The following is a 72,089-nucleotide window of genomic DNA, read 5'->3' on the forward strand; positions in this document are numbered from 1 at the left end:
GGGTAAATTGGTATCTATTGTAACGACCTGTTAATCGTTTTGAGCAGTAGAGTTTATTTCTGGTAATAACTGTCTGGGTCGACGGATCCCACGACGGACCGTCATGGGCACGACGGACCGTCGAGGGTGTCTCATTCCAAAACACTTAGATTCTGAAAATTTAGATACTGAGGTCGACTCTCTGAACTTCACGATGGAATGGCAGGACGGACCGTCGTTGGCACGACGGACCGTCACGAGCCTTTCCACAGAATTAACTCTCTGAACTTTGTGACGGACCTGTAGTACGGACCGTCACAGGCTGCGTAACCCTGACTGGGTCGGATTTCTGTTAAAAGTTTTAAGGGGTGTTTTGGACTATTCCTGCTTATAATTATAAAGTTAGTGGGTTAATGTTAATAATTCAATTACTTGGGGGTTAAAGGTGATAACCTTGAAATAAATAGTGGGTTACTTTTACCATCTTTTATACTTAATTATATGATAATTAGGGTAAAAGAAAAAGAGTTTGAAGAAGGAAAAAAATCAGAAAGAGACAGAAAGAGAGGGATAACGAGCGAGAAACAGAGAGAAGCGAAGAGGAAAGCAGAGGCTTTGAGGAATAGCTTGCTTGATCACAATTCTTCGGTGGAGGTAGGTTATGGTTTATGCTATTTCATAGTAAACTCTTAATAGCGAATGATATGTATTGGGTAGTATTGTAAAGTCTTCTATATGCTTAATTGTATGCTTGCATGACGTGATTATGTAATTGTAATGGGTTGGAAAGATGAGGGTTGAAGCTTAAACCTAAAACCCTTTCTGTTAATGATGATGTCTTGGTATAAAAGAAGGTTTGATGAACTAAAAGAATGAGGTTAATGGATCGGGTGTCACGTTCCGACACCACGATAGTAGTAGTGGATCGGGTGTCACGTTCCGACTTGCTTCATGGATGGCTATTATTTCTGCATGATTTGAAGAAGTGGCTACCAATGTTTGCTTCATTGATCGCCAAGATATTGCCGTGTCTCCACATGTAAACAAATAGCATGTTTGTGATCGAGTTTTATGCGGATCTGATAAATACCCTGCATCTGCGTAACCAATCAGTTCTGATTTGGATTCATTGGAATAGAATAAACCCATGTCCATGGTCCCTCTAAGATATCGAAGTATGTGTTTAACACCATTCCAATGTCTTTTTGTTGGGGAGGAACTGAATCTTGCCAGTAGACTTACTGCAAAACAGATATCTGGTCGAGTATTGTTAGCAAGGTACATTAGTGCCCCGATCGCACTAAGATAAGGAGTTTCATCACCAAGAAGCTCTTCATCATTCTCTTGAGGTCGAAATGGATCTGTATTGATGTCAAGAGATCTTACCATCATTGGAGTACTCAATGGATGTGAGTTATCCATGTAAAAACGCTTTAGTATCTTTTCTGTGTACGTTGATTGATGAACAAGTATTCCATTTGACAAATTCTCAATCTGTAGACCAAGACAAAATTTTGTCTTGCCGAGATCTTTCATTTCAAATTCTCTTTTCAGACACTCAACAGCTTCTAAAAGCACTTTACGAGTTCCAATGATGTTCAAATCATCAACATACACAGCTATTATTACAAATTCAGACCCCAACCGTTTAATGAAAATGCAGGGACAAATCGGGTCATTTTTGTACCCTTTCTTTAACAAATATTCACTCAAACGATTGTACCACATCCTTCCTGATTGTTTCAGTCCATACAGAGATTTCTGAAGCTTTATTGAACAAGTTTCTCTTGAATCTTTGTATGTTTCAGGCACTTTAAATGCTTCAGGAATTTTCATGAAAATGTTGTGGTCCAATGAGCCATATAGATAGGCTGTGACAACGTCCATTAGACGCATTTCAAGTTTTTCATGAACTGCCAGATTTATGAGATATCTAAAGGTGATTGCATCTACCACTGGAGAATATGTCTCCATATAATCAATGCCAAGTCTTTGAGAAAAACCTTGAGCAACGAGTCGGGCCTTATATCTCATGACTTCACCTTTCTCATTTCTTTTTCGTACAAAAACCCATTTGTACCCCACTGGCTTGATACCTTCAGGTGTTCGGATTATTGGTCCAAAAACTTCACGTTTTTCTAGTGAAGCCAATTCAGCTTGAATTGCATCCTTCCATTTTGGCCAATCATTTCTCTGTCTACATTCGTGAACAGATTTTGGCTCAAAATCTTCATCTTGTTGCATTATTTCAATAGCAACATTATAGGCAAATATGTTGTCAATCACAACATTATTTCGGTTCCACAACTTTCTCGTCGAGACATAATTCATTGAAATTTCATTATTTTCAGAAGTTCGAACCTCCTCATCATCATGTGTTATGACTTGGGTCTCATCTTGAGAAATTTCTTTCAACCCATGATCATCTTGATCATTTATTCCTTGTCTCTTTCGAGGATTTTTATCCTTGGAACCAATTGGTCTACCACGCTTCAAATGTGGTCTAGACTCATTTGCCTTAACAATTTGTCCCGTCGGGATATCAACTCGAACTGAAGCATTAACAGCTGGAATATGCGATTTAGTAATCCTTGGAAGATTCGTAAATGCATCTGGTAGCTGATTTGCAATGTTCTGCAAATAAATTATTCTTTGAACTTCTTGCTCACATTGGTTTGTTCGAGGATCCAGATGAGATAGAGATGATGAATTCCAATCTATCTCTTTTTCCAATGACTTATGTTCTCCCCCTAATGTTGGGTATACTGATTCATCAAAATGACAATCAGCAAATCTTGCCTTAAATAAATCTCCAGTCATAGGCTCCAAATATTTTATGATTGAAGGAGATTCATACCCAACATATATCCCCAACCTTCTTTGCGGCCCCATCTTTGTGCGTTGTGGTGGAGCAATTGGGACATACACCGCACATCCAAAAACTCTAAGATGGGAAATGTTTGGCTCTTGACCAAATGTCAATTGTAATGGGGAGAATTCATGATAATTGGTTGGCCTTATGCGCACAAGTGTTGCTGCATGCAAAATAGCATGCCCCCACATAGACACAGATAACTTTGTTCTCATTAGTAATGGTATAGCTATCAATTGCAGACGTTTAATCAATGATTCTGCTAGACCGTTTTGAGTGTGAACATGCGCAACTGGATGTTCAACAGTTATACCAGTAGACATACAATAATCATTAAATGCCTGAGATGTAAACTCACCAGCATTATCTAGACGGATTGTCTTTATTGTATAGTCTGGAAATTGTGCTTTCAATCTTATTATTTGAGCCAGCAATCTCGCAAAAGCCATGTTGCGAGTTGATAATAAACACACATGTGACCATCTTGTAGAAGCATCTATCAAGACCATATAATATTTAAAGGGTCCACATGCAGGTTGAATTGGTCCACATATATCACCCTGTATACGTTCCAGAAACGCAGGGGATTCAATTCCAACCTTAACTGTTGATGGTTTAATGATCAACTTTCCTTGAGAACAAGCAGCACAAGAGAATTCCTTTGATTGAAGGATATTTGGGCTCTTTAAGGTGTGTCCATGTGAATTCTCAATGATTTTGCGCATCATATTAAATCCAGGATGGCCCAACCGGTCATGCCAAATGATAAAATCATTAAAATTAGTAAACCTTTTGTTTACTACGGCATGTGATTCAACTGTACTTATACTTGTATAGTACAACCCAGAAGAAAATACAGGTAATTTTTCATGCACAATTTTCTTCTCAACATTAATTGTAGTAATGTAAAGGTATTCAACCTTTCCTTCATTAGCCGTCTCAACATGATAGCCATTTTGGCGAATAACTTTGAAACTTAATAAGTTTCTTTGAGACTTACTACAATATAATGCATTATCAATGCTTAATATTGTCCCTCCAGGTAGTAATAAGGTCGCTCTTCCAGAGCCCTCAATTAATTTTGTACTACCTGATATTGTGTTGACATATGCCATTTTCATAACCAAATTAGAAAAATATTTCTTTTCTTTTAATATTGTATGCGTTGTAGCACTATCAAGAAAGCATACATCTCCATTACTCATCTTGAATCCAACTGACAACTGGGGATTTCTATTAATTTTCATTAAAATAAAATACATCAAAAGAAGGAAGAAACAAAATTAACAACGGAAATTTAAATACTTCAACATAAATAACATGATAATTAAAAATACATAAGTAAAATATTAACAGACTTCATTCCCCAGCTAAAAGATCAAAATCAGTTTCGATCTCCAAAGAAGTCATCAACTTCCATATGAGTAATGTCACCAAGGCCATCAAAAACATCATCCTTTAAAGCCAAATTTGCTTCAATATCCTTATCATATTTTTGAGATGTTCTCGGCTTATCATCATCTTTAAGAGTCATATGTGACTCAGCTCGAGCATTGGAAGAGGAAGCACCACTTTTATTTCCTTTCTTTTTAAAGGAATTTTGATAGAGCCTTACAAAATGTTCATGTGTGCGACATTCATTCTTCCAATGGCCTTTCATGCCACAACGACGACAATTACTTTTTGAGGGGTTATTTTGAGAACTCATGTTGTTCTCCCTTTTATTATGACCACCACTTTGACGATTAGTGTATCGTCTTTTATCTTTGCCACGTCCCCGTGCATTATTATAGCCCCGATGATCATCTCTTTTTACTTCAGATTGATCACGTGCTTCCACCACATTTGCCTCCGGTAATGGAGCAGCTCCAGTGGGACGAGCTTCATGATTTTTCATTAAAAGAGCATTATGTTGCTCAGCCACCAAAAGACATGAAATTAGTTCAGAATATTTCTGAAAACCCTTTTCACGATATTGTTGCTGTAATATCACATTTGAGGCATGGAAAGTAGTAAGTGTCTTTTCCAACATGTCCTCATCTTTTATAGTCTCCCCACATAATTTTAACTGGGAGGTTATCCTGAATACAACAGAGTTGTATTCAATTACGGTCTTAAAATCTTGAAACCGTAAATGCATCCACTCATAACGGGCTCTTGGCAACACTGTTGCCTTTAGGTGGTCATATCTCCCCTTTAAGTCAGTCCACAACTCAAGTGGATCTTTTACCGTCAAATATTCAATTTTCAGGCCCTCATCAAGATGATGACGAAGGAAAATCATAGCTTTCGCCTTATCTTGACTCGATGCTTCATTTCCCTGAGTAATAGTGGCATCAAGACCTTTAGCAGCCAAGTGAATCTCAGCATCGAGTACCCATGAAAGATAATTCTTTCCAGAAATATCTAATGGCACAAACTCAAGTTTGGATAAATTCGACATAATGAAATTATGAGATAATATGTGAATCAAATAAAAATATTTATATAATACCTTTGCAAGTAGCAACTTCGTGCTGATAACGTGTTGTAAAGAAAGCTCAGAATATAAGATGAAAAAGACAAGAAGTATAAGATAGAGGAGATAATTTTCTTATTCAAGTATGTATTACAAAAGGTGAATGATATCTCTATTTATAGAGTTGAGATATCACCCCAAAAGCCCCCATGATAAATGTCCAATTAGTAGGTACATAGTTATCCAAATGATTCTTATCACCTTGGGAACATGTATACATGAATACAATTAAGTCTTGAGTAAATCTAAAGGACAATCCACACAATTCAATGGATTTATAATAAAATCATATTTTTAGGAGATAAATAATGAAACATAATTTCTTACTTAAGAAAATTATTTTTAAAAAATGTTTCATTCCCTTAGAAAAGTGTGGAAAACTAAAGGTTATTTTATTTTTTTTCTTATACTTCTTCCTTGTTTTTTTAAAAAAAAATTAAAAATATATATAGGGTTAAGTAATATGTATGGATATTTTTTTAATTAATACGCTCAAAAAATATGAGGCCCCAAGAGATGATTTAGTGGCCTAGTAATTAATACAATCTCATTGACATGACTTTCAATTTAAAATGAAGAAAATAATTATTAATTTTAAATAATCATCATTTCACACTTCAAATAACCAAAAACAAACATACACTTAATTTTACAAATTATAAAATTTTCATGTTGAGAAAAAAAATATAACTTCATAAAAGTTTAAATTAATATCCAAATTTACATTTGAAATCAACAAGCAATGACTGATATTTTGAAAAACTAATTTTGATTTTAAACTTATTTTTTTAACATTAAAAAACACAATTATTATTGTGTTATAAAGTACACAATTCAATGTTCTCATTTATTTACTAAAAATATAACAAATACCCAATTTATTATCTGACAAATTCTGACAGTATTTATTTTTCTTGATTGGAAGCCGCTATTTACGAAGGAGCACTGTTGCAATATTTTCTTTTGGCTTTTACGGCTTTTTTTTTTTTTTAATTTAATTGTTATCCGATTTCTCATTTAGTATTCAATATTTATATTAATATTCGAAAGAATAAGTTTCATTTTCATATTTGAAATTATAATTCAAGATTCGTAATTATATTTTAAAATAGAAGTAACCCTATGATTATTCCACATAATGATAATTGATAGCTTTTACGACTTTCAGCGTAAAAAAATATTTATCATCTGTTCACTTTTATTTATTATGTTATATTTTTTGAAAGTTATTTTGATTAATTTTTTAAGTTTAATTAGATTGCATTTATTTTGATATTTTAAACAAAAAAATTATATATTCAAAAACCACATTGAAAAGTATTATAAATTACAGTATTTTATATATCAACATGATAAAAAAATAAATCTTAAATGTTAATCAAATTTTTAATAGTTTTATTCTAAAAAAATAATTATAACAAATAAAAGTGAACAAAGAGAGTAACAATTAACGTCTCTTGCTCCATATTCACCTAAATTTAGTGTTTTAGATATTTTAATTCACCTTATAATTTCAAGTTAAATTTTATGTGTAACAACCTGTTAGTCGGTTTGAGCAGTAGAACTATTTGTGATAAAACTGACTGGGTCGACGGATCACGCGACGGACCGTCATGGTCGCGACGGACCGTCATGGTCACGACGGACCGTGATGGACTCAGTCGTCCCATACTTGTGTAATTTCTTCTGCTGCTCTCCTCACTATCCTCGACGACAGGTAGGACGAACCGTCATAGGCACGACGGTCCGCCGAGCGTCTTCGTTCCAAAATACTTCAACTCTGAAATCTGGGTACTGGGATCGACTTTCTGAACTTCACGACGGAACTGCAGGATGGACCGTCGTAGATACGACAGACCGTTACAAGTCGCGTAACCTTACTACTGAAATTTAGCTCTCTGAACTTTGTGACGGACCTGCAGGACGGACCGTCATAGATACGACGGACCGTCTCACGCTGCGTAACCCCACCCTGGGTCGGATTTCGGCTAAAATTTAAATGGGTGTTTTGGACTATTCATGATTATAATTATGAAATCAGTGGGGTAAATTTAATAATTTACTTACTTGGGGGTTAAAGAAGATAATAAGGAAATAAATAGTGGGTTACTTTTATCATAATGGATTATATGATAATTAGGGTAAAAGAAAAAGAATCTGGAGAAGAAAAATAAAAAGAACAGAGAGAGGGAGAACGAGCGAGAAAGAAAGAACGGAGAGGACAGCAAAGGCATTGGGGAAGTAACTTGCTTGATCACGATTCTTCGGTGGAGGTAGGTTATGGTTTAATTTCTATGTGAAAGATAAACTCTAAATAGCGATTGATATGTATTGGGTGGTATTGTAAAGTCTCCTATATGCTTGATTGTGTGTTTGTATATTGTGATTGTGTAATGGAGGTGGATTAGAATGATGAGGTTGTTGAACCTTTAAACTTAAATCCTCTCTATTAAGATGATGCCTTAACATAAGGAAAACTTGATGAAATAAATTAATGAGATAAATGGATCGGAGTGTCAGGTTCCGACACATATTAGGGGATCGGAGTGTCACGTTCCGACACATATTAGGGGATCGGAGTGTCGCGTTCCGACACATATTAGGGGATCGAAGTGTCGCGTTCCGACACATATTAGGGGATCGGAGTGTCGCGTTTCGACACATATTAGGGGATCGGAATGTCACGTTCGGACACATATTAGGGGATCAGAGTGTCACGTTCCGACACATATTAGGGGATCGGAGTGTCACATTCCGACACATATTAGGGGATCGGAGTGTCACGTTCCGACACATATTAGGGGATTGGAGTGTCACGTTCCGACCCATATTAGGGGATCGGAGTGTCACGTTCCGACACATATTAGGGGATCGGAGTGTCACGTTGCGATACTTATTAGGGGATCGGAGTGTCACGTTTCGACACATATTAGGGGATCGGAGTGTCGCGTTCCGACACATATTAGGGGATCGGAGTGTCGCGTTCCGACACATATTAGGGAATCGGAGTGTCACATTCCGACACATATTAGGGGATCGGAGTGTCACGTTCCGACCCATATTAGGGGATTGGAGTGTCACGTTCCGACACATATTAGGGGATTGGAGTGTCGTGTTCCGACACGATAATAATAAAGAAAAGGAATCTTGAATTAGGTTAATATGCTCGAATTTGAAGAACCTATTTCCCAAAATGAGTATGGTGTGGAGACTTGAGTCCTCATAGGTGTGCTTGGTGTTGTTGCCAATGGTTCTTGTACTTGTTGATTGTCACCTGTTAAGTATTGTGGTTGATTTTATATTATTGTTCAATGTATATTGGTTTCTATTTTGAGTTGGCCGATGATACCTACTCAGTACGTGTTCCTTGTACTGACCCCTACTTGTATTTTCTTTTTCGTGTTGTTTTGTGGAGTGCAGCAAGTGAACCATCGACTTCGACTCGTCCTCAGATCTAGCCAGTCTTCAGCACATCAGGATTCAGGGTGAGCTATTATTCCTAGCTCGTGCTGGATTCTCTCCTTCACGTCTTGATGTCTTGAAGTTCGGACATGGACCATTTCTTTTACTTATTTTAGCTTCTTAGATACTCTTAGATTTAGAAATTTGAGGATAGATGTTCTTGATGTGATGACTTCCAGAATTTGGGATTAATAGCTACTGAACTTTAGAAGTTATTTAATTGGTTACATTTATAAGTTTTGGATCTTCCGCATTATATTTTGCTATTCATAGTTGAACTATTGATAAATGTTGAGGTTTAGATTTGTTAGTTCACTCACCTAAAAGGATAAGTGTGGGTGCCACTCGCGGCCCGTTTTGGATCATGACATTATGCAATATTTTTTTACTTTATAAAATTTATTTTTATCAAAAATTCTAAATTTCAATAAGCTATATGTGATTTTGTTATGGCAAAACATGTGAAGAATATAAGTGAAAAAATCATGGGCTACTAAAGGCCACAACAGGAATTATATTTAAATCGAAATCACATCCTCATGTTCTGACCAAATATATACTATATGATTTTTCATCGTATTTTTAGTGTGACGTAGATAATGAAATTTTGTAAGACTTTATTAAATATATTTATTTTAATTGAAATTTTATAAGGTGTCTAATTTTAATTTAAATTCTTTAAGGTTATTTAATCTTAAATCCTAGTTCAATATTTCTATATAAAAGGTACTATATTCTTTTGAAAAGATATTTCAAAATTTCATAAAGAGATTTAGAAGATCTCGAATATTCCGTAAATTCATGAAATATTCATATAAAAAGATCAAATCTAAATCATTTTAATTTGGGAAATACGCCACTAACAACCATTAAATCATGAATAAATATTAAGAGAGTAGAACCAAGATATCAATAAAATTGTACCTGCAATATTTATCACTAAAATATTCATGTTCCTTCAAATTTTATTTGTGAGGTTAATTTATTTTCCATATATTTAATATTTGTTGCAAACAAAGTGTAATATATATAATACAATATAAAATTATCTTATATTTGATTAAAAGACATCAAACCATTACAAAATTATTTATCTCAATATTAATATCTTATTTAATATTTTGGTGAAATAACTAACCTAGAAATAATTTATTTTGAAATAACTTATTTCTCATAAAATAACCTCCTTAAAAGCTTAAGCCATAAACAAAATTTTATTATTATTTGTATTATATATTTATGAAAATATAAATAAAATAAAAAGAATTGAAAATACAAAGGAAGTGTGGAAGTAGAAGTAAAGGGGCATATATTGGGTTGTTTAATTCTCCTACTTCTTCCCAAACTCTTTTTGAGCTAATTCTAAGCCCAAGTTAGGAGCTAGATTCATAACAAAAACATAAAGGGTTGCATACATTTACGAACAAATGACAGAAATGACATACTTTTAAGATAAAATTACTATTTGTCCCTTATAAGTTAATAATTACAAAATCTTTTAAATTGGTACGATAATATAAGTGCTGATACATTAACCGTTAAGTAAGATACATTACATTTTATACATGATACACTAATATGATGTACATTTAAACATGATACACTAATATGATGCGCGAGATACATTAATCTGATGCACGAGATAAATTAATCTGATGCACGAGATACATTAATCTGATACACTGATACATTAATCTGATGCATGAAAATGAGAGATCTTCTGGGGATTTGTAAAACTAATAGGGGATAATGGTGATAAGAGAACTTAAATGTGAGATTTCTTCATTTTTCCTACATTTATTATTAGAATAGGACCATCATTAGTTAGTACAATAATCTTGAGTAACATGAAGATATGAATTGAACTAGAGATAATTAGTTGTGGTATATATGGACAGAGTATTTTAGTCGAGATATAGTAATTGAAACCACAAGTGATTCCAAGCTTATCCTTGACATACATATCAAAGCATAACATAAAGAAACTAGGCAAAAATTGAAATACATAGCTGAATAAAAAAGTTTAAAAAAATTCATGAGATTATATTTCTACGGTCTAAAATAAGCCTTTACTAGTTCAATTGTAAACATTAGTGCGCCGAAACATGACCCCTGACTACCTCAAAACCAAAAACAACATGAAGGAAAGTCTAGTGACCGAAATTAATGGATTCCTTAAATAAGGAAGCCTAGAGTTAAACATAAGCACAAGATCTTTAAAATTGAACTCTCTGTTTAAACACCTTTTAATTTATTCAAATATTCAAAGTTATTTTAATTTTAAACACTTCAAATAAATCAATCCAAACAAACTTTGTAACATTGTATTGTAATATTGTGCGATCCAAACAGAGAAAGTTTATTTTATGAAAAAACATAAAAAAAAAAACTTCATAAAATCAATAAACCATGACTAGTGGTGCTCAACATTAGATTCAGAAATTTTTGGTCCTTTGAGTAGTTCACCAAAAAGTTCCGTTGGATCATAATATACCTCTACATCCTCTGCTCTTAGTGATTCATCAACCTGTCAACATTTAGAAAATAATTTATTTAAATTCATAATTATATATATAAAGAGAGAGAAAAACAAAAGTCAAATGTTCAAGATTAATCATTTTCAAAATCAATTTTATTGATTTTTGAATTTTTAAAATCAAATAAAAAATAATCGTCGATTTGGTTTGATTTGAATTTTTTAGTTTTTTTTTGTTTGAAAGTAAAAGTTTGTAGATGGCATACACATCACAAACATCTAGTACACGAAAAATCTACAAGAAAGTTATTATGAATTTAATTAAACTATACTAAAATTATTATTATACGAACAAAGTGATTTAGTTAATCAATACTAAAGTCATTATACTCGAAAATTTAAGTATTGCACTTGAAAAAATGATAAAAATAAAAATTTTAAGTTAATTAAAATTTAACAGTATATTTATATTTTATTGTGAATAATATATAAGTAATTATAAAATTTATACATATATTATTTCTCAATTCATTTTGATTATTTTTGTGTTCTTCTTATTAATAAAATCAAACAGTATCATTTTTAAAGTGGATTTCCTAGCAAAACAAGTTTAGTGATATTTTTTATTTTGTAAAGTAATAAATGAAATAAAATTAATAGTAGCAATATATTTAGTGTAATCCACAAAATAAATTGAAAAGAGTGATGTGTATGCCGTTTTAATTTACCTTATAAATTGTCAAAAACAAAAGGAAAAAATGGTAAATATTATGCAGATACCCTCCATCATACTTTTGAGATATTGATGCCCCTTATGCCCAAAAAGTAGAACATATATACTTTTTATACTAACGGACATACACATGTCGTAATCTTTATCCAATGACCTGACATTTATTAAATATCATATCGACGAATAAGATTGTGCCACGTGTTTTTATTTAGTCTGCCGTTAGAGTGAATGACGTATATGTTCTAGTTCTTGAACGACAGAAGTACCAATATCCCAAAAATATGATAGAGGATATATCTGCATATTATTTTACGATAGTGTAAAAGTATGTAAGAGGAATAGAGAGAGACCTTCAATATACCAAGGCCATAGAATTGGACCATGTTGCCAGTAGGGGCATGTCCTTTAAATGGACCTTCAAAGAAACCCCAATGTCTGAATTTGTATGTAATAATTGGTGGCCCTGTGTATACACTGATCACTTCCCAAGCAAATCCTCTTGGAAAAGCTGATCTAAAAGCATTGTGGGATGATTCAAATGTCTCTTCATCTGCTTTGTAATATTTGAATTCATTTGGCATTGAACTCTTCAATAGCGCATTGTAGCTTCCCACTTTCAACGTCTCTTCCGCGGACAATCCGTCTCTTCCTGTCCCATCTCATCGCAAAACATAAAGTAAAATTGATATAAATAAAGAAAAAAAAAAGATATTTTTGTAAAAAATAATTCATTTGTGTGTTTAATATGTAAACAAAATACTATATTATTTTAAGAATATAGATACTATAGAACATGATGATCATAGTGGGGTTATAATGGGCCTATATGTATCACTACCTACTACATATATGATTAAAGATATATGTGGTGATGTGAAGGCATTTCATTGAGGGAAAAAGAATGTTATCAGTACACTCTTTTATTTAATGAAGAAATGATTATACTATTCAATTCAATATGATTGAATAATTTTAAAATTATCCCCATATATAAATTTGAATAAATTTGTATAAAAAAGTATTGATTGATATTACCAATATGAAATTAGTTTGAGCGGAGAATTTTCTTTGCTTATTTGCACTTTTGAATGAGAGTCTCGACGTGGCGGTATACACCTAGCTCCATAGCTGGGCTAGTCACTGGCTAGAGGGCGACCGACCTATCGGACCGGAAGCAGCCGAGAATGTGAATTTTTGGTTTCATTTTATTTGTTATATTTTTTCTTTTACGTTTGCTAAAAGAAATATTAAATAAAAGAACAATTTAGCTAAATTATGGGTAAAATTTATCCGCACCGAAGGTGTGTTTGGTATGAAAGAAAATATTTTTTCAATTTTCTCATGTTTGATTTGGTCAAATATTTTGAAAAATGTTTTTCAAATTAACTTATTTTCCTCAAATTTAAGATAAACTTTTTTCAAAACTTTCTTCCAACCCCAACCCCATCCTACCAGACCCCCAAACCACCCTCCTACCTGCCTCCCACCCATCCACCCCTACCAGCCCCCCTATCTCTAAAAAACTTAAGTTTATTTTAAAAAAAATATTTTTAACTTCAAAATTTATTTTTTTCACCCATCGTTGATCCCCCTACCACCCCCATCCAATAAAAAATAATTAAAGTTAGTTTTTTAAAAATATTTTCAAACTTTTAAAATTCATTTTTAAACTACCCCGTGCTCTCCGACCCCCCACCCACTCACCCCTACTACCCCAGTCCCCCCTACAACCCAAAAAGAAATTGAATTTGTTCTTAAAACATATTTTAAACTTCAAATTTTATTTTTTCATCCCTACCCTAGATTCCCCCCACCCTACAACTATCCCTTACTAGCCCCCCACCCACAAAGAAAAAGAATTTTAAGTTTGTTTCTAAAAACTAATTTCAACTTCAAAAATTATTTTATACTTTAGTAAAAAATAAAAGATATTTCTCAAAAACATTTTATTCAAAAATCAAACACTAAATATTTTTCAAAAAATATTTTCTACTCACAAATTAAACAAGAGAAAATAAATCAAATATCTACTTGTTTCCTATAAAACATTTTCCTTCATACCAAACACACCCCGAATGTTTACACCAAGTCAATACATACATGACATGTGTTTAAATTTATAATTTATTTTACTTCATTAAATCTCATAATAATGAAAATTACATTTAAACAGATAAATTTCTGGCCTAGATTATTTATTCTGTTGCTGAATAGAATAGTATTTTGCAAGTCTTACCATTTACGAAGAGCTTGAATTTTTGAGGATTAATTGTCCTAAAGTCTTTTACTCTAGTCTTATGTGAAAGTTCCATTTCCCATGATTTTATAGCATTTTGTACTGTTTCTTCAAGAGATCCTTCTGGCCAAACCTGATTTCAAAATCATAAAACAAAACAAAACAAATTGTATTTACATGAAAGATGATAAATACTACTACTTTAATTACATAAATACACTTCTTATTATTTTTTTTCATAATCTCTAATATAATAATTAGCTTTTAATGCTATAAAATTTATACTAAAATTTTTGTATTTAAAAATTATGTAAAAAAAAAATATTACCCCCTTCAATTTATCTTATTTCTCCTACTTCTTAATCCAAGATTGATTGTCATTTTTAAAAAATTAAGAAATAATTAATTATGAGATTTCATTTTTATCCTTAATTGAAAAAAATAAGGAGATGAATTGAAACAAAACAAAAACAAATTGGGATCAATAAATAAGGATTATTTGACACAAGATGTAAAATAGTCTGGATGGACTATAAATCACAATATTTAACAATTCAAAATAATAATAAGGCATATAAAAGATTATTAGTAATTAAGTAAATATTTATTTAACTTTTGAAATCTAAAAAATATCACGTAAATTAGGACGAAAGAAATACATATGCACAAACCTTAGTCCTTCCTTCTTCAAAGAGTTTATTAACACTTCCATAACTTGGAGCATCACCATGTCTCCATTGGATGGTTCCTTCAGCAGCAGCTTGATCTTCATGCAAGAATAGCCTATACTTATCACTTGTAATTTTAATTTTTTCCTTCTCACTAGCCATATTTCTAAGTTTTTAATACTTTTTTCTCTCTAAAAGTTTATTTTTTTTTGTGAATTCCACTTTGTGTGGCTATGCCTTTTTTATAGATGAAATTGTAGATGGATGATTATCTTAACTAATTAATGTATATGAAAGCATTATATAAGCTCACGTGGACAAGTTACTATTTATAATAATATAAGATTTATGATATTCACGTTGACACATATATTTTTAACATATATACTATTAAATAATGTAGTGAGGTAAAAGGTAATGCGCAAAATATAAATTGTTATAACAATTTCGATCAAAATTCGAATATATTTCAGACTCTTTTCCTCATTAATAAATTTTGGGTACATGTTTTGAAACTTTGAAAGCATTTGAATGACTTACAGAGTAATTAATAGATGTGAAATAATAAAACTATCATTTTTATTTATTTATTTATAATATGTCAAATTAAATCTGAACAAGTGAAGATGGTAGGATAAAGCATTTGTACTAGTAAATAGGGGGAGGAAGTATATGACAAATAATTGAATGAGAAGTTCTTAAGCTTTGACCATAAAATCTTCAAAGAAACTTGAATAATTTATCTTTAAATTATTAAATATGTGTGATCACAAAATTTAAAAATCTAATCTTAAAAAGATTCTCAAGTTTCCTTCAATTTTTTAAGAGAAATTCCATTTCTTCATAGAACTTTCAAAAAAAAATAAAAAAAAAAATGAAATGCATCTCCAATCATTACTCTTTTTAATACATTATACTTCGGTGTCTTTATCTTTCAATATCAAATTAAATAATTGACAAACTTTGAAATATTTTTACTTACAAAAACATTTAAAAATATGGGCAAAATGGAAAATTTTAATTACTTATATCTTGATTTTATAAAATTAATAAATAAAAATCTTATCTTTAAAAATATTTTTTCAACGATTAAAATATCATTATTTTTGTGGTAGAAAATAAAAACCTTTCTACAAAAGAGATAGAAAAAGAGAAAATTTGGTTTATACCTTTAATGTATGGAGTAGGATTGAATGAAAATTTTGATACTCCCTCTGTATTATAAAGAATATTTAATTTGACTTGACACAAATTTAAAAATATAAAAAAAATTTAAATCTTATAATCGTAAATTAAAATTATGTCAAATGTACAAATTATCCTATGATCGGACTTAAAACATGTCATTTAAAAAAATTGAAATTAAAATATTATAAAAAAAATCATTCTTTTTTAAACAAATTTAAAACGAAAAAGTTTTTTTTAAAAATAAAAATAAAAATTGGAGTAATATTTAATGATGGGGTCAAATTGTAGTAAGCTGGTGTTTGCACGTTTCACTAGTCATCAAACTTTTATTGCAGAATTTAAGAAAACCTTAAATGAATACAAATAAATGCATTCATATGAATTACATAAAAACAAAATAATACTTACCTAACATACATAATAATAAAAAAAAAACGGCCTATATGATTACAATAAATGCATTCATATGAATTATGATAATAGAAAAAAAAGTTTCAATCTCTATCAACTCAGCATCAGCAAAAAAGGTTTTTTTTCCTGTATCGATTTAATATGATCTAAAATAAATTATAGATATGTATATGTAGATACAAATTTATCGACACCTGCTCCTACTAGCCTATGATACAACAAGATATGTTTATTGTTTTCCTAAGCTTTTGGAGAAATTATCATAAAAAAAAAACAGATGAATAACATTACCAGAGAATTTTCTGCATTACATAAACAGACCACCAGAACGAGATTCAACTATTGGGTCAATTCCATGGCGGCTTTCATCAACAAGAGCTAAAGTTAACATTTCTGTGCAGAATTGATCATCTGGTTTGAACCACAACGCCTGTTTAGGAAATGGAACAGACTCAATATCGATTTAATCAGACCAAATAGCGGTATTTACACATTTGAAATGGAAACACACCTTGTGATAGTATGTAATAGCTGATGTGTAATTGTTCTGCATAATTGCAACAACAACATATCAAAGCCAAGTTTGTTACTTCGGACATCATATAATCTGAGATTTATTACCTGGAGATGATAAGTGTATGCAAGACCAGCGTAAGTACTTAGACTTCTTGTAGACAATGCAAGGGCTCTCTCATAATATGCGATTGCCTCGTTGTACCTCCTGAAAGAAAGTTTTGCTTAATGTTAATGTTTACAAACTTACTTTCAAAGGTGAATCCGAGATTTAAATTGTTGGGTTAGCACTTAACTCATTCTACTTTTGAAGTTATGGGTTCAAAGGGTAATTAATATGCATTAAAAGTTTATTTATTGCATATATCTATCTATCAATGTTTGGTGCCTCAGGGAAAATTTGATGTCCCTAATATTAATTCCCTAAAGAATGACCATTGGCCATATAATCAGTAACCTAAGGACTAAAAAGTTCTCCCAAGAGATTCAAAGCATCTTCCGTATATTAACTCCATTTCATGTAATTTTTCTAAGAAAAGAAAGAACTAATCACACAGCTGGTAAAGCTGTTCAGCTTTCTCCGGCTGGTAAACTCATTATCACACTAACCGAAATAAATATGTGAAAAATCTTCTTATCATTTAAAGAACTTTTTGAAATACGAACCTCATCGAAGAATACTACGATAGTAAAACCTGAGGACATGTAACCTTGTTATCTATGTTATTTTTTGGGATCTAATGAGAACGAAAACAAATGGTCACCAAACTACAACTTGTATGTCACAAAACTAATATTAGCATAAGACACTTACTTTAATTTTCTGAGGGCATGAGCAAGATTGATTACTGTTGATTCCCACATCTCACTTAAGGAAGATGGAATGTGAGACAATGTTTTCTCAAACCACCGCACTGCTTTCTTATACCTGAAAGAGAGAAAATTAAATAAAGTTTTGGTAAAACGGATAAGAATATAACAAGAGAAAGATCAACAGAATTTTTCGTACTAAGGGACAAGATACTCGAGTATGGTAGGTTGAACAAGACTTCAGAACAATATACCCATAATTTTCAAAATGCTAAGTGGTTGAGATTAACACAGAAAATACATGTTTTATCACTTTTAGAGGATAAATGAGAGAAATGTTAACGCAACTAAATCATAAATGTCGCAAATTCACAAGAGTAGAGACCCTTACTCCTTCATATGATAAGCAACAACTCCAAGTTCATTATATACAAGTGGATCTGAGGGGCATATTGACTTTGCCTGCATAAAAAACTAGAGGGGAACATTATCAGCACTATTATTCGGGGAACTCCAGACAATATCAATAGACTTCAGGATATGAACAACCAGCATGAACACACATACTTGTGCAGACTCAGAGAAGAGAATATTTTTTCTCAGAACCTAACATAACCAAGTGTTGAACATAGGAAACCACAGACAATGTATAATCACCTGCTCAGCCAGTTTAAAGCTGTGAGTACGCATATATTCCATTCCAATGTACAAAGTAGGCAAATGGTACCTGGAAAAAACAAAATTAAGGATTCAACCTGTCAAGGAAAATATACACCCTTATAAGTTATAAGAGGGACTGCAAGATAGGAAGTTACTCTAGTGGGCCAAAGTACAAAACTTATATCCATAACAAAAAATCCGCCTTTCTTTTGTGTTTGTTCCTTCTTTTAGTTGAGTTGAGTTCAATTCATTTAAGAACTCAATCCTTGTTGTTGACTATTTCCGTCCCATTTCATATTTTGAGACTTTGTAATTGGTTGGTATTATGTTTTGGGACCTGTTGATATAATTCAGGTTGAGATCCGCAGGGATCGGGGTGGTATCAGACAAATTTTGCAGCTTGCCAGTGACTGAAATCTGGTGCGAGCCATGATTGCGAAGGGGTACAGTGATCACCTTGAAGATTTGACCAGTCAAGGGGACATTTATTCTCTATGATCGCATAACTGTGGAATCCGGATGTAACAAATGTCGACCCTCCACAATTGCGACATAACTCCGCAATCAAGAAGGCTTAATAGGAGAGTTGACTTTAGTCAGCTACTCCTTGCGGTCACATGGATTTAGCCGGCACAACAAAGGTCTTTTTTTTGGCCTAGAAGTCTTATTGCATAGGATGGTTCAGTGTAGCAACTGAGGGTTGTGAAGACCCCATATATTGTTCTATTAGTCCTATCTGCATAGGTCCCACTATTCGTTCTAGTGATCCTATTCAAGAGGGTTCAGTGCAGATGTGCTTCATTTCGTGCTTGGCGGCTTGATATATCATACCTGCTATGGTTATGATATAATGTGTAATACCTTGTTTGCAACATGAATACTAATTTTGAAGATTTATTCCACGGGGTAAGACGAAGGAGCAGATCGATGATATTATTTGGCCCTTGTGTGGCTCACCAAATCACTTACAGCTCTGAGCAAATTCCTCTACTAGTTCTACCAAGGGACATCACGGATCTTCATTTGAGACAGTGTTCTAGATTTTCCGGAAGCGAGCCCACCATAGTTTGTCTAACATCCTACACTGACATGTGGCTTGAAATAATTCTTATATAGAGGACTAGTCAACCAGTAGTTTTAGGGGCATTTTTAGGCAAAAAATAACGTTGAGGGCATTGATGGTCCAGTAGGGAGGAGGAGGGTATTTTTTAGCCAAACTCAATAGGTTAAGAGGAATTTTTGGCCGTTTTTCGTTCAACTTGGTATGGATGAAAGAATTAGCACAAATAAAAGTTCAATTCTATCAGAAAAATTGAAAATACTAGGTCTGTCACAGCTAGAAGACAAAATTATCGAGCAAAAATAGGATTTACCCAGGAAATAGTCTAGCAGCAGTGCGGTAAGCTGACATTGCCTGGTCACCTTCTTCTTGAGCTGCATAAGCATTTCCATATCCTATCCAAGCTGAAGCAAACGTTCCATCTAAGCTTGTTGCCTTACTGCCAAATATAAAAAATCAGAATACAAAATAAGACCCTCAACAACTGAATGTGGATGAATTATTCGTAAGCTACATTAGAATATCCAAAGAACCAGAAATATGAGATAGCACTTAGCTCTCAAAGCTACACGATTGCTAAGATTATCCATTTTATCATGTAAAAGTAAATTGATAAGAATAATTATTTCAGGTATCATATCATTTAATATCTTCAATGGAAGGACCAGTCTTAACTTCCGTGACGGAGCAGTAAAGTAGAAAAACACTACCCAAAGGATACATTCTATCTGACATGGGAAATCAGAGATCACAAAAATCGTAGAAGAATTTCATATGATCCAGTCACACTTTTGATAGAAATTCACTTTTAATATCACTATCCACCACTCAGATTCTTACATAGATAGACCTCTTTTTTATCCTCAAAAAATATGCTACTAAAGAAAATGGAAAACTACCAAGATGGTACAGGATACAAAAGACTAGAACTATAGTCACATGTACCTATAGTGTTGCATAAGACAGAGGGCAGAAAAACAAATTCCATATTCCGAACCTTGAAGAGAATGTTTGGCCAGAAGTATTGTTGTGAAACAAAGTTGTTCCACGAGAGAGAAAGATGGGTAGAACTACAAACCCTCTTCTTCATGACATGATGACATAGATAATTTTACCTAAAATAGCGGCGTGCTTGGTCATATTTCTTGATACAATAGTAGTAGCAACCAACTGCAAACCATGACAGAGCCCTGAATAAACAACATGGTCTAGTGAGGCAATCGTATAATGGTAGTTTTCAACCACAGATAATGGACATAGAAAAGGAATAAAACACATCATCAATCCAAACAAATTGAAGACCATCTCTCCAAGTCCACCCTAATTTATCCATCAATAGGCTAGAGTCTATATTTTTAAAATGATGCAAAACATAAATTCAATGCCACACTACATACATTTAAGACTTTGAATTGTCATCTACTAAACTGACACCTACCTATGGAGATTCCTCTGTGCTAGTTAGTTATCTACTCAACTGACAACGGTACTTTTGCCTGTGGAAGAGAGCAGTATTCCATGGAATATAGACCTATATGCAAGCTGGCTCGAAAACCACCTTCTAGAAAAGAGACCGGAAAAATGGTTGACATGAAAGTCAAAACTTGACTCCATTATTCAATTCACAGCATGCTTAATTTTGAATAGTTTGCTAATCTTTCAAATTATTTTTCCTATATTTTCTTTTGATTCCACAAACTGACTTGTTAATAATGGCATACTGGAAAATAGATGATCTCAATTTGGTATACCTTTTGCTGTAAATGAAACAATATATGCAGTTATTATCATTTTAAAGATTTGCATTAGTCCTTATACAACTATCGTCTATCTCTGGCAAAGTTAGCACCAAATTATTGTAAATCCACTCTTTAATGGGAAGTAAACCTATTCTCATCAATGCTTAAGCTGAAGATACTTTTCAAAATGTAAATCATTTGGGTGAAGTATTAGCACTTAATTGGTGTATTTTTCTAGGCAAAGTCGTAATAAAGAAAGAGTGCTCCCTATGAAAATGCTGGGTTTGCTGTTTCCACATCTACTGGAATAGATAATAAAGTTGGGTGTGAGTACTAGAATAGGCAAGTTTTTGAACTAGGGTATATCATGCTGTCATTATTTGGTTTTCCTTTTTCTATTCCTAAACTATCAGAATAGCAAAATTTGTTTGAAATCCCAACTCGATCCCCCACCCTCTCTCTTGTAGTCTTGTTTGTTGCCATGTCTATCGAAATGAATGATCAAGGTAACATATAGGTTAAATGTCAGCAAGAAAAGAGATTTTTGCATGAATAATCACTCTTAACTCTATTGACCTTGAAAAGAACTCAACTCCCAGCAAAAGGCTATGAGTAGAATCACATTTTTCTTGATTAATAAGAATTTTTCATACTTTAGGTTTATTCAGAAAAGAAAATCTTCATGCAATAGTTATGCCTTGTGAACGAATATGCAGCAATATATTTTTCAAAACTCAAGCCCTGCCCACTCACTTTTGAGGATAATCCTTCACTAAATTGCAAGCCATAAGATACAGCTCATTGGAATGTCCCAACTCCATTGCTGCTGCTAAGTGCACCAGGGTACACTTGAGGTGGAACGGATCCTTTTCAAGCAATCTGTATTTTATCATGTACCAAAGTATAAGAGGAAAAGAAAACAGTTGCCAAATTTCATGTAGTGATGTAAAGTAGGTACCAAAATACATGTGATCAGTATACAATAAGATCTAGCAAAAGAATAAAAAGACATAATTTCCTTTCTGGTGGGTTACCAACTTACTCAGATGTTAGTTCAAAGCATTTCTGATATTCACCGCATTGATGATAATACTCAGCTTTGCAGGCTAAAAGATCAGAGTTGGATTTAAGCGTACACAAAACAGATTTGTCCGAAAGCTTTGTATTAGGTCCACTCTGTTCCAGCTCTCTAAATTTAGCTTCCACCACATTTTCTTTATCATACTGAGAAGCACAGGAAAAGGAAAAAATTATTCCATTGAGGAGTAAATGGATGAGCAAAACATAAAACTAAAATTTTTCTACGCAAATAATAGAACACTTCAACATTTCTGTAAAAATTCAAGTACAGCTTCTGTCTAGTTATCAATATAAAGTACCAAATTCAATATTCTATTTTTCAACTGGGTGAAACTTAAAAGTTAAGTGTTTATGATCCATAAAGAAGATCAAATGGAATAAAATGTAGTCTTATAAGAAGTGATTACCTTCTTTATCAAACAAGAATAGAATGAAGAAAGCCACCCATCTTCAGGACCAAACTGCAAACATGAGAGCAGGGTTCTCTCTGAAATTCACTAGCAACTGGATTGGTCAATTTCTCATAATAATTCCTTTAACAAAGATAACATTAACACAATAATACTATCATCTAAAAGATTGGCAGTTTTCAATGATAGTATCAACAATAAATAGCATTAAAAAAGGTAAAAGCAGAAAAAATGCCAAAATTCAACAAGATTTTAAGTGCAAAACACAATTAAAGAGCAGGCCATGGTAAATAAAGGTGCAAAAGAAACAAATGAAAATTATAAATGTGATCTGAAAAAATTAACTATAGCACGAGTAATACTTATAGGACAAAGGAATTTGAGAAGCTACAGTTAAGTGCATATTTAACATTTCGATTGTTCCGAAAACTATTTAAAATTTCTGATTCTAATGCTAAGAGGGGGTTTGGTTTTCTAATATTGGCTCAGTGGCTACTTCCCTACTAAAATTCCAACTTTATATTTCTAATGACTCACATATTTATATAACATTTCTTTATCAATTAATATACCACTTTGCCAAGGAGGTTTACGAGTATTCTCCAGTTATATATGTTGTTTAGTTCTATTCCCTACAAGACCGAGCTTATAGGTGGTGAAGAGGATCCCTTAGTCTTGGGGCCTACATAGATACTGCCTAAGCAACACAAGCAGCCAACTGCCCCTGCACAGCTTCAGAGTTTGAGCACATTACGGGCCTTTAACAGCACTGAACAGCTATAGAATGTTTGGTTAAAAGAAAGAGAATGTTCATTACTTATAAAAACACACACCAAGGACTTTTAGAGTACAATAAACACGGTCTCCAAAAGTACTTGCATTGTTTTAAGACAGTTTGATTCTACAAATTAGCTTGTACTATTTCATAGTTCCAAGAAGATACACTTTAAACAGCAAAGGTTCTCACCTTCATCACAAGTGAGCATGTGATTCTCTATCAGACATTCCAATGCCTGAAAATGAGCATAGATAAATTTCATAAGATTGTCATGGAATTGAAAGCATGAAGGACCTATGATGCTTCTACGATAAGGAAAATGAATATAAGATAACTAAGTATCTTCCAGAGTTTTACCATATAAATCTGGCCTCTAATACAGTAATTGACAAGACTAATTCCTTAGCCATAACAAAGGAGGAGAAAAAACCAAGAGACATACTAACCAACCCCTAGATAAAGACTTCCATCAATTAAAGAAGAATGACTAGAATACCAAAACTTACATACCTCATAACACAAAGGATCAGCCTTGATAGCAGCTTTATACCTAAGAAAGTGTCACGGAGTTATAACAAGTCAGCTCCTTACGATGATAATATTTAACTGCTAGATCAATATTAAGAAGTAGGGAAAGACAGCTCAGCACATGATGGAATTGTAATTCCTTAACATCAGATTCAATGATATCTCTTGCAATACAGTTAACTTGAGACTGAATACATCTCTTTATCAGATAGGATCTTCAAGATTCATTTTCTAACCTAATTCTATGCACAAGAAAGCAAGGAATGAGAGGTAAGGAGATGAGATCACTGATGATCACAGATGCTGAACACAAGACAAAAGAAGAGGATAATTTGTTCCTACAGTTATATTAAGGGGAACCAATAATTTCTTCATTGTATTAACAAACAACAAATGAAGGAGCCAACGCGAGGGAAAGGATGGGGTCTGTAAACAAAAGGTTCATCCGTATGATAGGCTATAGTCAAAAGTTAATTACTTCAACACCAATTATTCTTTTCAGTTTAAGAAACTACCAGAAATCAGATGTAAGGAATTTAAATGCTCTAACTCACTTTTATCTTTTTTTTAGAAGAGAAAAGATGAGATAGAAGTGGTTTAGAGTATTTACCACTTTTATCTCAAGGAACCCAAATAACACTGTTAAACTTCTTCATTCTTTGCTTATTCGATTTTGCTAAGGCGTACTATGTTCGAATTAAATGTGGAAAGTCATTTTGCCTCACTTCCTATACTTTCTATCATTTCTTCTCCCTCATAACTAGTGTGAAAACATGATTACCAGCCAAACAGAAAACTATAGCACCGAGAAATCTCTCCCGTGACCCACAAGAAATTCAGACCAAATCTACAACAACATACCTTGTGAAATCACAAAAGTGGGATCTAGGAGGGTAGAGTGTATGCAGACCTTACCCCTACCTCGTGGAGGTACGGAGGTTGTTAAGACCAAATCTGTAATCCAAAATTATGTCTATGAACATCAGTGTCTTATATCCAAACTATCACTAACCATAGTCGAGCCTGTGCACGATTCTCCAACGCTTCATATGCCTTGCCCCTCAAAAAGCAGATTGCTGATAAAATCTGTCAAAGATTTACATAGAGCATTTTGAATCTGTGGGAAAGTCATGACTCATAACAGATTCTCCCGGAAATCCCCACTAGGTAAGGGATAATGGAGAAACTTACATTTATTTCACGATCTTCACCATCCTTGTCCAAGTACATGCTGTTGAACTCTCTTGTATCAGTAATATTACCATGTTCATCCACTTTAGCATCACCCAGCATTAGAAGGCATTGATCCCACTCCTTCAGTTCTTCCTAAAAATACAGAAATTATACAAGGAAATTTAAGCAAACTATTTTAGAACATAATAGTATCCAATTTGTTAAGCCTAATGTTTAGTCTGGTTAATTACTTGTATGTTAGTGTAGGGGTAAGTGCAAGATTATGATGACCTGTTCTTGAGATCACATATATAGAAGAAGAAGAAAATATGGATCCAACTAGCACTTATAGTTAATCCCAATTATTTAGGGATTGAGGCTTCAATCAAGGGACAGATACTACAGATTAAAACCTAACCATAATCATACTTAGGGATGTGACATGTTGATAACTGAAAGTGGAAAGACGGCAACCTACATTCAAATGGTAGCACCTTGCCCAAGTAGGCAGCCATGTAATCAATGGCAAAAAGTGAAAAGAAGCACAAATGTCTAACTTTAAGCACTACACACAAAGCACGGGATTCTAATTAACAAAAAAATTCAGAATATGTAGTAGTTCAAGAATAATAACTATAAACACAAATAACAATTATATAACTTATTTTCAAAATTACAATTAGGTGAAATATTTATTGTTTAGCCCTCTCTTTAAGACAGTTGGACTCTGAGACACACGCCTAACACCTTTGTGTTTGCACTGAAGCACTGCCCAAGCAAGGTGAAGCACTAAACCTGTTTGCAAGTAGTTTCATGGCTTATGAATGCGTCAAGCAGGCATTCAATGACAGTAGAAGATTAGTGGGACTTGTCAGGCTGGAAATACTATCACGTACTATGTGTTGAGTTAAATGTTTTGTGTTCTGCAGTGTTGCAACTGTAACACTTCAAGTTAGGGAAGACAAACAAAGAAGAATAGAACCAGAATCTGATCCACTTGTTCAGTTTATCTTTTTTATAAGAATTGCTACTTTTCTTTATATTCTCATTGAATGAAAACAATTTTACCGAGTTTCAAGAGTGTGGTAGCTCAATCCTAGATAAAGTGGTGAAGCTGTGAACTAATGGATTAGGTGAAAAGGGGAGGTGGGGATCACCTCTAACAAGTGTATGCTCTCTAGTGTAGATTTTTTATTCAAGTGTAGATCTTCACTGTCAACTTTCACCATATAAGGAAAATGACTGGTTTGATTCCACGGTGTGCTTCTTTCATCTCCTAATCAACATTTGGTGCACAGAAAGTAGAAAGAGGTTTGAGGTTATAGTATAGATAGGGGATGGAAGTCCAAAACATTACTTGGGATGGGAAAAAGTAGTTTACACTACAAAAAGACAGGGTTTATCAAGCCTTCACATTTTTGAGCAACCTCACTGATATATGATCAAACCATCTTAAATATATTAACAAGCATCTGGCAAATGATGTCAACCCCTGAAATTTAACACCTGAATCAAGTTCCAAGTATCTATGAAGTTTTACATAATAAGGTCCAACACACTGCTCGATAACAGCTTAAGATACACTGCTTTGTGTAGTATTTGTGTCCCATTTACTAGTGATAACTAAAGCAAAACCGTACTAGAGGCTGAACCTACTTTGCTGAATCACCACTTCTAATGTTAAAGCACAACAACTAGCCTGTATAACTCAATTTAACAGCTAAGGAGCACCACTAAACATGTTGAATCCCCAATAAAAAAAAATAAACAAGTACCAAAAACAGTTCTTTGGGTAGTTATTCCCCATTTTGCTACTAGAGCCTAAACCTACTTTTGTTAATCACCACTTAACATAAAATTACAATGCATAAGTAGCCTTTTTACTCAATTAACACATAAACATGAAGATCCCATATAACCTTATTCATAAAAGTGCAAAAAGACACAATCTTGTAACAAGATGGAAGCAATTAGACCTCAAAATGACCCGGATTATCTTGGAACAAATAAACAATCAACTATTCAATTATTTGTATAGTAAAAAGGGCATACAAGGCACTTGGCGGCGAGGTATCGGAAGCGGAGGTCACGAAGGACGATTTGAGAAGCATTAAGAAGGTGAAAAGCACGGCGATAGTGTCGACCAAGATACAAAGCTTGTGCTTGCATGTATATATCGGCTGGGTCAGAAGTAATTGCAGCTACTTTATCAGCAAAGAAGATAGCTGATGAATACAAATGTTTACTCACACAATCCCTCACAACACCTCTTAGCCTCTCAATTTCTTCTTCCCTCATTGTTTGTATACAAATTTCTCTTCGATTGTTCAACTTTGAATTCAAAATTGAGAGTTTTGGGGAAGAATTTGGGGGAGAAGAGAAGAGCGGGAGGCTATTGTTTGTGAAAAAATGGAGGCGGGTTTTTGACGGGTTTTTGAAAAACTAAAGGCAAAATTGTATCAACCTAGTTGTTCCATAAATATATTAATATTCGTTGATTTGATATAAGTTTAATGACAAAATTAGAATTTACCTATATACAAAGAGATAATTCATGTTTATATCTTGTCACAATTTGATTTCTTGAGATATTTACTACATTCGACAAGTATATAAGTTAATCTGTAATACAAAACATCAAGTTATGAGAGTACAGATAGAACTTAGCGAAAATAATAATCTAAACAAGGACAACAAGACAGAACAATCAAAATAAAATATGTACAAAAATTCCTCTCAAAACCTGAAAGTTACTAATACAAAGTTATTTAATAAAGAGTACAAATCTCAAAAGTGAACCATAATAAAGCGTGTCCAGAGACAGAGCCACCTTGTACAAAGGGATTCATCTGAACCCCAACGATTCAAATAAATTTATATGCATATATAGTAGATGTTGAACCCTCTTCGACTACTTCATGTGTCTATTTCTACAGATTTTGAACCTCTTATTAAAAAATGTGGCTCCGCCTAGCGTGTCTCAACCATAATAAGACTAGCTAAAACAAAAGAATTAGGAGACAAAATTAACCCGAAATGCCAAGTAGTCACCCTCGCCTTTGAATCACAACTGCAAAAGAATGTTGAAACTAATGATAATTGATACTGAGATCTGCATCACGAAATAGATACAACATGTAGCATGAGTATCAAAACAATATATACTCAATTATTTAGCAACGAAAATAAAATATTCAATATTCACCAACAAAGTCGACTCGGTACCCAAACTATAACCCTTGGGTGCTCAATTGCGGATAATAGAAGATTGTGATTGGTTCATTTGAACAATTTAGGAATGCGAAAATGGAGAAAGTGAAAAAGGTATCATCTTTCAGTCTCTCTTCTCTACTTCGCCAGCAAAAAGATGCTAAAATCGCCCTTCAACTCTTCCTTAATCCTAATCCCAGCCATGGAAGCGACAAAACTACTAAACCTTTTCGTTATTCTCCACTCTGTTATGATCTCATCATCTGCAAGCTCGGCAGAGGTAAACTCTTTCAAGAAATGGAAAAAATCATCGATAAATTGAGACAGGACACTCGAGTTTCTCTCAACGAAGTTGTTTTCTGCAATGTTATTTCTTTTTATGGAAGAGCACATTTACCTGATAAGGCTCTTCATATGTTTAATGAAATACCCTCTTTTCGCTGCTATAGAAGTATAAAATCTGTTAATAGCTTGTTGAATGCACTTTTAGCTTGTAAAGAATACAGCAAGATTGGTGAAATGTTAAACAACTTTGAAAATTACGCAACCCCAGATGTTTGTACGTTTAATATATTGATGAATGCGTGTTGTTTGTGTGGTGATTTGGGTGGTGCACGGGAGGTGTTTGATGAAATGTGTGAGAGAGGAATTCAGCCAAATGTGGTGACTTTTGGGACGTTGATTAATGGGCTTTGTGTGAATCGAGAAATTAACGAGGCGTTTAGGATGAAAAAGATTATGGAGAGAGATTTTAAGTTGAAGCCTAATGCTTTCGTGTTTGTCGCGTTGATTAAAGGACTTTGTAAGGTTGATGATTTGGATGCGGCAGTTAAGATGAAGGAGGAGATGTTGAGAAAGAAAGTGGAATTGGATTCAACTGTGTATTCTACTTTGATTAGTGCGTATTTTAGGGTTGGTCGAAGGGATGAAGTTAATGGTTTGTTGACGGAGATGGAAATGAATGGATGCAAATGTGATACGGTTACTTTCAATGCATTAATGCATGGTTATTGTCAGGAGAAAGACTTTGATTCTGCATTTAAGGTTTTGGATGAGATGGAAGGGAAGGGGTGTAAACCTGATGTGATTAGTTGCAATGTGATAATTCGGGGCCTTTGTGATGACGGGAAATTAAGAGAAGCTAGTGAACTCTTGGATGATATGCCAAGACGAAGGTGCAAACCCGATGTGGTAAGTTATAGGATATATCTTGACGGGCTCTGTAAAGCGAAGCAGTTTAAGGAAGCTGCAGTTATATTACATGAGATGGTTTTCAAAGGATATATTCCTCGTGATACAAGTTTGTGTAAGTTATTCGACGGGCTAATTCAAGAAGGAGATAGAGAATCATTACTGAGAGCTCTGGATAATATGGCCTCTGTAAATTGTATTAGTAAAGAAGTGTGGGAAATGGTCATTTCCATGATGTGCCAACAAGATAACTTGTCTAGTGCATCTGCTCTAGTAGGAATGCTAACGAATGATGGAGTAAACAAATTCTCCTTGTAATGGTTAAACACACCTTCTAGATGTGCTCACATACGTAACTCCGAAGCTCATTGGTCAGTCTGGTTCAAATCACGGATTTCTTGCAGAAAAAATCCTTGACAAGACTTCAAATGTTCGGATTTGTTGATCTATGAGCGACATCCCTAAGGTACTCAGGGTCCAAACATCTTTGACTTGTAAAAATGCTTAAGCTTACTTTTTTCGCTCATAAACATGTTGTCTACCTTCCTTCTCGAGATAAATTTGTATCATGTCTGTAAGGTTTTTTAGAATGTACTCTCACCGGCTGCGGAACTTGTTTCTATATTTTTAGCCCATATCTCGATAGAGAAGGCTATAATAATCTCTGTGAAATAAGCTTTTCTGGTCTCTATCCGTCTTAACCATGTTGCCTTATGCAATCTAAAGTTCATTATTTGTGATCTGTTACCAACTGTGGTATACATTACTGTCCCCTTTGTGCTGTTTTTGCACTGGGAGGACAAGAAAACTTGGTCCAGGTGTAATCAGAAGCGGAGCCAGGATTTTCATTAAGGGGGTTCAAGATATATAGAAATAGACGCATCAAGTAGCCGAAGGGGGTTCAAATCTACTATATATACATATAAAATTATTTTAACCATGTATAAATAATATAATTTTCCGTCGAAGGGGGTTGAGATGAACCCCTTCGTACAAGGTGGCTCCGCCCCTGCATATGTTCTTGATTAAGGTTCGTGTAACTGTTTTACGTTTTGATTCAATTTGTAGGCGAATTACTCAGAGTATAAATCAGTAATGCCAAATGTTGTGCAAAGATGCAATGAGATGGGAACAGAGTGATTTCAATTGATTACACTCTTAGTTTTTTAAACGACTTTTCTTTGGCCGAGGGTTTGTCGGAAACAACCTCATGGAGTAAAGTATGAGTATCATTCACTCTACCCATATCCCACTTATTAATGCCAAATTTACAGTGTGCATGTATAATTATGTCATTGACTTTGTTTGGTTATTATAACTGGACCCTTGCCTACTTCTGTCCCTTTTCATTTGTCTTCCCTTCCACATTGTACTGCTCAAAACAACTTAGTTTTTTCTCTAAAAGTTTGACCAAGCACCTCAACATGTTCAGTAGGATAGAATGTACGTAAACCTTATAAGTACCTCGTGGAGATAGAAAGACTGTTTCCTAAAGACACTCGGCTCAAGTGCATATAAAACCTTAGAAAATAATGAAAGAAGTACTCTTATAATAAGAGAAGCAGTGTAGAGTCTTGACTAAACAAGATAGAATAAGTAGATTTGAAATGAGAACAGTATTTTAAGTATTGATGTGTAAGTTGAAGATCTAAATTAGGTAAATTTCTACTTCCTCTTGATGAATGTACTGTGTTTGTAAATCAGTCAGCGTCAATCACTGTAAAATTAAAGCAGCATGAACTCAAATCCTTTTAGCCTCTAATAGTGGGGGAAAAAAGTTTATAATCACTAAAAAGCCAAAAATGAAGCACGATGTTTGCGTGCACACAACAAGTCACTCTAGATAATTTGTGACATTTGTAATTTTCGTATTAATTGAATCGTTACATGTTTCTTTGTAGTGGATCTGCAATAATCACGTCGCTAATCCTCGCGGAAAACCTTCCTTAGTCAAAAGTAAAGTAAGCGAGCTAGTCATACGAGCCAGGAACCTAGTCAGCTTGTTGCAGTTGCTACGGTAAACATGCAAATTCATGAATAACACATGAAAAATGAAAAAAAAAAATCTTTATTTCTCGTTTCGGGCATGAACTTGAAAATGTTGACATTTGCCCCTGTGGACCAACGCACGTTATTAAATAGGTTGTCACGGACAGAGGCGGAGCTTGGTGAGGGTTTGTGGGTACGGACAAACCCAATAACTTTTCCGTAGACCCTATATTTGTACTAGAAAATTAATTTAATATATGTATATTAATTTGCGAATCCCTAGCAAAATTCATTAAAGAAAATTTAGAATCTCCAAACTCTTTATCCTGACTTTGTCTTTGGTCACTTACAGATACATGTGTCACCCAAAATCTATAGACTATAACACATAAAAAATGAAAAAAAATTATATTTTCCATTTCAGACTTCGTTTGAAGTTGAAAATACGGACGTTTAAAAAAATCAAGGAGATCAAAAGCCGGCAGCTTAGTTCATCCATACCTACCCAAGTTCCACGAGGCATTATTTCAAACTTAGGCATATGAAAAACAATAAAAATTCCTTTTATCATGTCAACTAACTTTGACATGACTTATACTATATTCTTCCCTTTCTATAAATTCCTCTACTTTTATTCATTCATTCAACAAAAGTGTCCATTTTCCACCCAACTTCTTTCATTGTATTACTAAATGGCTCGTCGCGATATGATAATTTTCGTTACTTTAATTATCCTTCTGGTCTATTATCCACCGAGTTTTGAAGCAAGAAGGTTGTTGAATAAAAGAAGCGTCGTCCCGTCTTCTTCCCCGAGTAAAAAAAGTCATGACAAGGTTGTTCATGCAGGGCAACAACATGAGTTTGGTGGGGTCAATGTTGATCAATCAGTTCCAAGCCCTGGGATTGGCAATTAGCATATTATATATATATATGTATCCAACAATTTTGAAATCATATCCTTATTCTTAGATATAGGTTCATTGAAATAATGTAATAGTTTATCAATGTATACAAAGATTACATAAGGTTTTTAGTCTAACTTGCCATATTTTGGTGGTTTCATTAAAAGATTTAAGTTAAAGTTATATATAGTGACATTGTAAAACTTTGATTTGTTACTATAGTGTAGTTTATTATAGCCGGTGTGTGCTAATTTATTGTTTTTTATCAAGGTGCCCCAAAAATTGATGTTTATAATACAAGTTTATAAAAAGTGTTATTAAAATTTTCTGAATTCACTCTTCCTTGTTATTGGTCTGAAAATAAAGAAGAGCAACTTAATACATTTGTTCTCGATTGATGCACTAAATTGAGCAAAACGATAAAAATCACATATTTTTAACGTAAAATTACCATTTGTCCCATATTAGTTTATAATTACATAAATTTCTCAAACTGATAAAATAATACAAACGCGTTGATACATTAATCTGATGCGTGAGATACATTAATCGTTAAATAAAATAAATTACACTTTATACATGATACACTAATCTGATGCGCAAGATTTTGGGGATTTACAAAACTATAATAGGAAATAATGATAATAAGAGAACTAGATTTCTGTCAATTTTTCTAAGTTTAAACCAACTCTGATCATTCAATTGTTCTATTTACTTCAACTGGAGCGTGAACAATAAAATGGGATGGGCGCTATGATATCAAGTCAAGATATGACACGTGAGCCTAACTCATCCCAAAAAGTTAACTCATGAGGAGAGGTTTGTCCAAGTCTATATAAGAAGACTAAATTTTTATTCCTCTACCGATGTGAGACTTCTTAACAATTTCAATTTATATTTATAAATCAGCTCAACTATTCATCGGACGATATTAAAAAAATAAAAAGTCATAATATCTGAGTTGAGTGTTCAGTTAATTTAGTACCTAACTGATCCAGATGTTAGAAATTAAGTTGAATATTTAATCAGAATCAACAGTATTGAGATTTGTCCATTTCCTTTAAAAGAATGTCAACCAGCACTCTCATCATATAATTGACTAATCATAACTTTTTTTTATTTTTTTTTAGCTTCTTGTCGTTAAATTTTTGTTATTATATCATGTTTTTTATATTTTAATTATCGTATTATTCTAAAGAGATTTAATTCAAAACAATTGTTGTTGTAGTTATTGTTCTGCTACTTTTTTGTTACTATTTTTTATTTCTTCTACATAGGGGCGGAGGCCACATATATTTAGAGGGTTCGGCTGAAAATATTACTCTATTATTTATACATGGTCGAATTTATTTTTTAGTATGTATAATAGATGTCGAACTCCCTTCTACTGATTCATGTGTTTACTTTTCACATTATGAACCTTTTATTAGAAATCCTGGCTCCGCCACTGCTTACACTTATGTTACTTCTTTTTTTCTAGATTGATTTTTCTTGAACTGATAATCTATATATCGGAAATAACATTGATACATGATGTAAGGTCTACATGGGCTGTATCTTCCTTATATTTAACTTTATCAAATTACGTTAAATATATTGTTATAGTGTATTAGTGAAAGGGAATTCAGTAAAGTTACATCCACCAAAAAGGCCTAAACTGCACCTGGACGTTGCGTGCACACTAGAAGTCACTGCAGATGTATATTTCCTGGACCCTCTCTCTACTATCCATTATCAAAGGCGAAATTATATAGATCCTGAATTTTATAATAACGATTTCAAATATCATTAATTGGATTGTAAACTTAATATATATATACACATTTAATAATCTTTTTTTAATACAAATATACTTTAAATAAAAAAAGTTATAACTGAATTCGTATCTGAACTTCTAGCTCCGCCCCTCATCAAGAGTCAAGTCAAGTGAATGTAGTGCCAAAAACAACAAAATCCGGCTGCTTAGTACATTCATACCTACCCAACTAATTACACAAGGCATTTCCATATATAGACACAAATTACAAGTACAAACATAAGTAAAACAATATAATTTACACTAATTTTCCTCCCAAATAATGTCTCATTGCAACATAATAATTATTTCCCTTATTCTACTAATAATAATTTCTTATGCTCCTACCTTTGAAGCAAGAACAAAGTTGTTAAAGAATATGGAGGAGAAGAACATTGTTCCTTCTCATGATGTTAGTGTACTCATGAATTCCCTTCAAAAAGGCGATGTTCCGCCTTCTTCTCCTAGTGATAAAGGCCACGCGAAGCTTGTTAACTTCAAGCATTTTAATGTTGATCACAATATGGAGTCGGTTCCTAGCCCTGGTATTGGCAATTGACCAATGACAGAGACGAATTCGAGATTTTAAAGACAGTAAAGAAAATTGAACTAGTTGATCAATGAGTGCCCTCTAAAGGCTTATTAGTGTTCAGGGTGTCACGTTAATTATATAATCATTTTCAAGGTATATACAAATGTGCAAGAAAATCTTTACATAGGTAATAAGTGTAGGCCGAACTCATAAGCAGATCCCTAAAATTGTTGGATTTTTTCTTTCAGGTATCTCAACTACGTCGTTTTCCTATTGAATCATTGAATTACCCATAATTTGTTCCTTATAAACATTGTTGGCTGATTTTGATCGGCTTTTCTAGTGTAAATGCCTTCAATTGTGTTCATATTGTAATGATTCTGATTGAAGGAATGAAGACAAACTGTGTTAGTCTCATTTGTTTTCTACTGTGTTCAGATGACTTGAAGTAAAACACAATTATTCTTGAACATTTTCACTATCAATTGGACTAATGAGTTCTGGAACAACATATGTATGCTCTATCAATATCCCTCACAAAATCTGTTTCCACATCAGCAAACAGTGTTTAAAAGGAAAAAATTATGGATGGTTCAATGATTCAATAGGAAAATAGCTAAGTGAGATACCTGAGAGAAAAAACTCGACAAGATTAGGGATCAATTTATATATTTGGCCGTAAGTGTATATTTTTGTATATCTAAAGTAAAATCCATCAACAGAGATATACTTGACACTGAACTACACTTTTACCAACCCTAAACCCTGGAATCACTGTGAATCCCATACGAAGTTCAGTTTCTGATGATCCGTTGGACATTAAGAATGCTTTTTCTCCGTTCACACTTTCCATGTAAACGTCTGAATATCTACAACCTTTCTTCACTTGAAAAAATCGAAGCTTGTGGGCTAAAAGAAAAGGCAAGACAATGAAGCAACCAAATATGCTTTGCCATTTCACAAAATGTGTAAAAGAAATGTGTTTTTTCGGATACTCATTAGAATTCAGTAAATTCCTCTGATCCAAATTCCCAAAAAGGGATTTTTCCAATTTGGGATTGATGAGTTTCAAGTAATTTGTAACACAAAATCTCGCGAATTTTGATTTTGGCTTCCTGGTAAGTAATCTGTTGGTATAACAGATTTCAATTCTGTTGAAAAATATATCTGATCGTTTTGACTGATGAACAGAGGAGTATGGATCGTTGTGTTAGGATCGAATTCACGCACACACTTGATAAATGAAGAACACAAGAACTTTCAAGAGAAACAGATGAGAGATCTAGAGAGAGAACTTTCAAGAGAAAGAGATGAGAGATCTAGAGAGAAACCAATATTTTGTGGTAACAATCCGTGAGTAAATTTCCACGGCGGTGGGGTATATATATTAATAAATCAGAGTATTTTTTGTTACAGAAAACAAATGGAGAATAAATAGTACAGCCTAAAATTTAGGTCGGGGCGCTGCTCCGAACCCCTCCTTCGGATGGGGGGCGGGAGCCCCCATAACCCCCTGACAACCTCACCGCGGAGGTTAAACCGCGTAAATAGTAATATATGACATTACATCAAATATTAATCAGGATCAACAACCTAACACGTTGAAAACATCAAATATTTCCTGACAAACAAATGATTCAAATGCGTAATATATGTCATTTGGTTCAGGTCGAATAGACGAAGCTGCAGCATGTAATTCCCATCCTGCATATTCCATTTCTTTACAGAACAATCCAACGAAACTCCAAATCGATTTGATTGTTTTTCGAAAGAACAAGAGTAAAATCGTTGACACTTGAATGAAAGTTGTCGATTAAACTTGACTTATTATCGAGTAACATGTTCTCATTGTTAGCTTCATTCAACTTCTCTCTGAGAAATATAATTTCAGAGTCTTTGAGTTTAATCTGAGAATCCAACTTATTTGCCATGATTTTGTATATGTTTAAAATGCTCTTTTGTTCCTTTCTGAGAAACGATCATCGAATTGATCGTTGTTTAAGTAGCTTTGTTTCAATTCAGACAAAGTTTTGAGCTCGTACACGATGATTTCATCAGCAGATAGAATGAAATCATGATCATATAGAGATTGATTGAGCGTATTGTAACAGAGCATATGCAGCTTTTATAGCTGAAATGCTCGCGAATAGCTTGGCTAGTAAATCTCCTTCATTTTTGTATGTAAATCTTTACTTTTTGATCTTCGTTTCTCTGAGATTTTGGCCTTCGATTTCTTCTTTGAATATGCAATACATTAGCAAAAGCGCGAGCCAATTTGCTCTTACTTTGTATTGTTGGGTTTTATTTGACCTAAATTTCTTATCATAAATAGGTTTTCTTTTAGGAAAAAGTTTTGGATGGTATAAATAGATGAATGTTACTTTTAACTTAATTCACAACGTAGTCTTAAAGGCTTTGAGAGTTTTTGGTTAGGGGGAGAAATTGTGGGTCACAAAGCTAGATACGTTATCACTTGTGTGAACCTCCCATGTATTCCGAGTGAATTGGTTGAGGTTGTTTCTCTCTGTATTTTGTACTCTCATATTTATAGTGGATTGCTCATCTCCTTTGTGGACGTAGGTCAATTGACCGAACCACGTTAAATCTTAATGTCTTTTGGTATATTTTTCGTTGTCTTCTTACTTGTGATCTTTCAAGGTTTGCTTTGCTAGCTTCCGCATTTACACCTACTTATTTTCGATCCTAACATGTATCACAACATGTCACCTACTTATTTTCGATCCTAACATGTATCACAACATGTCGATCCATCTAAGAGTACTTAAGCAAATATGATCCTTTTTTCCGACTGTTGTAGCGCCTTAAACTATGCTTTATGGTCTGAATTCAAACGGATTTCAAGATTTGCTTCTTTAATAGCAGTATCACTATAAAAACGTAATAGTAATAACTAACCGTTTTGATCCTTCTCTATACTAAAAAACAAAGGGTCAATACACACCGTTTGACATTAATAATAACAAAAATCACAAGTTCTTTGTATCTTATATTAAATATACGAAATTTCCTAGTGGATTGTACTAATTAAATATAGTATTAATAATATTAATTAAACATTGTATAATTTTGAATAAAACTATATAGTAGTTTCTTGCCAATTTCGAAAAGTCCAAAAAGTCTTATGCAAAAAGACGTACTAATTAAAACCAAATACTACCTAACATTTGATGACTGTCCATTGCTATGTGTTAGAAATATATATGTTACAATTTACTCTTATTATTAACCCCTAGATTTGATGTAATTATAATGTAATTACAAATTTATAATCTAGTTGCACAAATAAAATTACAAAGTTAGTATTCAACAAAGACATAACATTAATATTTGACAAATATATGTCTAAAAGAAGTATGATTGAACTTTATTTGTAATTTGGTATCCAAGATACATAATAATTTTTAAAAATATAGTGTCCAATAAAATAAAGATCAAACCAATCAAAGGTTTCGTTTTGAGTTATAGGTATGAAAAAATCCTCAGTAGGAAGCTATTCTCTCCTAGTGGGGCCTCTACGAGGCATAAATCTGAATTAGTCAGACTCCAATACAGATATTTCTGACAATAGAAGAGAAATCAATTTTTTCCCTCAAATGTGTTGGTATGGTAGATTTGTTTTTCTTTCCTTTTGTCATATTTTATTTCTTTCTAGAAAAACGAAAATGTGTTGTTATGTATGGTAGATTTGTTTTTCTTTTCTTTTTTTCTGGGTTATTTACAATCCATAAGGTGACAAGATTTAACGATCATGAAGGATGAAAAGTGATTGTTGAAGGTATTATGAAATTAGATGAAATGTTTTATGTAAAATTACGTACGAATATTGTGATTTATTGTGATATTTTAATCGTGAATTATTGACATTAACAGAAAAAAGAAATTTATGGTGGTTCAAATGGATGATGTACACGTTGATAAAAAAAATGCTCTTAGAGTTACGAACATTAGAAACTTCGAGAAAAAATTGAATTATAATTTTTAAGAACTTGAAGAGCCAGGTTACAACTATAGACAATGGCCTTGAAGAAGAAAAAAAAAAGGTTAATGGTGATTGTGGTTTGAGGGAGGTCGAAGAGAGGTGAGAGAAATAAATATTTTATTTTATTTTATTTTTACAAATAAAAAATTATTATCTTTATCTTTTATGGAATAATATTTTTGGTTAATAATTTTAAAAATATTTATGAAATAATTTGACATGACACTATTATATTTGATATGGATATGACATGTCATTTATGTTAGAGAGAATGAGTTATACACATAATTAGAAATGTTTAAAAACCTCATTTTAACTAAGTTTAAGGATTCAGTTGACAATAAATCAAATAAAATATTCATAATACAACTTCATACAATTACAAAGATTCATCAGACCATTTCGTCTTTAACTTTATTCATATCTAAAAGCATAGAATTGGAAGGTGTGAGTGATTTTCACCACAAACATTTTTAACAACATGAAAGAAGATATCCATGAGAGGATTAAAAGTCTATTTGAATATAACTAGATTTGGTGTATAATTTAGTTGTACAAATAAACTTACATAGTTAATATTCAACAAAAACTTAACATTAATATTGGACAAATATATGTCTAAAAGAAATATGACAAAATTCTATCTATAATATGGTATTCAAGATACATAATAATTTTTAAAAATATAGTGTCCAATAAATAAAGATCAAACCAATCAAAGGTCTCATTGTGTTATACGTATGAAAAAAAAATCCTTAGTAGGGAGCTATTCTCTCCTAATGAATATAGACACAAATCTGGATTAGTCAGACTCCAATACAGGTATCCGACAACAGAAGAGAAATCAATTTTTTTCTCAATATAGATTTATACCTGATATTATAAAAATACTTGATACATAATTATTAAGTAAATTACATTTCAACTGACATACCTCTTACAAAAAAAATCATGAACAAATTGGATTATACACGCAAAAAGAAATTATGTGGGACTTGTGTGAAGATAGAGTTAGATAATTACATGATGGAAATCAAAAATCTATTTATGAATGAATCAATCCAAGTTTACATTATAAAGATCTGGAAGAAGCCTACTTGTGGAAGTTACATTTTCATCTTTACCAGGTACAGATACTGAGACTGAAGAATCACTCCAAGGTGCATTCATATTTTGTCCTTGACTGTCCTGAGAGTATGTTGATACTTGTGTTGTTTGACTGTCATGTGAAAGCTTCTCGAACGATTTAAATCTCATTTCATCGTCTGATGTAGTACGTTTGATTATTGGTGCTTGCACGGGGAGTTTTCCTTCGAGCATACTCACTACAGAAGACATGGATGGTCGGAGAGTAGGAGAGGGATTCGTGCACAAAAGAGACACGTTTATCATCCGCATTGCCTCTTTTTTGGAGTAATTGGTACCGAGACGTGGATCAACTAGTTCTAACAGATTTCCCTGTTCTTGTAGGACGTAAGCCTGCATAACAAAGCAAATGCTCCCTTCGTTTCAATTTGTTTGTCTAGTTCTAACGTATACAGAGTTTAAGAAAGTAGAGAAGGTAGTTTACCCAGTCAAGAAGGTAAACAAATTCCTCTTTTGGTCTGTAGTTTGTGTTGCTTTTCCCACTGACAATCTCTAATAAAACAACTCCAAAGCTATAAACATCAGCTTTATCTGTCAAGTAGCCTCTCATTGCATACTCCGGAGCCATATAACCTCTTCAAGAAAAGAAAACGAAACGTAAGATACTTCAAAGTAACCATAGTAGTGAACAAATTTAAACGCACAGAACTGTAACTCTCTCATCACATGATAGTACAGAGACAGTTATGATAAGAAGGCTTACACTGTTCCAGCAATTCGGGTGCTAATATGAGTGTTCTCTTCTTCATCTAATTTAGCCAATCCAAAATCTGAAATCTTCGCGTTCAGATCCTTATCAAGAAGCACATTCGTACACTTTATATCTCTATGGACGATTTTCAACCTTGATTCTTCATGAAGGTAAGCTAACCCTTTTGCTATTCCTGAGCATATCCTTTTTCTGGTTGCCCAGTCTATGTTTAATCTCTGATCGTCACGGCCTGAGAAATGAGAATTGGAGGAATGTGAAGCATGAACTATCACTGCATAATTAACGATTCTTAAAATGTTGTTGCGAAGCATTACCAAAGAGAGCTCGAGCAAGACAGTTATTTTCCATGTATTCGTATATCACTAATAACTGGTTCCCTTCTATGCAACAACCGTAAAGCTTGACAAGGTTTGGGTGTTGTAGAGCTGAAATCATGCCTATCTCATTGACAAATTCACGATTTCCTTGCTTTGACTTGGAAGACAGCTGCTTAACAGCTATGATGGCACCATCGGCGAGTACACCCTACAGATAGCAATATTCACAACAATCATATTACAGACAGAAGAAGGATATGAGTTACTTCAATTATTACTACTCTATTTTTCCTATAAACATGACATCGAGGATAACCAGTAGGAAATATCACCAAAAAACCGCAAGCTGTCCTTATGCAAAATCAGTATGGATAGAGAATTGATACCTTGTAAACTGGTCCAAACCCTCCTTCACCAATTTTGTTGGCAGGATCAAAGTTATTAGTAGCAGCTTTAATTTGTCTAAGTCTAAAATGACCTGTTTGTAAATCAAGGGCTCTGAGTTCTGTAAACGAGATGAACATTGCAAACGTCAGTATATATAGATCTTCTAAAACATCTGTATGATGAAAAACAACTTTTAAAAGAATGAACATCTGTATGACGAAGACAGTTTAAGACGTCATGAGCATTTAATCGTGTGCTAAGTATCTATGATACGACATGATGTCGATCCACCAACAGAACAATCATCTCAATGCCGGTCAATTACAGGGAGATAATTATTTGTATCTCACGGCTAGAAATCTCGTAAATGATTCTGATTATCACAACAGAACTATCGCCATATTATCAAATATAGAGAGTGAATAAAGTCTTTGAGATATGTATTACCTAATTCTTCTTGGTTATTTTTCCCTCCAAAAATGCCTTTCTTCCACAGAGCAAATAAAACTAGCAGAAGCACTACAATTGAAGCGAGTACAATGCCGATAACAGCTCCAACAGGTAAGCCACTACCAGTGTCAACTCTAAAGTCTGCAACAACAAAGTGGGAATTTATTAAAATAAGTTTGTGGGAAAATAAGTTTAAAGTCTATCGGCAGAGATATACGAACTTGGTGTCACTGTGATAGCTGAAATCAGTGGTCCATATACACCTCTGTCTGGAATAGCGTTAGTCCCCTTCCCGGTCCAATACAAATGAATCTCCAGAGTGCTACTAACAGTAACATCAGGAAAGTCCTTGGTAATGACTTTCCCAACACCGTTAGCTTCCTCCATAATGTTGAAATCCCTCAAAACTACTCTCCCCTGGTAAGAAATCAAAATATACCACATTAAAATTGGTACCTTAAATATTAAATTGGAAAGCTGCCGATCATATCAGAACTAAATAAATCAACTTTCTAGATTACATATTATTTACAAAAGAAGTTAGGCCTCAAACTTACTTGTATTGCTACATCAAATATCCGCCTTCCAAGGCTGCTATATGTTGAGTCATTAGAAAACATTATTTCAGCAAAGTGAAGGCGCACTCTGTAGCTACCTCCTTGTAGGCAAAGCCCATAATATTTGAGGGAATTAGGGGCAAGGCGTGCTGTATTGTAGAAGTCAGGACCGGACACATCCAGTGAAAATGTATTTGATGCAATATAACTGGCAGCTTGAAGACCCACGTACACTCCTGAACTGCTGAAAGCCCATCTGTCAGAGGGCGAAGAAAAATATGACGGACCTCTATTGGTCGTGTCTGCCTCATAATTATTTCCCTCAAATGAAGTTCTAGGTCCTCCGCAGTTTATGAATAGTGAAGTATCTGCAATTGACATAAAGAGCATAAACATAAGGAAGGGTTGTGAAATTATACATCAACTCCAAGGCTATGCTTTTGTACTTCAGTGGTGAGGTCCTTTGACAAACTGCTAATTCAGGCCATCTCAATGGCCAAGCTAAGAATCTCCGAGTATAAAATAAAAAGGTTTATAGGCTGTAACTCTTACATTTCGTGTCTGTGGGACAAATGAGGGGTTTCATAGAACACCAGGCATCCCTGCAATTTCAAATAAGTTAATCCACACAACTATAGACAGTTGATGCATCAAACAAACAAGCAGTTGATGCATAAGACAACATTTCGGAGGACTTACGTGGTGTTGTTCATTGTATCGGAGTAGCTAGCAGCTAAGTTTCTGTTGAAGAAGGAAGGTTTGTAAGTTATGTAGTTAAAGGACCAAAATTTTCACTTATAAAAAAAGAAATAATATATGAATGTAGTTTCGAAACAAAGAGGAACAATGCTCACAAGGTAGAGGAATCGCATACTGGAGTAGATATTTGTGTGAAATTGTTGTATGACATATCCCTGCATAAAATAAGATTATAGTTGTCATGCACATAGAAGGCATCAAATTCTTGTAAATGCGTCCTTGCAGCAAACAAAAGTTTCGGGGGCAAACTTTAGCTTTGAAGTGTGGCATTTTTGTTTGGGAGCTAACTGTGATAATAACCAAAGTTTACTACTAAGACGAGGAAATCGGAACAAATTGAGCAAATACCAACATGTTCTCTCTTTTACTAAACATCCAGCTGGGAATTGCTCCGCTTAATGCATTGTTACCAAGAAACCTACATCGCGGATAAAACTTTTGCTTGTTATAACCGAATGAAAACTTTGAGAAAAGAATGTACAAGATTTATGCTTCAACTTGTAAAGGTTTCACTGCAAGGTACCTACATGTTATCAAAATCCATCTGCTCAAATGCACCTGGGATTGTACCATTCAGCATGTTGTTGCTCAAGTCCCTATCAGAAGCAGGCAGGATTATCATCAAAGCAGAAAGCAAAGCAAACCACTTTGGTATCCAAACAATAAGTAAAAATATTTGCTTCTTCTATGCAACTACAAGGATTCAATGGTATTTAGAAGAATATCCTTTTATATAACGAAGGGTGATTCCAGGCTTAGAGTTAAAATTTCAAGAATTTCGATATATTGTTGCAGAAAGAAGAGATAACAAACTAGAAAACTGCATCCCATTAGCTCAACTTTCGCTAGCACCAGTTGCTAAATCGTTGCTGTTACCTTAGAAGAGACGTCACATTTTCAATTGAATCCTTTTTACTATTAAATATAGAAAGCATCTTTTCTTTTGAGAAGGAAATATAGAAAGCATCTTATTTGTTCCGACTAGATAAATCAATTGATCAGGTATAACAACCTCTAAGTCTAATGTTACACTTGGCAGTCTTATTCACAATTAGACATAATAGGTAGTCAGCACAATAATATTTATATTCCAATACAATAGCTATGTCATCTCCCTGAATACATCTCTCCGAGACTTCAACGTTCTAGTACTCTTGATGAATAAAAATATAGAAGAGCCAAAACACAGAACTTGCTGGAAAAAAAATTTCCCATAAAAGAAGAATGATTAAAACAATAAAAAGATGACAAACTTACAAAAGCTTCAAAGGCATGGCACCTACATATATCGGAATAGGACCGAAAATTGAGCAATTTCTCAAAGTCCTGCATCATTAAAATCAAATTAAAGAACCATGAGTATGCGACATTATGATGAATAGATGTACTATCTGAATTTCCAACCACAAGCATATACTACTCACAGCCTTCTCATCTTCGTCAAGGCTGTAAGATTTGGGAATTGCATTGGTTCTCCTCTCAAATCAGATATTCTCCTGAAAACAAAATGCACATGAGAAACTCTGCTATAGCCTTCAATATTCATTTCTCGAGAGATTTTCCCTTTTAATTTATTCTTTCTATTATAATAAGAGAAAAAGGGAGCTTTAAAGTGAACTTAACAGTTATTTGACTTTAAAAGCAGGTAACACAAGAGAAGTGTGTACTTACAACTCGGTCATATTTACCAACTGGGATATTGTAGCAGGAATAGGTCCCTCCATTGACGTTCCCTGAATGTCTCTGCAGAAAGTTTCATGATAATTGCAATTATAAACTGTGTATGCCACTATATTTTTGCTTTTTCAAAATTTAGAGTCCTTCCAGGAGAAGAAAATTCCATCAATATTTACAACTATCAGATGCATACTTACAATCTATCCATGTTGGTCCAATTTCCAAGAAAATCTGGTATGGTTCCAGAAATGCTATTCCCATCTATCCTACTGCAAACCGACGAAAGAGTCAAGAGAATGAAGCACAAAAGTCAAATGTTACTCTTAACATTTTCTTGCTTACAAGTCTGTCATGTTCTTAAGATTGCTGAAGTTCTCAGGTATAGTTCCATTGAGATTATTGGCAGACAGAAACCTGCAAAATGATCCACCAATTAACCATGATAACGGAAAAATCACACAACTTCTCCTAATTCGATTGGCACTTCTTTGCTTAAGTTTGATACAATTTGACCAACTTGTCCACTATGCAAAAATACGTTACGTTACAGTTCTTTCCAAATCAAAATGGTGAGAAAATGCATTTTAGTTTGAATATTGCAAAGTGAAAAGTGCCAAATAATTTGGAACAGAAGTAACAAATAAGTAAATAGTAGACGATGAATGTATGGTTACTATGTCTTACAGTTCTCTCAGGCGGCTCAAACTACCAAGTTTTGGAGGAAGAGGTCCTTCAAGTAGATTATTTTCCAAATTTCTGAAAATATCCAATTCATCAATGTGACATCCAATTAGATACACCAAAAGTATTCAGAAAGTTAAAAGAAGTATGCGATATCTTCAACTTACAGTTGTTCCAGTGTGGAAATGTCACCTAACTCCTCGGGAATCTGCCCATTGATACGGTTACCCAAGAGTGATCTATACATATAAGTTTGAACAAACTATCAACAAAAAAGAAACCTCTTTACTGGAAATCTTTTAAAAGATTAAACAGAAAAGAACTTACAAAATAGTGAGACGAAGCTGGCCATAACTTGAGGGAATCGATCCATTTAAGTAATTACGAGACAGATCTCTGGAAATGCAAAAATTGATTGAGCCACATTAAACTTTCACTCTTTAAGGATATGGATTACACAATTCAATAAACATTGTTTCATATAAGCAACAAACAGTTAGTAACTTGTTTCTGTTATGATTTTACTTAGTAAAAATTGAATAAGACTCGAACTCATACAAGTTTCTGTAATCAGAAAGGAGAGAAATCATATGAGTGTCTCTATTAACTGATACTCACAATTCTCGCAGATGAGTTAGATTTGCAATTTCTGGAGGCAGAATTCCCGTCATATTAAGACCTTTCAGTTCGCTGTATCAACAAAAAGAAGAAGAAGAAATCAAAAGAATTTACTCCCTCCATTCTAATTCATGTGGTGAAGTTTTAAAGGAAGTGATCATGATATATGGTATAGCTACAAGACTTTTGAAGTTTATAGTCGTCAATATATCATAGCATTTGTTCAGCTATAAAACATTATCATTAAGAGTAAAATGTGAAGTTTTAAAGATCAAAGCAAAGCTTACATTGTTACAACATGGCAAACTGAGCTGCTATTGAATGTACAATCACATGTTATGTTGCTCATAATTTTATCATAAGTAGGATCCGTCATGTTAAAACCACTACTCTGAGAGCAAGAGGATCGGCTTACATTCCAATATCTGTTTTGAAGTTTCGATGATATTGTTTGCAGAACTCTTACTGTCACATCAAAGTTAAATTAACTCATAATCGTTTACAAAGGAAATTTTTGTATGTAATTTCACATAATGTATCATATTGGCCATTGGTAATATCATCAGTTTACACATAATGCATCATAGTGTTCATTGGCAATATTATTCTGTAAGGAGAGTAGAGTGTACTTAGACCTTACTTTTATCAGATAGAGAGGATATTTTTTATAGACCTCGTTTCAATGCAAAAATAATTTTTTTTTTTAAATCTAATAAAAATACACTAGACACGATAAATAGTACTAACAAAAATAACTTATATAAGGACACAACATGGGCCCTCATTGGGATTATAAAAGGTGAAGGATAGGGTGATCAGTAGTTGTTACTCTCTCCGTTTTCACAAAGAATGTTCTAGTTTAATTTGACACGGAATTTAAAAAAATAAATAAGACTTTTAATCATGTGGTCCTAAATTAAAGTTATGTTAAATGTACAAAATTGTCTTTTAATCTTGTGACCTTAATCATGTCACGTGAAAAGTTGTTGAAAAAAAAATCATTCTTTTTTATACAAAGTAAAAAGAAAAAGAGGTCATTCTTTTTAAAACGAAAAAAGCATAAAATTAAATTTCAAACCTATAAAACATAGTTGAAATACATATAGATAACCCTATATTTATATCCTAAATCCACTTTTCAAACCCAATTTTTCTCATATCAATATAATAAAAAATATATTTTAAAATATTTATAAGCCTTTTTTTTTTCTTATAGATGTACTCATAGCAGTAAATTTTGTTGGTTGGTTGGTTGGAAGGAAGAGAGAAAATGAAATTGCATTAACTGATTGAAAAAAATCAACAAACAACTTGCTAAAAGCAGCATGTGATTGGCATCTTAATTGATGAATAGTCAAAGCAGTCCAGAACAAATTAATTTAAAAAACACAACATGTGATTGGCTTCACAAAATATACATCCAACGCAGCCATCACTTTAATTGTTTTAAGATTAAAATATAGAAAAATTCATGGTATTAATAATTAACTCCTCGATACGTAATAGAAAATATAATTACTCTGAGTATTAGTTATACATAATATTAAAAAATATAGCAAATAAAATGCTATTAATATATAAAGCTAATATAAATATTATTTTTATTAATATACTCTATCAAACAATTTTTAACAAGTCATTTAAAAAAAAAAGTTCATTTTCATAGCACATAGAACATACACTAATATAAAGATCAATAATTGAAAAAAAAAAGTTTAAAAAGGAATTTCTTTTCATAACGCAACACTACTTTATGTACTAATTTGATGTTAACCATTTAGTAATGTTGAAAAATCAACGAACACAAACAAATATATACACAAAAGTCAATTTTTCGTACAGTCGTTGAATTAATATTATATTTATCCTAAAACAGATATTTTTTAAGTTTATTTTTTACTCTTACCAAAAAAGTAACTGCAAGATACTATTGCCTTCGTATCAAATTAATTTAATTGTTCCATGTTTTAAATTATATTCAGAATGTTATTTTAATTTTATCCATCGTTAGTTAGTATTGAAATTAGCATATTAAAAGAAAAAATGCGTAAATATCCTCTTATACTGCGTTCAAAATTCTAGAGATACATTTCGACTAAACTAAAATCCTATTACATCATAAAACTTTTTTTTTCTGTAATTTTGTGCATTTTTTGTCTTATGTAACACCCTCCCTGACTCAAAACAATTGAGATGTGTCTAGTATATAAGTCATAGTCAAGCGCTACTTATGCATTTTTTCAAAAAAGCAAAAGCCAAATAAACCAAAAAAATAAAAAATATTACAGAATTATTATTAAGAAACAAAAAAGCTGACATGGATACTACGAAGCAATCAGCAACAGGAAATTATGAAGAAAAGTTCTACTTCTCAGATCCCAAAATTAGAAAAAAGTAAACACACTATGCAAACCCAGGAACAGAAAAGAACAAGAACCAAAAAAATCAGATTTCACAAATAAAATCACAGATCAATACGGAATTAATTCATCGATCATTCAACTAACTAACAATAATTATTATTTATTCGAAGAAAATTGAAATCGAATACCGATAGGAAATCAAAAAGAGGAAGAGAGGGGAAAAAAATCAATACTAATTAGTAGAAACTGTAAAAAGAAGAGAAAATGATAACTACCTTCATCTTCTGGCAAAAGTTGAGCGTCAACAGATCTGAATGTAGAAAGCAGATATAGAAAGAGAAATATAACACAAAATCTGATACAAGTAGCATCCATTATTGTTCAGTCGAAGAAATTCAATTTTTTCAAGTTGTGTAGTCTCGAATGCTGTATAAAAGAAAAAAGGACGAACAATTTTGTTAGTTAAATTTATAAAACATAAAAATGAAATGAAAATCAGATGGTAGAAATTACCAACAATTAATGAAGAATGTGTTCAAGTTGTTGAAGCCTTGAAATGAAAGGCGGGAATGGAGAAAAGGGAGGAGATAAGCGTTCGATATAATAATAATTGAAGAGAGTTAGGAATGAGTTTTTAGGGAGAAAATTATTACAAAAGTGATCCCTTATTTTTAGGAAAATAGCAAATAACTTCTAGACTATAACCGAAATTTCAAAAACATATATTCACTAATCTAAGATTTTATTACCTTGAATTTATTTTTTTATAATTTTGTGTACCTTTTTGACTTAGGTGATATTCACATATCTCCCATGCGCTTCAATTATGGTGGAGTCACGAAATGTGCCGCGTAAAACAAAAGATATCAAAATTACAAAAATAATAAGTTCAGAGAAAATAGAACCTTAATTTTATTAGAATGTGTCTCTGCAATTTTAATCATAGTCTAAGAACACTTATGCATTTTCTCCATATATTTTTTATAGTAATTTCAAAATAATTCCTTAACTATCACGAATTTTAAATTGAATATTTTGATATTTATCAAATCATATTGGAAATAACTTTTCTTTATCTTGCATAACATAACTTTTCTTTTATTTTATTATTTTCACTTAAATTAATTAACAAATTACATATCTAATATAACTTCATAATATATATATATATATATATATATATAACGATAAATCATTTTGGAAGTAGCTTATGGAGTAGATATTTTTGTCTATTTTATATGTTTGGTAATACCATTTTATATTTGCGAATTTTGGTGTGTGTTTTTTGTTTTTTTTAAAAAAAATAATTATACTTTCAACTAAATTTAACAATTAAAAATTGATGGAAATAAAAAGTTTTCACGTTTAATAAACTTAAAATATTAAAATTACTCAATTAATTCTTAATAAACTATTTTAATCTACAGTTAGATATACTTTACGTTAGAAATGAAGCCAAGATCAAAATTTGAGAATTCTAAATCAATTTATTTAGGAATTCACAAGTTAATATTAAAAAAATAATTTTAATATAAATATAGATTTTACGAAAAAAATAATAAATTTGTCTAAATTCATATATCCACTTCACCATTTTGACAATTTCTTTATAAAACAACGTTTTTGACGTCAACTTGTTCAGTCTCTGTACAAAGGTCCTTTTTCGGACACTTTCAACTATTTCTAGCGTATGTTGTCCCTTTTTAATCATAAAGTCAAAAGTCTAAATATTTTTATTATAAGCTTTCCAATTCCTTTTATTTATATAATAAAAAAAATATCTTTCTAAGAAAATTCTAAATTTTATAGCCCATCAAATATTTATCCATTCTGGTTGAACGTATTTAATTTTTAACTAATGTTAAACAGTATGCGAAGTTCGTTGAGTGTTTGAGCATCTTTAATTTCATCTCAAAATATTTATATTTATGTAAAATTAAAGATATTTATATAAAATTAATATAGAGCATTTATTAAATAAATAATTTGATTCAATCATTGGCTTCTGAATGAGTGTTTAAAGCTTTTCTTGTGTTGTTGAGCTGAAGTTCGAATCTCGTTGTTAATATGTATTTTTAATATTTTTAATTCCGTTATAATATTCACGATCTTAAAATTCTGAATCTGTCACTGTGTGCAAGTTTGATTTGAGTTGGATCTCTTAACCTGTCATAATTAGACAAATGAATATTGTTGAAATGCATAATGCTCAAACAAAGGAAAAATGATGAAGAGTTAACCAAAAATTGTACACTAAATATTTTTTTTAGAGATCCTCTTCAAATCATTGATATAAATATCGGAATTGTGTGCATCAACATGTAGATTTCAAATCTAAAAAATAGTATAGCTAAATATATATTATGAGGACCAAAAATACAATATATTAATAAATGAGGGATTAAGGGGTCGTTTTTGATAAATAATAATAATGCAGAAATTAGTAATGCATAGGTTATTTTTATCAAGTGTTTGGTTCATTGTTTTCATCCTATCTTGTGTTTCGATTAAAATTCTATGAAGAGTTTCTTTCCAATTATACCCTTGAATTATTATGTAGTTGGATCAAGTAGATAATTGTCTGATAATAATATATTGTTTATATGACATTCTAACTAGTTAGGAGAAGAACAATTTTGTTCTCATGTTTGCTATTTTTCTCACTTTAATTATTTGAAGGTAAATAGTTGTCATCTTAATAAATTGATCACTCACAAATATCAATTTTTAATTTATAAAAGATAGACCATCTAATTGTAAAATAAAAAAAAAGGTAAATAATAGTAAAATCAAATAACCATCTACATTTGTACATGAAAATTGTAAGTTGTAATTTTAATATGTATATAATTTTATAAATTATTCAAAATACAAATATCATCACGTGGCGTTTGTGATCTTATAAATTATATGGTTTTCTAATTATAATTACCTTTTGATTAGTAAATGTTAAACACTTCACATTCAGATGTTCTTTTTATTTGTATTAAATTTATTTAGTAACAAACAATTCTCTCTAAATAAGTTGTAAGCTAATTTATTTAAATTGAATTACTAGTACAAATAAAAACATAAAATAAATTAAATAAATAAAATAATTAAAGTGATTTAGGCCTCATTTGTTTACACTTAATGGAGGTCTGAATCTTAATAATTCAGATTCAGCCTGTTGAGTATGTTTAATTTTTAGGTCTGAATCTGAATCATTCAGATTTAGTCCATTAAGTTCATTTGTTTTATTTTTAAAAAAACCTCTTAATGAGTCTAAAGAGGTCTGAATGAATCAGTTAAGGGGACTCTTAACAACATTCAGAGGTCTGAATGAATCAAATCTATAAGAGACTCTTAACAACATTCAGACTCATTTAATAAATTATTAAATAATAAACCATCGCTTCTCTGTTTTAAGCGTGCCTTTTTATCTCATAACAAAAAAAAATTCTCTTTTCTCAATCAAACACCATTTTCCCCCTCTTGAACTGGTAAGTTTTCATAAATCCTTTCAAATTTTTTTTATATTAATAATTTTCTACAAGAACAATGTTGGTGTATTGGTGTTTATCAAATTTTTTGAATGAAAAAATTGTACTCCAAATTATAATTATTAAAACTTTTAGAACTTTTTTTAAATCAAAAGTGATAAATTTTGTTGAAATGAAATTTTTATGATATTTTACTAATTTAATGTTAATTCCACATGCACATTCAGATATTAAAAACAAACAACATTAATTATTTAGTGTTAAGATTTAGAGACCACATCTTAATATTCAAATGTGTATTTAGATCTAAACAACTAAATTTTAATATTCATATGTGTTCAGATTCAGACCTCTTAATCTTAATTAAAACAAATGAGGCCTTAAAGAATATTTTTGTCTTTACATAAACTTATCCCATGGTAATTATATCATATATATTACTAATACCTACAAATAAGGTACTAATAAGGCTTAAATCATCGATAGACCCTTAAAGTTATCCGCATAATTCAATTAAACACCTCAACTGAGGTTTGTACCTATAGAATACTGACTCTTCTAAATTTGAACCATTTTGACACTTTGTGCACACATGGCACATAAAGTGTATCCTACACTTTTTTAGGCGCGTGAATCATCAGTGCCTTTTTAGTTTTTTTTTTGTTTCTCATAATATTTTTTTTAATTAAAGAACAATCCTTCTTTCTTCTTTCTCTTTCAAAATTGCAGACCTGTTGCCACCAATTATTCATAACAATAAAATCTACCATCTTACATTTTTTTTTATAAATTTACTTCTTCTGAACTTATTGTCACGACCCAAAATGGGTCGCGAGTGGCACCCACACTTATCCTACTATGTGAGCGAACCAACCAATCTGAACCCCAACATTTCAAACATAATAAATAGAAAATAATGCGGAAGACTTAAAAACTCATTAACGAAATCAATAATTAACTTCTAAAACTCAAAACTTATCATTATCCCCAAAATCTGGAAGTCATCATCACAAGAACATCTATCCTCAAATTACTAATTCTAAGAGTATCTAGAAAGCTAGAATAAATAAAAAGCTAGTCCATGCCGGAACTTCAAGGCATCAAGACATGAAGAAGAAGATCCAATCCAAGCTAGAAGCGTTAGCTCACCCTGAAATCCGGTGTAATGAAGACTGGCTAGAGTTGTGGTTGAGATGAAGACGACGGTACGTTTGCTGCACTCCACAAATAACAAAGAAAAACAATTACAAGTAGGGGTCAGTACAAAACACGAGTACTGAGTAGATATCATCGGCCAACTCAAAATAGAAAACAGTATATATCAGATAATATCATAAAATCAACTACCATACTCAACATGCGGCATTTACAATTACCATAATCCTTGGTCACAACACCAAGCCCATCAATGAGGACTCACACCTTCCCATCATACTCATTTGGGATAATAGGTTCATCAAATCTGAGTATATTACCATAATTCAAGATTCACTCTCTTTATTCCTCTTGTGTCGGAACGTGACACTCCAATCCCCTAATACTACGTGTCGGTTCGTGACACCCGATCCCCCTAATACTACGTGTCGGTTCGTGACACCCGATCCCCCTAATACTACGTGTCGGTTCGTGACACCCGATCCCCCTAATACTACGTGTCGGTTCGTGACACCCGATCCCCCTATTACTACATGTCGGTTCGTGACACCCGATCCCCTAACCTCATTCTTTTAGTTCATCAAGCCTTCTTTTATACCAAGGCATCATCATTAACAAGAGGTTTTCAAAATTTAGGATTCAATAGTTTCATCATGCTTATTTCATCACAATTATATCATCACATCATGCAAACACACAATTAAGCATATAGAAGGGTTTACAATACTACCCAATACATATCATTCGCTATTAAGAGTTTACTACGAATAGCATAAAAACCATAACCTACCTCCACCGAAGAATTCGTGATCAAGCAATCTACTTTTCCAAAGCTTTGCTTTCCTCTTCGTACTCTCCTCTTGATCGAGCGTTTCTCCTTCTCTCTGTTCTTTCTATTTTTCTTATTCCAACCCTTTTTCTTTTACCCTAATTAGCATATAATTAAGTATAAAAGATGACAAAAGTAACCCACTAATTAATTTAAGGTTATCTCCTTTAACCCTCAAGAAATTGGATTATTAATATTCAACCACTAACTTTATAATTATAAGCAGAAATAGTCCAAAACGCCCCTTAAAATATTAAACAGAAATCCGACCCAGCCTGGGATTACGAAGTCTGTGACGGCTCGTCGTGCCTGCGACGGTCCGTCCTTCTGCTTCCGTCACAAATTTCAGAGACTAAATTTCACTAAAGGATCTGTGACGGCCCGTCACGCCTGTGACGGTCCGTCCTGCCATTCCGTCACGAAGTTCAGAGAGTCGATTTCAGTATCCAAAATTCAGAATTCTAAGTGTTTTGGAACGAGACCCCCTCAACGGTCCGTCGTGCCCATGACGGTCCGTCGTGGGATCCGTCGTCTCAGCCAGTTTTTCCAAAAATAAAATTTGCTGCTCAAAACGACTAACAAGTCGTTACACTTATGCTTAAATTTAATAAGAAATGTAAGTATTTATTTCCTTTGTTATAAAAAATGAAAGAATATAATCTAAGTTTTCTTGCCGAAAATAATGGACATCACCATTTTTATTTTGCCGAAAAATATGGAGGCCCCCGGAAAATATAGAGTTCACACACACAGCTTCAGGTTCACACCCCTTCTTTCTTCATTACAAAACAAGAACATAAAGTAAATTTAAATCAAAACAAAAAGACACTGAACATATTCTTTTTTATAAGAAAAAATATACTACCAATTTTGAAATAGGAACAAAAAAAAAACATGAAGAGAACTAAAGAAAACAAAAGAAGATAAATTCATACTTAGTATATATTTAAATTTCCATTTGGAAAATAACAACGATGGACAAGAGGTGATTTTAGTGAGAGAAGAAAAGGAAAGATTTGAGGTGGTGAGGGTGCAGATGGGTGTGAGGGTGGTAACATGAATTTTTCTTTTTTTTAAAAAAAAATTGAAATTCTTTTTTTTAAAATTTATTTAGATTCTTTTATTTTCAAAATTCATTTATAGAATTATTTTAAATTTAAATGTCACATGTCTTCATTTGATTTGTTATTTTGTCACATCAGTTGCATATGCATTACACACACTTTCTCTTTTGACCAGGTCTTTAAAAAATGTTTGATATGTACTTATTTTTTAAGGTTTGAGTGTCTAATAGAAAAATGAACATGTTAAGATGTCTAAGCGAATTTTGCGGACAATTTTAAGGGGCTGCAGATAACTTAAGCCTATTAATAATATATCTTATAAATTCATGAATTAGTTATACATACACTTATGCTTCTGTTTCTTCCTGTGGATTCCCTTCCCCAAATTTCTATCAAACATAATATTAAAAAAATTACACATAACACAAAATATTTCTTCTAATACGATCGACCAAAAAAACCTTTAAAAGTCTAATCATCACATTTTTTCAATTAAAGACAACCAAATAGATCAAGGTCTGCATGGAGTCGTTGGTTTATGTAGTTTAATATTTTCCTCTTGATTTTAGTTTTCTATTCACTTTTTGTACATTTTGGAAACAAACTTTTTCTCCCTCAAAAACAAGATATTAGTAAAAGAAATTGTGTTGATAGGGTAGGGTAGGGGGCACCTTCAATTTGATGCATATTAAATAATATATGTAATATCCAAAGACTTGATATCCAATATTCAAATCTCTCTAGAAGAGGAAAATTTTTAAAATGATTAGTTGACTTATTATTAATTCTCATGTAATTTTTAAATACATAAATTTTTTTCTAATATTTTTATAAGTTAGTTGAAAATAGTTATAAGGTTGGGTCCATAAATATATAAATAGTACAATCGGTTGAAAATAAACAGATAAGATCCATTCATAAAAAAGTATACTATATATAAATCTTGTATAATTATATATATAATAATGTATATAAATACTGAAATGTGCATCATCCGTTTCTCTCAACAAAAAGCTTGTAATAAATCGTTTAATTAATATTTTCGATTAAATACTACAAAATTTATACATAAATCTATAGTGAAAATTAAGTGTTTTAATCTTGTAATTCAATTTCCTCCACAAGATCTGTAATAGACAATTATGAGGTATGAATTATGAGTCTATGAATAATTTATATATGCAAGTATTTGAATTTATCATGTTTTTGGTTCTTATTTCTCTTTTAACTTTTTCCTTCTTCTCATTCAATAATAATAACATATTCAATATAATTTCACAAGTACAATTTAAAAAGAGTAGAGCTATCAATATGGGCTAGTTCACCCATTCGAGCTAATCCATACAGGCTTCGACATATTACAGGTCAGATCGAGTTAGCCCATTTTTGGTGTGAGCTAGAAAACGGTCGGCCCAACCCACAAGTACGTGGGCTACAGGCTTGTCGGACCAGCTCAATTTTTTTAAAATTATATTATTTTTAGAATTATTAAAATTAAATTATAAATTATAATTTAAAAATATTATCATAAATATCGATAAAATAATATTACATGATGTTAATGTTACTAGTTTTTAATCAAATCCACAAATAAATTATCTTTATAATATTTATTAAGTTTTTTTTAAAAAATAAAGTATAAACACCTAGATAGAAATATTAACATAACTTTTTTGAATTTGAACTCTCTTTAATTTTAAATTTTAATATTATATTATATTTTTTAATTAATTTTTATTAGCCCAAAAGCTGGCCCTATCGATATTTCCCAAGTTCCACAAATCAGCAAGCTTATTTGAGCCGGGCTAAAAAGCTCTTCTCTCAAATGGGCTCCAAAAATTGTAGTCTAATCCTATTAAATTCCGAGTTAGGCCAAGGCAGACCCAACAGACCTAACCTATATTGACGGCTTTAGAGCAGAGTATACATAAATCATATCATATTTTGTCTCTTTATCTAAAAATAAAATATTTAATATTTAAATTATTTGAAAAATAAAATATAAGAAAGTGACAATAACAATAACAAAATAATTCGAGATCGATCAATAGTACATAACACACAAATTTAAAGGAAAGAACATAAATAACAAAGAAAACTTTTTTTTTTCTCTATGTGAATATTTGGTTTGGACTTTGGAGGGAAGGAAGAAAATTCAATCTCCATGTGTGAAAACAGTTAACTTTTTTTTATTTTTTTTTAAATTTAAGTTGTAATTTAATGAGATATTAAAAGCCTACATGTCTAGACATAATTAATTGGAAGAAAAATAATAATAATTGCACCCATACATGCATGCAGATGAAGAAAGACAGTCAAAAACATTCAGCTAGAAAGCATATAGTATAGGAGGAGCCTACACAAGTATTATTATTATTTTAAGACTAATAATTGGATAAACAAACTCATGCATGTAACCTCTTTTTTTCTTCTTTGAAAATAAAAAACTAATGCTAAAAGTAAGAAAAAATAATTATTTTTTCTTAAAATAATAAATAGAAATAAAATTAATTTTTAAAAATAGTAGACAAATAAGAATGCTAATTAAACATTATCAATTTATCATACAACTATAAAGATGAAGAAACACTTTCTTTTACTATTTTTTATCTGATGCCGAACTCCACATTAGAGCTCTGACTAATTTCAGATTGTACACCGTAAGATTTATAATTTGAAAATGACACTCTCAAAAAAATCTTTTTCATGTTCACGATTCAAATTCTAAAATTATGATTAAAGGTGCAATATTTTTACCAGCAAAAACGCAATGGGTAAGAAAGAAACACTTGTTGAATGATACTCCAAAAATGTGCAGAATATTGTGCAGCTAGTAGAGCCATCAGCCTAACAAGTCACAACCTGTCACCTACAATAAAACAGTTGGCAAAGGAATTATCAAAATTAATGCCTTAGATATTAATAATTCAGGATATTTTAGAAAATTATGATTAAAGTAAAACTACTTCAATTGCTTTTTAAAAAAAATTGAGCTGCGAGTCTGCAATTATAATTTATCTATTATCACAAAAATAAGGGTAAGTTTTGCATATTATATTTTTTATACATTCGACTTATGAAATTATATTGAATTTAATGTTGGTGTTGAAGTTATCACACCTCTTTGCAGTTTGTTTATCCGTTTTTAACTTGATATTGAGTTGAGAAAGTAACGTGGCCTTAAACTTTAGATATGCATAATATAGTAAAATATTTTTTAATCTTATGATATGAAACATGCAAGTGAAAAATTAAAATGTTAAAAAAAATATTTTTTTTAAATAAACAGAAAATAAATAATTAAAACCTAGAGAGTTGATAACATTTAAATTAATCTATAGAATGTCAACTTTGATTAGTCTTTTTCTATATAAATCTCTTTTAATAAAAAGACAGAAAAAAATACCAATGCGACAAAGTCCCAACATATCATTGTCATTCCAATGTACATTATGAAAATTATTGAGTTCTAATATCTACTTATAACATTTATTATTTGTCCAATTCATGCTCAAATCTAACTTCAAAGAGCCAATTTGGTAAGGAAATGAAAAAAAAGAAGGAAGTTTTAAGTATATTTAAATTTTGATCGAAGTTATTATAACAATATCAAATTTTAAAAAGGATATTTTACTCTTTACATTATTTAATAATGTATTTTAAAAGTATATATGTGTCCACGTAGACATAATAAATATTGCATAATTATAAATAATAATGTGTCCACACAACATATATATACCTTCAAAATATACTATTTCTTTCGTTTAAAAAAGAATGACCTCCTTTCTTTTTTAGTCTGTTTAAAAGAACGACCTCTTTCTTTTTTTGGTAACAACTTTCCACGTTGAAATATTTTTTAAGGCCACAAGATTAAAGAATAATTTTGTATATTTGACATAACTTTAATTTACGATCACATGATCAAAAGTCTTCTTTATTTTTTTGAATTCGTGTCAAGTTAAACTAGATCATTCTTTATGAAACAGATGGAGTATTAATTAGTGACGGGGTAAAAGATCCTCTATAAAATTTGACATCTAACAATAATTTCGATTAAAATTAAAATATTTTTCATACCATTTTTTTTAAAGAAATACTTAATAAAATAAAGATGTAGTTCATCAAGTTTACTTTTTTTCTCTTATTATATAAAGACCGATTATTAAAATAGAAAGGGATAATGCCCAAGTATCCCCTCAACCTATGTTCGAAATCTCAGAGATACACTTATACTATACTAAGGTCTTATTACCCCCTGAACTTATTTTATTAATAATTTTTTACCCCTTTTTAGCTTACGTGGCACTATCTTGTGGGCCCAACGATGACTGACTTTTTTTTTCGAACTAGTGTCACGTAGGCTAAAAAAGGGTAGAAAATTACATATAAAATAAGCTCAGGGGGTAATAGGACCTTAGTATAGTATAAGTGTGTCTCTGAAATTTCGGACATAGGTTGAGGAGGTACTAAGGTATTTTCCCAAATAGAAAGGTAAAAAGTAATCGATAAAATAATGTTCTATTTTCCTTTTCATTATTATTATTATATTATATAGAATATAATTGAAAATTCAATGAACGTGTATGAAAGGTCAGTACACTTTATCCCATGAAACTTTTCTGTACAACAGTAATTTTGGCCAACGACTCTTTTTTGCATGGTCAACTACTTTATCATGTGATAATTTACTATAATGTTTTATTAATTCTTAATTGACAATATGCTAATACAAATCAAAGTTTTCTTTGACGTTAAGAATGAATTAACACAAAAAATCTTGCGTAATTTTCAACTCTTACTTTAGTCTTTATTTCTATTCAAATCGGCTTCATAGTTCATATACTTTCATCAATTTTCCAAAATTCAAAAAATCTATAAATTTCCTTCGTTCTTTTTTATTGGTCATACTTATGAATAAAGAATTTTTTTTTTTATTTATTATGTTCTCAATTTATTTAGAGCGTTAATCTTTTTGAAAAAATAAAGATAGAATCTCTTTAATGAGTAAATTAATTTTGGGATTTTATCAATTAATTGGGCGGGGGGGGGGGGGGGGGGGGGTAAAAACCTATAAAATCCCTCCATCCTTTTTTATTCGTCATTTTTATGAATCAAGAAAAAAAATTATTTTCTTTATTTATTATACCCTCAACTTATTTAGAGAGTTAATATTTTTGAAAAAATAAACGTAGAATCTCTTAATGAGTAAATTAATTTTGGAATTCTATTAATTAATAGGGGAAAAATGATATGTCAATTATTTTTTTAATAGGCGTGTCAAGCCAAAAATGAACAAGTAAATAGAAATAGATGGAGTATTAATTATGAAAAATATAGGGATAAGACACAAGTACCCTTAGACTATAACCGAAATCTTGGAGACACGCATTAACAAAACTAAGGTTGTAATAAACTCATTTTTTTAAAACTTATAAACCTTTTGGCTTACGTGATACACTCCATTGACTCACCGTAGTTGAGGCACGTGAAAGATATTTGAATGTCATATAAGCCAAAAAAATGTATAAAATTACCAAAAAAAGGAAATTCGAGATAGTAAGATATTAATTTAGTTATAGTGTCTCTGAAACTTCAATCATACTGTAGATTGCTAATTGTTGCTTATACCAAAAATATACTAGAGAACATAAATATGAGATTAGTTGATAATATTAATTCAAACAAAAATTGGACGTTATCTACTCTTTACTTACTTTTTAAATAGAGATTTTCATGCAACTTCACAAAGTTTAATTGTCAAGTTCAATATGAGATGATAATTAAATTTACGAAGCTGGCCATAGCTTGAGGGAATCGATCCACTTAAGTAATTACGAGCCAGATCTCTGGAAAAGAAAAAAATTGATAAAGCCACAGGTAAAAACCCCATTGTGCACACAGACAGAAGGCAAAACCCTTGCTTTCACTTGAACTTAAGACCTCTGACATGGAAGTTCCAAGCCCAAAACGATACTCACAATTCTTGCAGATGAGTAAGATTTGCAAATTCTGGAGGCAGAATTCCTGTCATACTAAGACGCTTCAATTGGCTGTATCAACAACAACAAAAAAAGCATACGAATTTCTCATTACATGATGCACTTTCTGATTTAAGAGTAAAATGTGAAGTTACAAAGATCAAAAGCAAGAGCTTACATTACTACGACATGGCAAACTCAGCCATTATTGAATGAACGATTACATTTTACATTGCTGTAAACCTCTTTATTATTAGGAACTGTCATGTTAAAATCCCTCTCCCGCGTACAAGAGGCTCCGTTCACATTCCAATATCTGTTCACAGGGTAAAACCCCCATTTCTATGGAATAACTTCCATGCCATACCAGAGAGGTAACTCGTACTAGGAACTCGACTCAGAAGGCAAATTCCTTGTTTTCGCTGGCAAGAGGTTTCGAACTTTGAGCTCTCCATCGTGAAAATCTCAAGTTCAAACCACTAGGGACCCTGAAAATCAGGAGTAGAGCCAGAATTTTTAATAAGGGATTCAAAATCTAAGAAGTAAATACACGAACTAGTGGAAGGGGGTTCGGATGAACCCCTATATGCTGCCTCCGCTCCTCCGAAGGATTGACCAGAAGGCAAACACCTTTCTTTAGCGATGGATTATTAAAAGATATTGTTAGTTAGGTATAATTCAAAGATAGATTAGCAAGAAAATCAATAGCTAATTTCACATAATGCATCATATTGGTCATTGGCAATGCTATAAGTTTAAACATAATGCATCATATAGTATACTATTTTAAACTCCAAGTTTAAACCTAATTTCTATGGAATAACTTGCACGAATTTGATCCAGAAGGCAAACCCCTTACTTTGGCTGACAAGGGGTTTCGAACTTTCAGACCTCCAACATGAAAATTCCAAGTTCAAACCACTAGGTGAAGGGACAATGGCGGAGTCAGAATTTTTAGTAAGGGGTTCAAAATCTGAGAAGTTAAACACACAAACTAGTGGAAAGGGATTCCACATCTATTTTACATATCTAAAAAAATAATTTTACCATGCATAAATTGTAATATTTTCTGCTGAAAGGGTTCGCATGACCCCTAAGTATATGTTGTTTCCACCCCTGCGAAGGGTTGACCATAAGGCGAACCCCTTACTTTAGAGATGGATTATCATAAGATTATTGTTAGCTACGAATAATTAAAAGATGGATTGGCAAGGAAATCGATATTTCTTGTCAAACTCCAAGAGCAAATTATGTAGTTTTTGATGACCAGAGAAACCTGCAGACACTACCTTTGGGTGCACTCAGGTAAAATCCCCATTTCTATGGAAGAACTTGCATATCCTACAGGAGAGATAAGTCGCACTAGGCAAGTCTAGTGTGACGAACTCAATCCAGAAGGCAAACCCCTTACTTTCGCTTGTAAGGGGTTTCGAACTTTGAATCCTCCAACTTGAAAATCTTAAGTCCAAACCACTAGATATCCCCGAAGAGTTGACCAGAAGGCAAACCCTTTGCTTTAGCAATGGATTTTCAAAAGATTTTGTTAGTTACGATTTACGAATAATTAAAAGAATGATTAGCAAGGAAATCGATAGCTAATTTCACATAATGCATCATATTGGCCATTGGCAATGATATCAGTTTAAACATAATGCATCACATTAAATTTGTTTTTTCTACGAAAAAATATTTTTGAAAGAGTAAAAATTCAAAATAAATTTTGACCATCCAAATTTATTGTAAACAATTACTATTTGTTGTTATCCATTTAATAATGTTGAAAAATCAACTAACACAGTCCACAGTCCACAGATATACAAATACACAAATTTGATTTTTCGTACCGTCATCTAATTAATTAATATTATTTTTTTCATTCTAAAATAAGCATATTTTTAGTAGTTTATTTCCGTCTATTAAGAAAAAAATATAAATATAAGAAAAATAATTTCTTAATATAAAAATATAGTTTAAAGATCATTATTTTTGTGTTGAATTAATTTTGAAATAGTTTACATCTCCTAAAGTTAATATTTAAATTCATTAAAAAAAATTGATGTAAGAACTATTGCTCTCTCACTTTAATTTGTTATTAATATTTAATTTTCGATAGTTAAATTATATACATTTTTTTTATTGGTTTTTTCCCCTCTATTTGTTTTGAATTTCTTTTGAAATTACTCTCTCTACCTCTACGAGATAATGATAAATCAGTGCACACTCTATTCTCTTATATCTCACTAAGTAAAATTTCATTGGCATAAGATAAAAGTGTTCACGATTTTGGTAAAAAAACGATCCAAACCAAATATTTGTTTATTTGGTTTCGTTTTACATTGTTAAAAGTCAATAATAATTGATTTGATTTTGATTTTAATTTTGTTCCATGTAATCAAAGAAATAATCAAACAGATAAATTATAAACATACTTTTTTTTTATAGTTATATATACATAATATATTGTTTTTATGCATATAAGATATAATAATAGCATATTTTATTTGTGCAACAAGATCGATAACTTATGCATTATTTAGTAAGTTATGATGTTTAGTATATTAAATTAGGCAATAATATAAGCAAGAAGTTAAACATATCTGAGTTTAGATATAAGAAATTATAAAATTCAAAACCATACTAAGAGAATTTATTTCCTTTTGAATGAATTGTTGTCCTTTTCTTATTTTAAAATAATCGAATAATTAAATCAAAATAGATGACAATCGAGTAACATAAGATAAGAAATTCAAATTACAAATTGTTTATCCCTTTTTAACAATAGAAATAGACTAACAATATTGTTGATTATTTATAAAATAGGAAATCTAAACAAGATATAAAAAAGTTGAAAAGTTTTTGCGTAGACTACTTCAATCTCTAGTCCTTTTCTCATTATGCTAGGAATTAGTTGTGTGATGTGACCTATAAAATTTAATATCGATGAATTTTTGTAAATAGTTACTGTAATAAACTTAATTGTTCTCTGTAGCTATAGTTTGCATACTTGTGGATTATAGACTTATAGTACATTTGTAAAAGTGAGCTATATTTTTTTTATATAAACTTGAAATAACGAAGTTATACGAACACAAACATCTGAACTTTAAACACTTATACAAATCTTGATTTATAAAAACATGCGGACTATACAAACTCAAAACCCCAGTTTACACAATTTTCACTGAATGTTGGTCGCAAATTATAATCAACTAAAACTTTAGCTATGATGACTAATTAACTAGTATATGATTAGTTAACACTAATTTTTTCTTTAATAATTTCAAAATAAAATACAATTTTATATTTTATTTTATTTTATGTTTAGTACGTTGGAGATCTTACATTATTTTTTCTTTATCATATATATATATATAATAATAACTTATTATGTTAAAAATAATCAATTCCAAAGTAACTTGTTTCTAATTAAAAAGAAAAAAGATTATGCTATAAATAGTCAGAGTAATGTAACTTTCATTATCTATACTCTTTCATATTTTCGTTCAATCTCGTAGACATATTCATTTGACATGTATATGTTTATGCTTTCCAATAAACTTTGTCAAAACCGCTAAGTGCTATATAAAGTTTAAACATAAATTAGGGTTAATTAAGGTACTAAACTAAGTTCATATTATTTTTCCGAATTTATTTTAAAATTTTTTTATACACCTTTTATCTTATGTGACATACTTCATGACTCTACATAATTAAGGTGCATCGGAGATATTTAGATTCACGTAAGCCAAAAGGTGCACAAAATTACAAAAAAAAAGGTTCAACGAGTAATAAGAACTTAATTTAGTTAAGTGTGTCTTTAAAATTTTGGTCATAATCTAAGAGGATATTTGTACATTTTCCCTATTAATTATTATGATCATATATTAAATTTTATGTATGTTTAAAAGAAAATTCTACATCCTTCACCAATTTTTTAATCTTGCTGTTCATAAGCGGACCCACCCAAACAGGCGTGGTACATGTATAATTGTCAATTTTGAAAAAAATTATGTGTATATAGATGTATATCTATCTTGAGAAACTGACATAAATTATAATATAATTATCAATATACCAATGATGAACATTTGTGTCCACTGTATTGCTGCTACAAGCTAAAGGAATCACCCGCAAGACCTGGATTTGAATCCAACTACACTATAATTTCATTGTTTTTATTTTAAATTTATTTTAGAGTTCATATTTAAATTGAGATAATAATAATATAATATATTCGAAATCTTCAAATTCCGAGTTCATGTGGGGACACCTTAAGTTTTACTCATATGCATATCAAAGAATATGTACTATCCATAGACTTGATCCATAAATTTTATGTAGATATTTTGCAGCAATGATGCATTTAATATCCCAACCTCTCTATAAAGAAAAAATAAGAAAGATATTTTCTTTCTTATATTTGTCAAATCTTTAATTTGACTATGATTTTTCCAAAAAGAAAATAATTAAATTATTCATTATGTTGACTTATAGTATTTTTTTTTATATAGAATTTATTTTTAATTTTTTAAAAGTCGATAGAAAATAGTTATTAGGTTAAAACCTACACATAAAAGGTGTTCATTAATCAATTAACCCATTATTTGTCTTTATATAAACCATGTATATTTGTATAATGTATAAATACATACTATGTTTTTTTTTTTTTTGTATTAATCAAGATTGTGAAAACAGGGAAATTTGTTCATTTGTAAGGATTTTTGACGATCAGTAATATGTATAGTGATAATTGTAAATTGTTGCTTTAAAAAGAAACTCATAAGTCATCTAATTAATAATTTCGATCAAATACTACAAAATTTGTATATAAAGTCAAAGTGAAAATTAAGTGCTTTAATCTTGTACTTAAATTCCCTCACAAGAATTGCGATAGAGAAGTATGAAAAATGTGAACTATGACGAAATTAAGTATTTGAATTTATTGTGTTTTCGGTGCTTATTTCTCTGGTAACTTTTTCCAGTTTTTTTTCGTCAATAATAACATATTCAATATAATTTTATAATTACAACTCAAAATTAAATAAAGAACAAAGTGTATACAAAATGTATCATATCTCGTCTCTTCATCTTAAAATATAATGTTTAATTTTCCAACAATTTGACAAAGGAAATACAAGAACAAGTAATAATAACGAAATAATGTATATATCAATAGTACATAACATACATAGGAAAAAACAGTAATAAAAAAAATTCTAAAAGTACTTTTTTCTGTATTTGAATATTCATAGCCATTTGGTTGGAACTTGGAGTTAATATCTTATATGGTCATTCAACTATCATTTATTCTCTTAGAAAGTCACTTAACTTTGTATTTTATCGCAAAAGTCACTCAACTATCAATTTTTCTCTCAAAAAGTCACTCAATGAATTTTAACTCAAAAGTCACTTAATTATTAATTGTTCTCTCAGAAAGTAAATAAAATGGGTCAATAGTATATTTTTAACGGGCGGGTCATTAAATGATTTAAATGATATTTTTTAATTTTTTAAAATTTTGGATTTTAAATAAAAAGAATTAAATTAGAAAATTTAAATTAAAATATCAATTAAATAGGTTGAGTGACTTTGTGAGAAAACAATTAATAGTTGAGTGATTTTTGAATTAAAATTCAAAGCTGAGTGACTTTTTGATCGAAGAATTGATAGTTGAGTGACTTTTGAGGTAAAATACAAAGTTAAGTGACTTTCTGAGAAAATAGATGATAGTTGAGTGACCATATAAGAAAATTAAATCTCCACGTGTGAAAACTTATAGATCTAATATATTTTTTTAAAAAAAATATTAAGTATTGTTTCCTCTGTCCACTTTTATTTGTCATGTTGCGTTTTATTAAAGTTAATTTGACTAATTTTCAAAGTTAAAATTAAAATATATTAATTTGATATTTTAAACAAAAAAATTAGATATTCTAAAACTATATGAAAAGTACTATATAAATTGCATTGTTTTTGCATATCATCATCATAAAAAAAATACATCTTAAAATGTTAGTCAAAATTCTAATAGTTTAACTGTAAAATTAGAAATCATGACAATTAAAGATGGATGGAGGGGAGTAATTTATTTTCATTAAGGTTATAGTCAATATTTCTTTTCGCCTTAGATTTATGAAAAAATTCACTTATGAATTTTCAACCGAACTGGTTATCTAGAAAATTAATACCAATAAAGGAAAAGAGAAAATATTGAGAACTTTTTTCTTTTTGAAATTATTAACCTTATTAGTCTTTAATATTAATAATTTTATTTTCACTAGATCAGCGTACGTATCATGTCAAGTGATAAATATTTAAATTTATTGAAAATAATAATTAATATTCAAAAATATATGTTTAAATGATAAAATAAATATTGCTTCATTGAAGGTCATTCATTCAACCTTAAAAGTAAATAAATTTTATTTAGAATATGAAATTGATGTGTTAAACTATGCAAATTCAGAATAAGGAAAGTTGATATTATTTTAGTTTTACTCTCTTACATTTTGTTGGATAATGCCAATATCTTATGACAAGGCGCACGAGGGGCTGGTGTGGCTTCGATTGGAGTTATAATCATGATGTTTGCTCGATCGATTTAGTTATGAAATAAAATAGTGTATATGCTATCAGTTATAACTTATAACTTGAGAATGAACACTTAATTCTAATAAATGGTATCAGAGTCAAGATCATGAGTTCGATTCTCAAGAGCAAACATGTTGGTAGGTGTTGGGAGGGATTATTGGGTTCCTATGGCAAGCAGGCAAGGCCCATGAGGGACTGGTGTTGTCACGACCCAAATCCGGACCGTGACTGGCACCCACACTTACCCTCCTATGTGAGCGAACCAACCAATCTAAACTCTAACATTTCAATATAATATCAACAGTAAATAATGCGGAAGACTCGAACTCATTAAATAAAACCAATTCATTAACTTCTAAAATTCAACATCTATTATTCCCCAAAATCTGGAAGTCATCATCACAAGAACATCTATGATCAAATTACTAAACTAAGAGTATTCTAAAAGCTAAAACAAGTAAAAGCTAGTCCATGCCGGAACTTCAAGGCATCAAGACATGAGGAAGAAGATCCAGTCCAAGCTAGAAGCATTAGCTCACCCTGAAGATCCGATGTGACGAAGACTGGCTAGAATTGCGGTTGAGTTGAAGATGACGGTACGTTTGCTGCACTCCACAAATAAACAAGAAGAAAACATAAAAGTAGGGGGTCAGTACAAACACAAGTACTGAGTAGATATCATCGGCCAACTCAAAATAGAAAACAGTATATATTAAGCAATATCATAAAATCAACTAATATCCTTAGCATGCAGCATTTACAATTACCATAACCCTTGGTCACAACACCAAGCACATCAATGAGGACTCACGCCTCCTCATCATACTCATTTGGGAATTAGATTCATTAGATTGAGTATATTAACATCTTTCAAGATTTCATTATCTTTATTCCTCTCGTGTTGGTACGTGACACTCCGCTCCTCATATACTATCATGGTGTCGGAACGTGACACTCCGATCCTCATTCTATCCTGGTGTCGGAACGTGACACCCGATCCATATTCTATCCTGGTACCGGAATGTGGCACCCGATCCATATACTATCCTGGTGTCGGAACGTGACACTCCGATCCTCATATACTATCCTGGTACCGGAACGTGGCACCCGATCCATATACTATCCTGGTGTCGGAACGTGACACTCCGATCCTCATATACTATCCTGGTACCGGAACGTGGCACCCGATCCATATACTATCCTGGTGTCGGAACGTGACACTCCGATCCTCATATACTATCCTGGTACCGGAACGTGGCACCCGATCCCCTAATCTCACTACTTTCGTTCATCAAGCCTTCCTTTATACCAAGGCATCATCATTAACAAAGTAGATTAGGGTTTCTTTTTCAAGATTTAGGATTCAATAGCTTCATCATGCTTATTTTATCACGATTACATAATCACATTCATGCAAGCATACAATTAAGCATATAGAAGGGTTTACAATACTACCCATACATATCATTCGCTATTAAGAGTTTACTACGAATAGTATAAAAACCATAACCTACCTCCACCGAAGATTAGTGATCAAGCAAGCAAATTCCCAAAGCTTTGTGTTTTCCTCTTCGTTTCTCCTCTCTCGATCAATCCTCTCTCTCTCTTTGTCCTTTCTATTTTCTTTATTCAAACCCTCTTTCTTTTACCCTAATTAGCATATAATTAAGAATAAAAGATGGCAATAGTAACCCACTAATTAACTTAAGGTTACCTCTTTTAACCCCCAAGTAATTAGACTTATTAACATTAACCCTCTAACTTTATAATTAAAGTAGGAATAGTCCAAAACGTCCCTTAAAACGTGTAAAGAAATCCGACCCAGACTGGGATTACGTAACCTGCGATGGCCCGTCGTGCCTGCGACGGTCCGTTCTGCAGGTCGTCGCAAGGTTCAGAGACTGGGTTTCCACTGACGACTCTGTGACGGTCCGTCCTGCCATTTCGTTACGAAGTTCAAAGAGTCAATTTTCAGTACCCAATTTTAGATTTTCTAAGTGTTTTGAAACGAGACCCTGCGACGGTCCGTCGTGCCCATGACGGTCCGTCGTGGGGTCCGTCGCCTCAGCCTATTTTTCCAGAAATAAAATCTGATGCTCAAAACGACTAAACAGGTCGTTACAATAGATACCAATTTACCCATCGTACGTCCCCGAACGATCACAAGAAGGAAAACAAGGGCGAAAAGGAGTACCTGAATCTGTAAACAGATGTGGGTATCTTTCTCACATATCTGCCTCCTTCTCCCAAGTGGCTTCTTCAACGGGTCGATTCTTCCATTGAACTTTGATGGATGCAATCTCCCTTAATCTCAACTTGCGAATTTCTCTATCTAGAATGGCAACAGGTTCCTCCTCATAAGACAAATTCTCATCAAGCAAAACTGAATCCCAACGGATAATGTAGTTTCCACCCCCATGGTATCTTTTCAACATCGACACATGGAATACCGGATGCACTCCGGACAGTCCTGGAGGCAAGGCTAACTCATAAGCCACCTCCCCTACTCGCTTAAGTACTTCAAATGGACCAATATACCTTGGGCTAAGTTTACCTCTTTTACCAAACCGCATCACCCCTTTCATTGGCGAAACTTTCAACAAGACTTGTTCACCCTCCATGAACTCTAAGTCTCTAACCTTTCGATCTGCATATTCTTTTTGCCTACTTTGCGCCGCTAGAAGCTTTTCTTGAATAGATTTCACTTTCTCTATCGAATCCCGCAAAAGATCAGTACCCCAAGGTCTAACCTCAAATGCATCAAACCAACCAATGGGGGACCTACATCTCCTACCATACAATGCTTCAAATGGAGCCATATCAATGCTTGAGTGATAGCTATTATTGTATGAAAACTCCGCTAAGGGTAAGAAGCTATCCCAATGGCCACCAAACTCTATCACACATGCGCGAAACATATCCTCCAACACTTGAATAGTTCTCTCAGACTGACCATCGGTCTGAGGATGAAACTCAGTACTAAGGTCCAACCTAGTACCCAATTCCTCATGCAATGTTTTCCAAAATTTAGAAGTAAACTGCGTACCTCTATCTGATATGATAGATAGTGGAACCCCATGCAACCGAACGATTTCTAAGATATAGATCTTGGCTAACTTCTCGGCATTGTAAGTCACCTTAACCGGAATAAAATGAGCAGACTTAGTTAACCTATCAACAATCACCCAAATAGAGTCGTACTTACCCATCGTCTTTGGAAGACCAACCACGAAGTCCATTGCGATTCTCTCCCATTTCCATTCCGGAATGGGCATCCTCTGAAGTGTTCCTCCGGGCCTTTGGTGTTCATACTTTACTTGTTGACAGTTTGTACATTTGGCAATAAAATCCACAATATCACGCTTCATTCTACTACCAAAAGTGTTGCTTTAGGTCACGGTACATCTTGGTTGCACCACGATGTATAGAATATCCGGAACTATGAGCCTTTGTAAGAATGGTGTTGATCAAATTATCGCACGGGGTACACACACCCTTCCCTTAATCCTCAAAACACCTTACTCATTGATACGCTCAAACTTACTTCTCAAATGAGAAGTAAAGCGGTTGCGTCAAGTAAATAACCCAACTAGTGAGGTTGGGATCGTTCCCACGAGGAAAATAGTCTAGACTTAACTCCAACTTGTAATTACTATTGTTCGGTTGATGACTTTCTTAAAAAGTAAAAGCATAAAAGGGGGGTTTTTTACTTCCTAATAAAATAAAAATAACTAATGAACTTGACAGAGGCACTTAACAGCTTTTAATGTTGAGTTTTAATCAAGTAATCAAAGTAACTAAGGTTTACGTGTTCCCCACAGGTTCATAACTTGATAATTCTAGCTATAACATTTCTTTCCTAGTATCTTGCATGCAAAGTGATAAGTTATGTATTTCTAAATCCTTGGTCCGGCATCTAGAAAATCTCACTCCGCACCTTGGTCCGGCTACGTGTGTTGCTTTCCTAACCCTTATCCTTACCTCATATTAAGCATCATATTCGATATTTGACTCAGTTATTACCTCGTACCAATCAATACTAGCCTATTAGATAGTATACACTAAATCTATGTTAATAATTCTTTTCCTATTGTCTACCTCCTTGGTCCGGCAAGTAGCATTAAGGCGAGTTCTAACGTTGATCATCCGTTAAAAAGATTTCTAAGCGAAAGAATTATTAATACATGCAAGACACTATTCTAGAATTGTTATTTTAGCTAGGGTTTATCTCATTATTTGCCTATGGTTCCCACAACCCTAGTTATAGAGTTTAGTTCCTCATATCCATAAACACAATATTCAAATATATTAAATAAGAAGTCATGTACTTACTTTGATGAGAAAGAATAAAGTCTGAAAATTTGCTTGATTAATCGACAAGAGTTACTTGTAAGAATCTCCAATAAT

The 72,089-nt window shown here is 32.1% G+C and overlaps 5 protein-coding genes and 1 pseudogene across 9 annotated transcripts; 1 reads left to right on the forward strand and 5 right to left on the reverse strand.

Annotated features, from left to right (window-relative positions):
• Positions 1-4,235: 4,235 nt before the first annotated feature.
• LOC101264598 (uncharacterized) lies at positions 4,236-5,294 on the reverse strand. The gene has a single exon (XM_004252070.2). It carries the CDS (start codon positions 5,292-5,294, stop codon positions 4,236-4,238), a length of 1,059 nt encoding a protein of 352 aa, XP_004252118.2.
• Positions 5,295-11,125: 5,831 nt separating this feature from the next.
• Positions 11,126-15,237, reverse strand: LOC101261491 (pathogen-related protein-like). Of its 2 annotated transcripts, none has more exons than XM_004251850.5 (4): positions 14,948-15,237; positions 14,277-14,409; positions 12,391-12,689; positions 11,126-11,358 (listed from the first exon to the last, which is right to left on the reverse strand). In XM_004251850.5, the coding sequence occupies exons 1-4, from the start codon at positions 15,104-15,106 to the stop codon at positions 11,245-11,247; spliced, it is 705 nt and encodes a 234-aa protein (XP_004251898.1). In that variant the 5' UTR covers positions 15,107-15,237; the 3' UTR covers positions 11,126-11,244. The 2 variants fall into 2 exon arrangements, with proteins under 2 accessions (XP_004251898.1, XP_019067146.1); XM_019211601.3 differs by having other exon boundaries at positions 12,391-12,698; positions 14,948-15,214.
• A 1,404-nt stretch (positions 15,238-16,641) lies between these two features.
• LOC101261990 (anaphase-promoting complex subunit 6) lies at positions 16,642-27,750 on the reverse strand. 3 transcript variants are annotated; one of them, XM_069292308.1, is made up of 17 exons: positions 27,347-27,750; positions 25,313-25,447; positions 25,134-25,207; positions 24,104-24,143; positions 23,783-23,828; positions 22,813-22,892; positions 22,368-22,549; positions 22,079-22,204; positions 20,702-20,776; positions 19,900-20,025; positions 18,524-18,593; positions 18,258-18,340; positions 17,871-17,984; positions 17,165-17,264; positions 17,055-17,090; positions 16,835-16,973; positions 16,642-16,669 (listed from the first exon to the last, which is right to left on the reverse strand). In XM_069292308.1, the coding sequence occupies exons 1-16, from the start codon at positions 27,590-27,592 to the stop codon at positions 16,851-16,853; spliced, it is 1,656 nt and encodes a 551-aa protein (XP_069148409.1). In that variant the 5' UTR covers positions 27,593-27,750; the 3' UTR covers positions 16,642-16,669; positions 16,835-16,850. The 3 variants fall into 3 exon arrangements, with proteins under 3 accessions (XP_069148409.1, XP_010313919.1, XP_004251899.1); XM_010315617.4 differs by having other exon boundaries at positions 16,648-16,973; positions 18,258-18,328; XM_004251851.5 differs by having other exon boundaries at positions 16,648-16,973.
• Positions 27,751-28,600: 850 nt separating this feature from the next.
• On the forward strand, positions 28,601-30,835 carry LOC101264899 (putative pentatricopeptide repeat-containing protein At1g53330). The gene is made up of 2 exons (XM_010315618.2): positions 28,601-29,992; positions 30,764-30,835. Exons 1-2 carry the CDS (start codon positions 28,601-28,603, stop codon positions 30,833-30,835), a joined length of 1,464 nt encoding a protein of 487 aa, XP_010313920.2.
• Positions 30,836-35,628: 4,793 nt separating this feature from the next.
• Positions 35,629-37,403, reverse strand: LOC112940467 (IRK-interacting protein-like; annotated as a pseudogene).
• A 2,475-nt stretch (positions 37,404-39,878) lies between these two features.
• LOC101262286 (probable LRR receptor-like serine/threonine-protein kinase At1g53430) lies at positions 39,879-49,282 on the reverse strand. Of its 2 annotated transcripts, XM_004251852.5 has the most exons (25): positions 49,094-49,282; positions 48,856-49,006; positions 46,505-46,682; positions 46,218-46,289; positions 45,927-45,995; positions 45,767-45,838; positions 45,603-45,674; positions 45,261-45,332; positions 45,116-45,187; positions 44,913-44,984; positions 44,666-44,737; positions 44,499-44,567; positions 43,769-43,837; positions 43,594-43,659; positions 43,337-43,396; positions 43,182-43,223; positions 43,035-43,084; positions 42,483-42,850; positions 42,147-42,342; positions 41,923-42,066; positions 41,475-41,593; positions 41,086-41,296; positions 40,763-41,000; positions 40,484-40,634; positions 39,879-40,392 (listed from the first exon to the last, which is right to left on the reverse strand). In XM_004251852.5, exons 2-25 carry the CDS (start codon positions 48,953-48,955, stop codon positions 39,970-39,972), a joined length of 3,057 nt encoding a protein of 1,018 aa, XP_004251900.1. In that variant the 5' UTR covers positions 48,956-49,006; positions 49,094-49,282; the 3' UTR covers positions 39,879-39,969. The 2 variants fall into 2 exon arrangements, with proteins under 2 accessions (XP_004251900.1, XP_069148448.1); XM_069292347.1 differs by lacking the exon at positions 46,505-46,682 and having other exon boundaries at positions 49,094-49,231.
• Positions 49,283-72,089: the final 22,807 nt, after the last annotated feature.

The sequence above is a fragment of the Solanum lycopersicum genome, chromosome 12 (genome assembly GCF_036512215.1).
Source record: "Solanum lycopersicum chromosome 12, SLM_r2.1".
Taxonomy (NCBI): Eukaryota; Viridiplantae; Streptophyta; class Magnoliopsida; order Solanales; family Solanaceae; genus Solanum; species Solanum lycopersicum.

What these genes read in the sequence shown, in the direction of transcription:
- LOC101264598 (XM_004252070.2), bottom strand. Translation starts at nt 5,294, where the DNA reads ATGTCGAATTTATCCAAACTTGAGTTTGTGCCATTAGATATTTCTGGA.
- LOC101261491 (XM_019211601.3), bottom strand. Translation starts at nt 15,106, where the DNA reads ATGGCTAGTGAGAAGGAAAAAATTAAAATTACAAGTGATAAGTATAGG. An exon ending in TTGAAGAAGGAAGGACTAAG is followed by an intron (nt 14,410 to 14,947) that starts GTTTGTGCATAT and finishes TTTTGAAATCAG; the next exon opens with GTTTGGCCAGAAGGATCTCT. An exon ending in ATTCAAGCTCTTCGTAAATG is followed by an intron (nt 12,699 to 14,276) that starts GTAAGACTTGCA and finishes TTTTGCGATGAG; the next exon opens with ATGGGACAGGAAGAGACGGA.
- LOC101261990 (XM_069292308.1), bottom strand. Translation starts at nt 27,592, where the DNA reads ATGAGGGAAGAAGAAATTGAGAGGCTAAGAGGTGTTGTGAGGGATTGT. An exon ending in GTGAAGATCGTGAAATAAAT is followed by an intron (nt 25,208 to 25,312) that starts GTAAGTTTCTCC and finishes AATCTTTGACAG; the next exon opens with ATTTTATCAGCAATCTGCTT. An exon ending in CTGATCCTTTGTGTTATGAG is followed by an intron (nt 23,829 to 24,103) that starts GTATGTAAGTTT and finishes GCTCATTTTCAG; the next exon opens with GCATTGGAATGTCTGATAGA.
- LOC101264899 (XM_010315618.2), top strand. Translation starts at nt 28,601, where the DNA reads ATGGAGAAAGTGAAAAAGGTATCATCTTTCAGTCTCTCTTCTCTACTT. An exon ending in GAATGCTAACGAATGATGGA is followed by an intron (nt 29,993 to 30,763) that starts GTAAACAAATTC and finishes TTCAATTTGTAG; the next exon opens with GCGAATTACTCAGAGTATAA.
- LOC101262286 (XM_004251852.5), bottom strand. Translation starts at nt 48,955, where the DNA reads ATGGATGCTACTTGTATCAGATTTTGTGTTATATTTCTCTTTCTATAT. An exon ending in ATTTCCACACTGGAACAACT is followed by an intron (nt 45,675 to 45,766) that starts GTAAGTTGAAGA and finishes GGATATTTTCAG; the next exon opens with AAATTTGGAAAATAATCTAC. An exon ending in TTTAGTAAAAGAGAGAACAT is followed by an intron (nt 43,397 to 43,593) that starts GTTGGTATTTGC and finishes TATTTTATGCAG; the next exon opens with GGATATGTCATACAACAATT.